Source organism: Lactuca sativa, chromosome 7 (genome assembly GCF_002870075.4).
Source record: "Lactuca sativa cultivar Salinas chromosome 7, Lsat_Salinas_v11, whole genome shotgun sequence".
NCBI classification, from domain to species: Eukaryota; Viridiplantae; Streptophyta; class Magnoliopsida; order Asterales; family Asteraceae; genus Lactuca; species Lactuca sativa.
In genome coordinates, this window is record NC_056629.2 from 36,490,708 (window position 1) to 36,562,796 (window position 72,089).

The 72,089-nt window shown below is 35.3% G+C and overlaps 4 protein-coding genes across 4 annotated transcripts; 2 read left to right on the forward strand and 2 right to left on the reverse strand.

Moving 5' to 3' along the window:
* Positions 1-18,415: 18,415 nt before the first annotated feature.
* LOC111880793 (oil body-associated protein 2A) lies at positions 18,416-19,831 on the forward strand. The gene is made up of 4 exons (XM_023877206.3): positions 18,416-18,748; positions 18,843-18,925; positions 19,101-19,215; positions 19,375-19,831. The coding sequence occupies exons 1-4, from the start codon at positions 18,463-18,465 to the stop codon at positions 19,638-19,640; spliced, it is 750 nt and encodes a 249-aa protein (XP_023732974.1). The 5' UTR covers positions 18,416-18,462; the 3' UTR covers positions 19,641-19,831.
* A 5,471-nt stretch (positions 19,832-25,302) lies between these two features.
* Positions 25,303-26,423, reverse strand: LOC111880623 (oil body-associated protein 2A). The gene is made up of 3 exons (XM_023877044.3): positions 25,994-26,423; positions 25,788-25,902; positions 25,303-25,703 (listed from the first exon to the last, which is right to left on the reverse strand). Exons 1-3 carry the CDS (start codon positions 26,354-26,356, stop codon positions 25,447-25,449), a joined length of 735 nt encoding a protein of 244 aa, XP_023732812.1. The 5' UTR covers positions 26,357-26,423; the 3' UTR covers positions 25,303-25,446.
* A 1,695-nt stretch (positions 26,424-28,118) lies between these two features.
* LOC111880708 (cyclic phosphodiesterase) lies at positions 28,119-29,359 on the forward strand. Its single transcript, XM_023877129.3, has 3 exons — positions 28,119-28,623; positions 28,901-28,955; positions 29,049-29,359. Exons 1-3 carry the CDS (start codon positions 28,219-28,221, stop codon positions 29,246-29,248), a joined length of 660 nt encoding a protein of 219 aa, XP_023732897.1. The 5' UTR covers positions 28,119-28,218; the 3' UTR covers positions 29,249-29,359.
* A 191-nt stretch (positions 29,360-29,550) lies between these two features.
* On the reverse strand, positions 29,551-30,152 carry LOC111880709 (monothiol glutaredoxin-S1). The gene has a single exon (XM_023877130.2). The coding sequence runs from the start codon at positions 30,122-30,124 to the stop codon at positions 29,816-29,818; it is 309 nt and encodes a 102-aa protein (XP_023732898.1). The 5' UTR covers positions 30,125-30,152; the 3' UTR covers positions 29,551-29,815.
* Between the last annotated feature and the right edge of the window lie 41,937 nt (positions 30,153-72,089).

Consider the following 72,089-nt stretch of genomic DNA (forward strand, 5'->3'; position numbering starts at 1 on the left):
CCAAGTTTGGAATTTGGTTGATAATGTGCCCGAACGTAAGACCGTTGGGTGCAAATGGATCTTCAAGAAGAAGACCGACGTGGATGGAAACGTACACACATATAAAGCGCGATTGGTCGCAAAGGGCTTTACTCAAACTCCCGGAGTTGACTATGATGAGACCTTCTCACCAGTTGCAAAGATAAAATCTATTAGAGTGATGCTAGTGATTGCCGCATTTCATGATTTTGAGATTTGGCAAATGGATGTCAAGACCGCTTTCCTTAATGGAAAGTTGGCTGAGGATGTTTACATGGCTCTGCCAGAGGGGTTTGTGGATCCGAAGCATCCGAATAGAGTGTGTAAGCTTGAGAAGTCCATTTATGGACTTAAGCAAGCGTCTCGCAGATGGAATCTTTGCTTCGATGAGAAAGTCAAAGAGTTTGGATTTGTACGAAGCGAAGATGAATCATGTGTATATGTCAAAGCCAGTGGGAGTATAGTTAGCTTCCTCGTTCTATATGTCGATGACATATTACTCATAGGAAACGACATCCTGACTCTGGAGGAAGTTAAGTCCTGGCTCGGGAAGTGCTTCGCTATGAAGGACCTAGGAGACTCTTCTTACATTTTGGGAATAAGGATAGTAAGAGAAAGAAGTAAGAGACTAATTGGACTTAGTCAGAACACTTACTTGGAGAAGGTACTAAAACGTTTTAGTATGGAAAACTCGAAGAAGGGAGAATTACCGATACAAAGTAATGCCAAGTTGAGTAAGACTCAAAGTCCGAGTACCGAAGATGAAATAGCAGAAATGAGCCGAGTACCATACGTTTCCACAGTTGGCTCAATCATGTACTCTATGACTTGTAATCGCCCTGATGTAGCCTTTGCTTTGAGCATGGTTAGTAGATATCAAGGGAACCCTGGAAGAGCCCATTGGATTGCGGTGAAGAATATCCTTAAGTACCTTCGGAGGACGAAGGAATGGTTCTTAGTCCTCGAAGGGAGTGATGACTTGAAGGTGCGAGGGTATAGTGATGCCAGTTTTCAGACCGACAGGGACAACTACCGTTCGCAGTCGGGCTGGGTCTTTACCCTGAATAGAGGAGCAGTGACATGGAAAAGTTCCAAGCAGGAAACCGTAGCTGATTCAACGTGCGAATCGGAGTACATTGCAGCGAGCGAAGCGTCGAAGGAGGCAATATGGCTGAAGAACTTCATCGGTGATCTTGGAGTTGTAACTGCCATAAAGGAGCCCATGGAGATTTTATGTGATAATGAAGGAGCTGTTGCCTTGACCAAGGAACCGAGAGATCATGGTAGATCAATACATATCGATAGAAAATATCACTTTATTAGACATCGTGTAGAAGAAGGACAACTCGTAGTGAAGAGGATATAATCAGAAGATAACCCAGCAGATCCGCTTACGAAGGGACTGAGCAGGGTTAAGCACTTGCAGCATGCTAGGAGTATTGGGCTGAAGGATGATATTAGCATAGATTAGATAATATTAGAAACGTGTAATAGATAAATGTAATTAACATTTGATGATTAAATAAAGGAGTTTTATTTATAAGTAATGTTACTGTCTTATGTTAATTGTTTAACTATTGTTTCATTTTGCATGTTTTGACTTCCAGAATAATTGAGTTTATTAAGAATAATCGAATTATTCAAAGTGTCCACAATCATTCATATGTTGGAAGTAGATATGAATGAAGATTGTGAATCGGTGCGTAGATTGTCTAAATGGTATTAGACATAACAAAAGATTTTTGCGACGTTCATGAGTGCTTATGAACTGGTTTTGAGCATTGGAACAAACCCGTGCTTGCTGGAATCACCTTATGGAATATGATGTATAAGGGTGATCGCAAGACGATAATATCATATAGTCTTAAAACCTAGATATATGGTTTGTTATTTGTTAATTGATTGTATATTGATAATGCGAAAACGCATCAGTAACTCGGTGTCATAAAACGCATTGTTGTGTATACTTGGTTAATGAATAAGTAAATGCATATAAGTCGAAGTTTATCTGTAACTTTTATCCTAAGAAGGTAAAAGTGATATCTCGGCCGCTCGATGATTTCATTTGACTTATGTGTCGGGCCCGGTCAGAACTGAATTGATGTGTTCGATTAAGTTCTATGTCAAATAAATCAGAGATCGAGAAACCTAAATGCTTGACTGATCATTCCATAGAATTGTCAGCATGATATCTAACAGAGGACTGTACGATCCCTTATCTAAAGGACAAGATTGATTAGATCAGAGTTTGACAGCGTCTTTGAGAGCTACGATTACAAATCGAATTGTACTTGTACATATAGTTACTAGACTTATCCAAGTGGGAGACTGTTGGAATAGTGTCTAAGGCTGCAACTATATTAGGCAAGTATTTGACCCGATTGTGCATGGTCCTTTTAGGTTGCCTTCACCATAGCAACTTGATAGGATGATTTATTAAGAGAGAATAAATATTATTGATATATTATGAGAATAATATAAAGAATAATAATATTGTTATTTGATTAATATAAGTAATAAATTAATTGGTATTAATTTGGTGACTTACAGAGATTAATTAAATAAGAGGGTATAAACTGTCAATTGTTTGATAGTTAAACTTTAGACTGTAAATCCTTATTGGATAAAGTATGGACGAATTCTAGAAGCTAGGGATAGCTTAAAATCGTCCAAGGTTATCTAAGGAATGGATGTGGATTGCTTTAAGAGAAGATTATCCAACTAGGGTTTAAGTTGTAACCCTTAAGGAGTCTACAAGTATAAATAGACCCCATGGCAAAGGGAAATTGGCATCTCATCTCAAGTAGAGAATCCCTGGCCGAATTTCCTCCCCTCTCTCTCAAATCATCCTCCTTGCTATTTGGTGTTTGTAAGCCATTAGAGGAGTGACAATTGTGACTCTAGAGCTCCAAGACAACAAGATCAAACAAGAGATTCAAAGGTATGATTCTAGATCTGATTTTGTATTATTCTTATACCTAACTAGTCATTAGAAGTCTTGGATTCAAAGCATGTTTAATTAGAAAGCTTAGATCCAAGCATTAGGGTTTTGCATGCGCACATAGGAAAGTTCTTATGGCTAAAACCCATCAGTACGCTGGGCGTACGAGGGAAAGAATGAAACCCTAATTTTTAGTCCCTTTGGTTCATTTCTAAGTTAGCCTCCATACCCTAAAAACCCTGGATCGACCCTTATAGCCTCTTGGTGGTGTTCTTGAGCTCTTAGAAGGTTTTTGGTGCACATTTTGCCCTTGGGAAGGAAAGAAGAGAAGCTTGAAGTTGTTTAGCTTGGTGAAGGGGCTTTGGATCCAGAATCATCATCTTGAGGGGAAGCTTTTTGAGGTATCAAGTTTTCATCTTGGCTTGTGTATGATTAGATCTCTTCATGGCTAGTTTATTATGATTTTGGTCTTCTTTTTGATTCTATGGATGAGTTGGGTTGTTTAACGGTTGGTTCTTTCAGATTTGAGTTGTTTTGGAATCCTTAACCATAAAGGTGCAAGCTTTATGTGAAGAATGGTGTCATTCGTGGATTAAGTCAACCATTAAGTCCCTTTTTAAGCTTAAGAGCTTCATTAAGTCATATATGGACGTAAAGTTGGCAACTTTACATGATAATCCAATTCAAGGAGGTCAAATATGTGTTTGGTAAGCTTTGTCTTAATGGATTAAGTGAAAATCAAGTTTGGGCTAGATTGGGTGAGTACATTGGGCGTACAAGCATGTACGCGCATCGTACAAGCCTCCAAGTGAGTACGTTGCGCGTACGTGCTTGTACGCCTCGCGTACTCGGTCTATTGGACTGTGAGTGTTGGGCTACCTTTTTGGGCTTGGTTGTTCGGGGCTTTGTTGGACTAGTTGGGAATATGTGTTTTGGATTAGGAAAAGTTAATGGGCTTTAGGGTAAGGCCCATGTAAGGGTTTGGGCCCAATTTAGAAAATTAGGCCATAAGTGGGATTCGAATGATTATTGGTGTATGGGCCTTTATGATGAGGAGTTTGGACCTTAGTTGTAACATCCCAAAACTTAAGACCAAAAATTTCTTGTTTAATTATGTAATTATAAAACCAATAGTCTAAAAACATCCATAGTGTCATCACATATCATAATCAAAATCAATATCCAAAACATGTCATAAGAAAACAACATCAGAGTACAACTCCCAAAGATCTCATGTGCGGAAATCATAGCATGATGCACTGTGATCATGTCGTCTCTTTTCCTTTCGAAGAAGAGGTACCTGAAATCAAAATTGAAAACCGTAAGCACAAAGCTTAGTGATTTCCCCCATAATACCACATACCATACAATAAACATATACCCTAGCATATCTGGGTGCTGGCCTACCCCTTTGGTCTCTTTCAACCAGTAACCGCCTAGCATATTAGGGTGCTGGCCTACCCCGTCGGTCTCTTTCAACCGGTAACTGCCTAGCATATATGGGTGCTGGCCTACCCTTCAGTCTCTTTCAACTGGTTATGGGGTCTATTCCACCCCATACCGCTACCACATAATATCCTAGCATATAAGCGCATAAATCACATACTGCCTAGCATATATGGGTGCTGTCCTACCCCTTCGGTCTCTTTCGACCAGTTACGGGGTCTACATCACCCCTACCACTACCACGTAATAACATAGCACACAAGCACATAATCTCAACAGATAGGGGCATACCAGACAATTATCACAAAGACAATCATCTCTACTATAAACAACTACTAGTGGGTCGACATTGGTGCCTTCGATCCACTTCTACTGGGAAGGTAACTCATATCAACTGTGTGTGCCGAAATTGTACTCCTCGGATGGCTCGGGACTCCTCTCCTTAAAGCAAAGCAAGTCCCTTAGTTAGTTATTGGGCCCAAGTATAAATCCCTTATAGCCCAACTTCTAATTCATGTCCCAAGGCAAGGTTCCTTAGTCCTTACCTTAATGGGCCTTTTCCCCCAAAAGTCCAATCCATAATAAATTTAAGGCCCAAGTCCATTACTTTAAACTTTAAAGCCCAATAAGGCCCAAAAGGCCCAACACCATAAATCCCAGTCCTAGGCCCAAAGGCCTTACTCCACAGTGGGCCATGAGGCCCAAAAAAATTTAGGTCCAATCTTCTAAGGCCCAAAAACCCATGTTAACCATTATGTATTCGTACGCGCGACGTACCCGGCATGCACGCCCGACATATGCTGGCCTTGACTAGACACGGGAAACTGACCAGGAACGCGCAACGTACTAGGGGGTACGCCCAACGTTCCTGCCAGTCACCCTTAAGTCCTTCTTTTGACTTAATCCATTAAGTCCCAATGTCCAAAACATAGATCCAGGTCCTTTAATACGTCCTAAACCATAAAGTTACAAACTTTATGTCTTTGCATCCATGGATGGGGGTTAAGACATGGTTTAAGTCCTTAAACACACTTTGTGACCATCTAACACTTGCATGGTTGTGGCTTAACCATCAAGATCCGATTTTTATGGTTCTAAACACCTCCAAGAGCGAAAAAGGACAACTTATTTGGACAAAATCTTCTAAAACTCAAAGTACCTCAAGTATGGGACCAAAATGTGACATAAAACACCCCAAAACTAAATCTAAACATGCAATGATCAATTTTAAAGCTGTATACCTCTATTGGGTTAGAAATGATGTCAAACTTCTGGATCTATAAGCCTTCTCCAAGCTCTTGCTCCTCCTTCAAGCTCTTTCTTCTTCAAAACCACCAAAATAACACCACAATGTTCAAAGTAAGCTCAAGATACATGCAATGGAGTTAGGGTTCGATTTGGGCATAGGGAGAACAAGGGAGGCTGAGAGGATAAGGGTTTGGAGGGTTATACGTAGTTTAAATAAAGGGCAAACCCTAAAAAATTTAGGGTTTGCATCTAGTCACCCTATGCCCAGCGTACACATGGGGGCTCCCCGTTCCGCGCCTCGTGCATGTACTGCGTACACCCTGTACGCCCAACGTACGCTCCGCCCAAAAAATCCCAACATTTTAAATACTTATAACTTGAATACATAGCAACATAATACATGTTAAATCTCGGACGTTACATTAGTTTTGGACCAAACTAGGTGAGGGGTAAAATGGTCTTTTTACCCAACATACGGATTATTGGATTCGGTTTGGAACCGAATTATTAATTTGATGTTAATTGTTTGATAGCGCGGGGATTCTAGCGGATCAACACTTAAAGATTTATTCGTGGGTTCAACTGTCGAGGTGAGTCTTCTCACTATATCCATGGGTTGAAAGCACTAATGTCGGCTCATTACTTGCTATGTGGAATGCTAGTTGTCTCTGCAATACTTGCATTAAAGACCATGGGGGTCCATAGCATTCCAGGTCAAAACCATGGGGGTAGCTCATGGCACTTGGATATCAGACCATGGGGGAGCCCGTGACATTCCAGGTCAAGACCATGGGGGGAGCCTATGATACTTGGATATCAGACCATGGGGGGAGCCCATTACATTCCAGGTAAAGACCATGGGGGTAGCCCATGGCAACTATATGTATATAGCGCATGATATTATGTGGTATTTTTTAGGGGTGGCAACTCTCGATCCAACCCGTAACCCGACACTGACCCAACCCGAAAATAGACGGGTTTGGGTTGAGATTTTTGACCCGCCAACCTATATATATATATATATATATATATATATATATATATATATATATATATATATATATATATATATATGTTACATTGAAAAAAATGATACATTAAATGATACATTTAATTATTAATGAAATTTGATTTCCATCCGTATTCGTAATATTCTGTATGATTGTATTCTTTCCGTATTCGTATGTGACTAATTTGCATTTGTGGTTCGTTAATCAGAAAAAGAAAAAATACATGTCATTATTTTCACGATTCACGAACGAAGAACACATCCGCTTTCTATGAATGTTTTCATTTTTATTTTGATTTGAATGTTATTGACTTTATGAATTTATGTTGAAAACCTTTTTTATGTTAATTACTTTAATCATTTTATGAATTTATGTTGAAAAAACCTCATTTTTTAAAATGTGTTGCTTATTTATTAAACGGGTTATATAAGTTGGGTTTGACCCATTAACTTGTGAACACGCGAGCCCATATACTTAAACGGGTTATATGAGTTGGGTTGGGTTGAGGTTTCCAACCCACCAACCAGTCAACCTATATATTATATGGGTTGGGTTGAGTTGATGTTTTCTGACCCGCCAACCCAAACCCAACAAAATTGTCAGGCCTAGTATTTTTAGGGAAACTCACTAAGTTTTATGCTTACGGGTTTCAGTTTGTGTTTCAAGTACTCCGGTTTTCAAATGGAAGAGTTCAGGATGATTGCAGAGCACACACCAAATGTTTCCACAATCTGTGAATTGCTCTGATTTGATGATGTTTTGCTAAATTATGGTTACCTTGTTTTATGAGAAAGAAATGTATTAACGATTTATTAATCTAAAAAAAATTATGTCGTGATTTTCGGGATGTTACAATACGAACAAACTAATCACACTTCAATAACCACAATTTATGTTAGATATTAAAAAAGATAAATTAGAAGTTAATTTTTTATTTTAAGAAATGACCAGTGTTTTCGAAATAGATTATTCCTAACCATTTTATGTCACCATCTGATGAGATATGGTCAACTGGCGTGGCCTAGACTGCTCTAGCGCGCCAGCCTGGCCTGGCGCGCTCCTGCCAGCCTTGCCTGGCGCTCCCTTGCCAACCTTGTTGGGGACTCCCTTGCCAGCTCTGCTGGGAACTCTCCTGCCGGCTCGGCCAGGCGCTCCCTTGCCATCCTCTCCTGGTGCGCGCCCGCCAGCCCCGCCCGGCGCCTCCGGGCGGCCTTGCCCAACTCCTTGCTAGTTGGGCCGGAATGGGGTTGGCCCAAGGCCTGACCTAATTGTCCCCTATATAATGAATAGTACCTCCTCCATGGAGAGAGAGAGAGCTTCCCCTATACTCTTCCCCCATGGCTCAGCCGCCACTATACTCCGGTCAGGTGGCTCATCCGCCACTCGCCGCTGCCATACACCACCACTAGCACCAAGATGGTTCTCTACAGCTATGGAGGACCATCTCAGATCTTCTAGCTGATCTAACTTGACCGTCGGAGCCCACTCCCGGGGCACAGTCCTTGGGACGGCTCTAACGCGTCTCTCAGATTGTGACTAGCAGATCTCCGCCACAACAGAAGACCAGAGGAGTCGCCGGAGGTCCATGTCCCATCATTTGGTGCCATCCCGGATTTGAGCAAGTAGCAAAAGCCTCAGTTGATTTCAAGCTCGTTTTTTCCTCAGATCTGATGTGTTTTCATCTCAGGTTTCTTCAGATCTGTTAATCTCTAGTATCATTTGCTCAGATCTGTTCATGTTTGGCATAAACTTGTTCAGATCCGTTTGGCTTTTGCCAAGATCTGTTCAGATCAATGTGTTTCTTGACAAGATCTCTTCAGATCTGTTAAGCCATCATTTGGATCTCAAGATCTATTCCATCTCGAGTTCAAATCTCTAGATTTGATTTCGTTTTTGACCTCAGATCTCTAGATCTGCCCGTTTTTGCTCATTCAAACATTCCCCAAGTTTGCAAAAAGCTTATCAGATGGGTTTTTTGTTTATATCTCGATGGTTTGATCAGCAAAGAGGAAAGAAAGTAATTTCTACGAGCTTTTTATTCCATTTTCAACACACACATCACCATAAAATCGTTCTTTAGTTGAATGTTTTGCATCATCTGAAATAGTTGTTTGTAAACAAAGCTGTGATACTTGTACATTTCTCAAAAGTTTCATTTATACCTTCACCAAAATCCATCAGATCTGTAGATCTATTTCAGTTTTTGTTCATCCAAACGAGTGTTAAGTTTGCAAAAATTTTCAGATCTATTTTCTTGTTCATATTTTAATGGATTATTGAACAAGTTGAAAAGAAATAAAAGTTTTATGAGAAAGAAAAACCACATCAGACCCGTTTTTGTTCATATGTTGTGTTCTTCAGTAAGTTTGAGAAGAAGAGAAATTGTTGTTGTTTATTTGGTGTTTTTTCTTTAGAAGTTTGAAAAAAGGAAAAGAAGATTTTATGAGTCTTAGTTTATGATAGTTTATTTTGGTAATTTATTCAGCAAGATAAAATAAAATAAGCTTTTATCAGCTCTTACCTCATTTTCTGTATATACAACTCTCACGGTTGTGCATTTCCAAAAAAAATTCAAAAGTTTATATTAATGTCCATGTCTTGATCATTCAACAAACATTATGATAGAAAGAAGTTTTCTATGAGCTTTTATCCCATCCTCATTCACATATTTTTAGCAAACCCCCTTTTTTACCTAAATTTTTTTCACATATACCTTCACCAATTGAAATAGTTGTTGGTAAATGCTTCTGTTATGCTTGTACATTAGCTTTCACCCCAGCTTAGCTTGTTGTACAAGTTGTCTATCAAATTACCTCAAAACTTACCCTACCACATTAGTTACAATTTACCATGCCGGTAAAAATTTGTATGGTAAAAAAGAAAAAGTACATGGGACGTATCAAAAAAAAAGAAGGGGGAAAGGGTGCATAGTGCACCAAACAGATGATATCGCTGTCAATAGTCAAAAACAAAAGCATTCTCGGGTGGGACCCGCTTGGTCCAATTCTCGATATACAATAAAGTCAAATATAGGTGGCCCCACCGTGTTCATCTCTTCCAAACAATCTTCAGTTGACGATCTCCTACAACACTGCTGTCTTTTCCGGTCAACACCACCAGTCCGACAACCCACCAACTCAACTTCACCAGTCAACGACTACAGCTACCGGTCCCCGTCAATCACAACCACCGCTGCTCCACAACGCACGTTAGACTCCGACGACCGAAACTCGATTGCCATCTTTGCTCACCCCCACCGCATCCCCCCTGCTGGTCGAAGAACTCCGGTCGCTTAAAGTTGCTCCCTGTCGGAGCACCTGCTATCGCCAGCGCCTTCGATGGCGACCCAGCAAGCTGGCACCGCTGCCTGGAGGAGCAACGAAAACCAAGGCACCACTGGTATCGATCCTTGAACCAAATTTCTCGGTCCGCCGCCGTCAATTAAAACAGGAGCGGCAATGACTGTTACTCTTGCACCGTTCGGCGGCCATCTGCATAGCATACATTCGCCGGATCGACGTTGACAGGAGCCACAGACTCCGATACTTGACCTCAATTCCTTGATCCATCGCCAGCGACCAGATTCAGGGTACCTTCGTTCACCGCTCGCTGTTCCGACCTCCTTTCCCACCGTTGCCTTCCGACGACGAACCACATGGACAGCTGCATCTGGTAGCATGCATCCTTTGCTCAGTTTCTGTGACGGCGGGTACCAATCGACTGGTCCTTTTTTCCGAATCATAACAAAATATGGGGCGTTCCCTAAATCAGTTTTGGGCTGATTATTCAGATGGGCTCCTGAACATGTTATTGGGGCCATAGTTCGAAAATGGGTCACAATATTTAATTTCGACTCTTTTTACATTGGTCTTTATTTTGGATTGGATCAAAAACTTAATGGGCTAATAACCTATAAATGGCCTAACATTTATTGGGCTGTTTTTCTCGTATTGTCTCATATCATTGGGCTGCCAGAATTCATTTATGTTCTTGGGCTATTTCACCAACAGAAAAAATACCCAATTTTACAAAAAAAAAAAAAAAAAAAAAAAAAAAAAAAAAAAAAAAAAACTACTCAGTACTCATGCGCTACATTCCCGCTCAACACAAAATGTTTTCAGAAAATGAGTTGCGATCTGCATCACTCGGACTTTTCAAAAAAAAAGGAGGGGAGAAGAGTAGTACGCTACTACTACTAGTGAAGCATTTCGAAATAGACATCATCAACAGCGTTACGCGGCTATCAGCAGCCATGTTGACCAATCCTGGGAAGTCTTGCTAATCTGATCTCACCATTCATGTTAACCGGTCTCCGCTAGTCTTACTGCCCAACTCTTAGTAGTCGCACAGCTCGACCTTCAACGGCGACACGACCCAGCTCAGCAGCTGGAAAGCCCAACCACCAGCAACTACTTTGTCTGACTCCCAGCAGTCGTGTTGCTTAGCTCTCGCCAACTGTGTTACCCAATTGTGTTAGTACTTGGGTTTCCTAGCTCTTTCCAGCAGCTATGTATCTCGCCTTTCAGCGGCTATACATCCGTCTTCGCCTCCTCTAAAGAAAAAAAGGGGGGAGTGTTGGTATGAAACCATGCATGAGTGATTTCGAAGGGGCAGAGTTAAAGTACATGAAGAGCTGATGTTATGCATGATAGTGCACTCCCGAGGTGATCTTAATATTCCGGGTCGAAAGAGCAACCCCGTTGTTCAACCCTTGGTAGTCTTGTTGCCCAAAAGTCGTGTTGCTCACCTATCGCTAGCAGCTCGTTGCCTGGGCCTCAGCGGCCCTGCTGACCAGTTCCTGACAGCAGTCTCGCTATGCACCTCTTAACAGTAGCTACACTATCAAGCTCTAAGTAGCACTGCCACATAGGTCTCCGCAAACAGCCAAGACAGCGAGGCATCATTTATTAGTACGACTAGCGAGGAAGCAAAGCATCAGGTACCATTCCGCTTTAACCCAAACTGGTCACACGAGCTAGACACATAGATTGTAGGGTGCTACACCCAGTCGTGAGAGGCTCAGTACCCTCGCCTCAAGTCGCTCGGCTTCTCAGCCCCACTCCACTATAGCGGCAAGCACCGCATGCGAGGTTCAGTACCCTCGCCTCGAGTCGCTTGGCTTCTTAGCCCGACTCCACTATAGCGGCAAGCACCGCATGCGAGGTTCAGTACCCTCGCCTTGAGTCGCTTGGCTTCTCATCCCGACTCCATTATAGCGGCACGCTCCGCATGCGAGGTTCAGTACCCCCGCCTCGAGTCGCCTGGCTTCTCAGCCCGACTCCATTATAGCGGCAAGCTCTACATGCGAGGTTCAGTACCCTCGCCTCAAGTCGCCTGGCTTCTCATCCTGACTCCATTATAGCGGCAAGGTCCACATGCAAGGTTCAGTACCCTCGCCCCGAGTCGTTTGGCTTCCCAACCCAGCTCCATTATAGCGGCAAGCTCGGCATGCGAGGTTCAGTACCCTCGCCTCGAGTCGCCTGGCTTCTCAGCCCGACTCCATTATAGCGTCAAGCTCCACATGCGAGGTTAAGTACCCTCGCCTCGAGTCGCCTGGCTTCTCAGCCCGACTCCATTATAGCAAAATGCCCCGATCATTCCATGCGATGCTCTTCTGTGTGATTTATCTACGATCGTCGGCAGCCAAGCCCGATCCATTCCGCGCGATGCTTTCCCACGTGATCGCGGGCAGCCAAGCCCGATCCACTCCGCACGATGCTCTCCCGCGTAACATCTCCCTGATCGTCGGCTGCTAAGCCCAAGCTATCCTCCTAAGTCGCGTATTGTCGCGCACCGTAAATTGCGCATCACAAGCTTATTCCACGACTAACACCATGATCTTGGTGCTTCCCCTCTCACAGCCATCATGATTCTCCTGTGCTCGGACGATCGATGAAGTGTTACCCACATTACAACCTGCTATAGTGAGGATACTCTCCAGCAAGAAGGTCATCCCGACAGCGGCCCTACTACCTACGACCCCACGACACCTCTGTCTCCTGGCTTTCGGAAATGGTCTCGCTGTGTAACCCTACCTGTAGCCTCGTCGCGTACCCCACAACATCTTTGTTTCCTGGCTCTCGGAAATAGTCCCGCTGTGTAACCCCACTTGTAGCCTCGTTGCGTACCCCATAGCATCTCTGTTTCCTGGCTTTCGGAAATGGTCTCGTTGTGTAACCCTACCTGTAGCCTCGTCGCGTACCCCGCAACATCTCTGCTGTCTGGCTCTCGGCAACAGTTTCACTGTATGTTTCCTACCTATAGCCTCATTACATGTTCCTCAAAAATTCTATTGTCTGGTTATCGACAATAGTCTTACTACGTGACCCTCGCTAGCAACCTAGTCGCCCATCTCTCGGAATCTATTCCTCGCCTCCTCTAAGAAAGGGGGGGAATAAGGTTGGTACGCCGCAATGCAGACTATGTAGATGGTTACTGGTGACATCCCATCTCACATGGCTACCTCAACAGTCACGTTGCATAACAGTCTTAGGGACTGAATGGCAAGCTGATGCTTCTTAGCTACCCAGGTCCGACATTCCACCGACATTAGTGTCGCGTAACACCCTTTAGCAGCCTCGGTCCGCATGATCGCAGCAACAGTTACGTTGCATCTCACCGACCGGCTCGCACTCCTTTTAATGAAGGAGTATCAAGTCAACTCAAGCAGCGTTTGGCTCATCGCATAATCCCACGGCTTTCGTGGGCGAGGTTCGGTAATTTCTCTTTATTATTTAAATGCTTTGGTGCTTTATCTAGTCCGATCCGATTGTCAGTAACCCAATCGCATCAGACTAGGGCACTTAACCACGCACAGTTTATTTGCCTATGTCCAGTCCGATGTCATTGGCCGCATACCAATAACATCAGACTGGGGGGACTTGATAAGGTATGGTCCATTAGCATAGCCCAGACTGCTCTAGCACGCCAGCCTAGTCTGGCACGCTCCTGCCAACCTTGCCGGGGACTCCCTTGCCAGCCCCGTTGGGGAATCTCCTGTTGGTTTATCCGACTTAGTCTAGTCCGATGTCATTGGCCGCGTACCAATAACACCAAACTGGGGGGACTTGATGAGATATGGTCCACTGGCGTGGCCTAGACTGCTCTAGCGCGCAAGCTTGGCCTGGCGCGCTCCTGCCAGCCTTGCTTGGCGCTCCCTTTCCAGCCTTGCTGGGGACTCCCTTGCCAGCCCTGCTGGGGACTCTCCTGCCGGCTCGGCCAGGCGCTCCCTTGCCATCCTCTCCTGGTGCACGCCTGCCAGCCCTGCCTGGGGCGCGTCCGACAGCCCCGCCCGGCGCCTCCGGGTGGCCTTGCCCAACTCCTTGCTAGTTGGGCCTGAATGGGGTTGGCCCAAGGCCTGACCTAATTTTCCCCTATATAATGAATAGTACCTCCTCCATGGAGAGAGAGAGAGAGAGAGAGAGAGAGAGAGAGCTTCCCCTAGACTCTTCCCCCATAGCTCAGCCGCCACTATACTCCGGCCGGGTGGCTCAACCGCCACTCGCCACCGCCATACACCACCACTAGCACCAAGATGGTTCTCTCCATCTATGGAGGACCATCTCATATCTTCTAGCTGATCTAACTTGACCGTCGGAGCCCGCTCCCGGGGCACAATCCCTGGGACGGCTCTAACGCGTCTCTCTGATTGTGACTAGCAGATCTCCGCCGCAGCAGAAGACCAGAGGAGCCGTCGGAGGTCCATGTCCCATCACCATCAAATATAGTTTTTCTAACAAAAATAATTTATATTTCATACTAATATGCTGGACTCAGACAAATATATATATATATATATATATATATATATATATATATATATATCAAGGTTGTAAAAATCGCTCGACGTTAGCTAGTCGGTGGACTGAGGTTAAGGAATTAATTGGCTAGGCGGAGATTAATCGGGGACCACTAATTGCTAATTTGTTAGATTTTAAAAAATTAAATAGGACTAATATCATATAAAAGTTCATAAATACCACTAATATCATAACAAAATATGTTGATATGATAAATACAGCACTAATCATATCTCAAATAGTTTCTATTGAGATATTACTTCTTCAAAGTGTTAAAGTTTCATCGGGTTCTACCATATCAGTCATTTTGTATGCATGGATTAATCGCTAGGCGCTCTCTAATCGGTCGAGTAGCGCCTAGGGATTAATCGGAGATTAATTGAGACCTAATCGGGACTTTTACAACATTGATATATATATATATATATATATATATATATATATATATATATATATATATATATATATATATATATATATATATATATATATATATATATATATTGGAATTTTTGTATCAAGTCTACAATTTCAGAAATTTGAAAACTAATTTATGTTTTACTAAAATCTTAAAAAAAAAATTAAAACATAACACATGGAAAATATATATGATAGAATGACATAAAATAACATATTGAATTGAAAATAGTAATTCAACACTTCGAAACATACATTTCACTACTATTGTCAAATACGTATCACAGAAAATCAACCAACATGTTACCAACCAAACAAAGAAAGTTTGTTATCAATATGTTTGATTGTTGAAGGATATAAGAGTAGGGTGGTGGTGGAAATTCCGATTTCTAATTGATCATGTATGCTCACTTTCCGAACTGATATTTCTAACCTATGTCTAGGTTACAGGAAATTCAGTTTAGGATAATCTAAAATGAAACTTGTGTATCTAGGCACAAAAACACAAGTCAAATCGCAGAGAGTTCGGAGTTTCATTTAGAAAATGAAGAGTAGAGAAAAGGGTTTTTTGTATACGTCTCAAAGGAAGAGTCATATATATACATGACAAATTAGGGTTTAATCTTTTAAATTAGTTAGGAGAATCTCGAATTTAATGGTATAATCAATGGTTTCCGAAATTGATGAGATTTGTCAAGTTTACCATATTCACCCACTAGAATTCGGATTTTCCATAACTAATTCAAATTTCTAAAGGCCTTTTGGGGCGCTGCCCTAAACGCTACCAGGGGCTCTGCCCCTTAGACCCCGTTAGGGGAACTGCCCCTAGGACCTTGCAAGGGGACGTGACCCCCGCCTTTCTATCGTATCGGCTTATAATTCTATCTTTTATATGCATATACTCCATATTCACCAAACATATAATATAAAGTACAAACGATAAGCCCCTTAGCTCTCATGTCAATGTCAATTACACAAAATATCAGGTAAAACTAAAATCACCAACAATAACCAACATGTGTGGTTGGTAGTACTATACCAATTTAATAAACTTGGTACGGTAATGGTATTAAATTTTAAATACCACGATATTAGCATACCAACCTATATATATATATATATATATATATATATATATATATATATATATATATATATATATATATATATATATATATATATATATATATATATCAAGTGTTTTTATTGTTTATAATTTTAAAAACATGATATTAGCCATTATGACGTAATTAATAGTTATTACCAAATTAAATTAAGAAACTAAAAAGTTACTTAATAAATTTTTTTAATAACTAAAATAGTTGTTTACTAATTTATATTTGACAAAATTGCAAAAATGGTCCCTGTGGTATGCATTTTTTTGGGGTTTTAATCCAAACCCCGACTTTTGTGGCTTCGTGGTCCTTTTGACCATGTTTGCTTGTGATTTTGGTCCCTTGGAAAACTGAAAAGACTAAAATGCCCTTTCTAATATCATTTTTATGTTTTTTCATTTTAATTTAAAGGAAAAAAGAAAATAGTTAATTAATTTGGCGCTCTCTCTCTCTCTCTCTCACACACACACACACACTATCTCTCTCTCTCTAGTTCTTCAATAGTATACCAGACCTAAAAATTTAACCGTTCCTTCAGAAACCAGTTCTTCATTTTCATTCTTCGATACAATTGTGGTAATCAAACCCAATTATAGCCGCTTTAACTTTAAATCAGACCTCATTTTATACATCTTTCCCTTCTTCTTTCTTCCCCAAACTCAAATACCTAAAATCACTAAACCAACATGAATCTGGTAATCATTTTCAAGATTAAGGAACTTTCAAATACCTAAAATCACTAAACCAACAAGAAGGGACGGGGAAGAAAATGGTACTCACTCTTTCCCTAATTTGATGATTTCTTCTCTCGCAACCACCCTTCTCTCGACTTCGCTATTCTCTCATATCTCGACAGCAAACAACCCATCACATTCGATCTACTTTTGTTACAGGAGATTCTATCACCAGAAAGAGATCACGAAGATGATGACATGCCTTATTCCTCCTCGTCACTCTGATCTGCAAATGGGGTCACAAACAAGCAAACATCATAAACTGGGTTATCTTGTACATATTACAATGGCTAAAGCACAAACATCATAAACTTGTGCCCATTAACTATGTGTGTGTGTAACTTTGAATATTCAAAGTGTTGTTGTAAAGCTTTCATATACAAAACAGGTTCTATGATTGAGATAATGGTTGGTAAGCATCGCTTAGAATATTAAGTTCAAGATATGGGCTAATTTTGGTGTTTAGTATTGTGTGAGGTTTGAAAAACATCATCTGAGTTTCTAATAAACAAGAAAGGGAAGAGTGAAAGTTGGAGTATGAACCTTGATCGATGTGTGTGAGAGAGAGAGAGAGAGAGAAAGAAAGAGCTCTTATTTTTTAAATATTAAAATAATTAAACAAGTATTAAATTTAAAAATAAAATGAAAGAAAAATAGAAAATAAATACACTAAGGGTATTATAGTTATTTTAATTTTCGGAGGGACCAAATACGCAACGGAACTAGCTCAAAAGGACCATCAATCCAAAAAAGTCGGGGTTTGGACCAAAACCCCCAAAAAATGCATACCACAGGGACCATTTTTGCAATTTTGTCTTTATATTACTAAACAAGAAAATTATCTCATGTCGTTTAGTCGTTGATGGTTTTTAACTATTACAACAAAAAAATTAGGAAAAATTGATAATATATCATTACCAAATTGTACATTTATTAGTAGGCAAACAATTTGGTACCAACTATATTTGGTATTGTATTGGTAACAAAAAAAAAAATTTATACCAACTATAATTTATACGATACACAGTTTGAATAAAAATAAACTGATATCGTATCATCTTCAACCCTACATTTCATACATATATATAGATAAAAAAAATGTAGTTATGTTTTGTACAAAGAAAAAAAAACATTATATATCTCTATATTATGATTATTACAAGCATATACTATATAATCTGTTTACATTTCACCAAAAAAAAAAAAAAAAAAAAAAAAAGTGTAGTAATTTTTTATACAAATAAAAAAAAACATTATTTATGTCTATATTATGATATTATTACAAGCATAGACTATATAATCTGTGAAGCTTGAATTCTACATATTTATATAAGAAATCAAATATGAAATATTTTTTAATTTTTTTCTTATTAATATTCTTACTCGTTAAATTAAAAGAATGTCAAAAACCAAAAAAAATAATTAATCAATAAATTCTACGTATCCTTATTTTATAGAAATAAAATATAAAAAATACACAAAGATATTTAGTTTTTCATTACCCTTCACTTTCACTTTGGGTAATCGTGTATATGATACAACCGATTGTTTTTAGAAAGAAAGAATAGTTCATATTGCCGACACGTGCCAGACAATCAGTTTGGCAAAGTCAGCACAAGCACACATGTCATTCCCTTAACATTTCACTGCCTTAATATACATCACATCAAACCGAACCACCTGAAAATCGACTCTAGATCGCTAAATCGGAAAACAATTGTTGCTCCGATCGATATGATGGCTTCAAGCGATAAAGCTCCCGACGTGATGCCAGTGGGCGACGGATCGGTCCCTCCGGGAAAACCCATGACAGTGGGAGATAAAGTTGTCGACAAAAGTGCTGGGATGCTTCAAACTTTGAAACCCATTAAACAAATTAGCCAGCATGTGTGTACCTTCTCCGTCTACAGCCATGACATGAGTCGACAGATCGAGGCTCATCATTACATCACTCGTCTGAATCAAGATTTCCTTCAGTGTGCCGTTTATGATTCCGATGACTCTTCTGCTCGTCTTATTGGTATAAAATTCATGGTTGATTTTTTATAATGTTCAATTCTTGGAATGTTGGTATATTTCCTTTTGAATAATTTTAATGTGTGATATTTGTTTAGGGGTGGAATACATTGTTTCTGATCGAATCTTTGATACTTTACCTACTGATGAACAAAAGCTGTGGCATTCCCATGATCATGAGGTTTTCTTAATTGTTAATTTCTTTGTTCAATATACAAAAAAAACATAAGGAAGATGCTAAATACAATCATTTTGATAGTTTTTGTATACTTTATGTCATTGTGTTAAACATTCTTGAAATAGAAGAAGATGAATGTGTATGTGTCCAGTAATCGAATATTCACTCTCATGTCCAGGTTACATCAGGATTATGGGTAAATCCACGTGTTCCAGAGATGCTTCATAGAACCGAGCTTGAAAATATTGCACATACTTATGGAAAGTTTTGGTGTACTTGGCAAGTAGATAGAGGTAAGACTGATATATCTTTCTTTTTGTTGTTATATATATATCCTCAAACATATGTAGCGTTGTAACATAACAAAGAAATGATCATATATAGGTATAGATGGTGATTCTTTTGTAAAGTGTAAACAATATTATCGTTGACTGATGTTGTTTGGTTTACAGGTGATAGGCTTCCACTTGGTGCACCAGCACTAATGATGTCGCCACAAGTAGTAAATATGGGGGTTGTACAACCGGAGTTAGTCCTTGTGAGGGACAACAAATACAAGATAAAAACCGATGAGCTTAGGAAATCAAGGGCTGATATTCCAGTATCCAAACCTGGGAATGCAAGAGCCTCTGATTTCTGGATGCAGAATGGAAAGGGTTACGCAATTGACATAGAACCTACAGAGATGAAAAGGTTGGAAGGACCAAAGTTCCCATGAATGTTCGTTTTATTTTTGTATTGGTTTAATTAGAGCAAGTTGATGATGTTATGCCATGCTTTTACTTTATATTTCTGCTCATGGGTGAGACGATTAGAGGTTAGAGCAGTGTTTCCATTTCACTTGGATAAATTTTATTAGTCATGTACGTTTTGCATTTCCTTTTATATGGAAATTAAGGATATGCTTTACATGAATCTTGTCGTCTAGTTGGCACTCTAGAGAAACGATGTTGGAATTTATTGGATCAAATGTATGCTAAATATTGAAGGTAAATTGAGTACTTAAAAATAAATGTTATGTGGCTCTAGAAAACTAAAAATAATAAAGGAATTAGGAATGCTATAAGTTTCTACTCTTCACTAAATGAAAGAAACGATAATAACTTGATTTTTTACAAAGCTTGGAAAGTATTTCTATTTATACCCTAACATTCAACTTGAATTCCTACAAAGCTTGGAATCTATTCCTATTTATACCCTAACATTGGTATTATAAAATCATAAGATTTACAACCAAAAATCTTATCTTGAAAATGACATCTTCGTGAAATATTAAAATCTTAAGATTTACAACCAAAAATCTTATCTCGAAAATGACATCTTCGTGAAATATTAAAATCCTAAGATTTACAACCAAAAATCTTATCTTGAAAACGACATCTTGGCAAAATAGAGAAAGTCGTCCTATCTTCTCGCCCACTGCCAGGAAGATTAGATCCTAACGACCGCCAAAAACACTATACCTAAACATACAACTATTATTAAATAGAAATAAATCTCACACAAATCTTCAGTAAACCACCATTATTAAATACACATAAACCCAAACATCCTCACATAAACATGAAAAGTATGGGGACTATCTATTAAAATAGTAGTGAGAGAAGATTATGGACATATTTATTAAAAGAAAGTTATAATTTCATAAAGCTATCTTTTTCTGAAGCAAGAAAATTATCCTTCATACCCTACCAAATCAGTGGTTCAGAAGCTCCACTCCAGAACATATAAAACGCTCACTAATATAGACACACTAAACAAACTTGTAGTGCTAATGAAAAAAAAAAGTTTTAGCCAAATATCCATTTGGACCGACCGATGATTCAATTGTGAGTACTCTGTCAAGTACGAAATGGCTCCTACGCGTTTGGTCCATGTGGTTTGTTTTTCTTGCCCGCTTGACCTGTCTCGTCAATTTAGACATTACCGCTTGGCCTCCACAATTATGTGGTTTGCCACATCAATAGTTGAATGGGCATAAATGTTTAGGTGGCTTGCCAAATGAGCACGTATCATTACGATACCTCTCAGCTTGATCCTTTACATTCTTCCTTGTACACTTGTAATGCGAACAACCCTCTCCCATTCTCCCTCATTCAACCACCATATCAACTATGATTTGAAGAAGAGTTCTTTAAATCAAAGGTAAACTCACTTATTCACATGCATGCCTCCTCACCTCCGATTTTTAGAAGAGTTGAAAAGGAGGTTCAGAAGGCTCAACTAAGGCTCAACTAGGGTTTTCAAAGGACGAGCTCTTCATATCCAAGTAAACACTCACATTTATGTTTGATTTTTTCTTTGTAAACAAGAATATATATGGCAAAAAAATACACTAAACACTTTATATATATATATATATATATATATATATATATATATATATATATATATATATATATATATATATATATATATATGCTTAGGTTATTATATTCAAAGCAATTATTGTGTTATTGTATGTATAAATATGGGCCAAACATTTTACTTATTTTAAGAAACTGATTAATACATATTATTGAATTAAATATAATTGAAAAATACCATCTAGTTTAACTAAAAGGGTATTTTAGTCAATTAACATAGATTTAACAAAGGAAATTTGCATATTTTAACGGATCATATATTCTATTAATTTTAAAAATCCGATTTTACGAATTATAAGGTTTTTAATTCGGACAGAATATGTTTGAGTATATTCAAAAATGAAAAAATTCTTGAACCATAAAATAATAAAAAATATTTTTGAACATATTTTTTGATCATGACTTTAAAAATTTCTTGTAGAATAACAAAATTCTCGAACCATCAATTGAAGAATTAAAACAAAAACTACATTGATTTTTATAGAATATATGTAACAATTGCTAACAATTACATTTATTGTTAAAGAATAAAACTAAAAAAACTTTAAAATCTGGAAAAAAAAACATCAAAATCTAATAAAGACACTACTACATTCTAAAAGAATAATGTTGCTAAGAGGCGTCGTTCAAATTTCGTGGTCCGTTCTTCAAGCATCAGCTTCTATAGAAACAAATCCAATAATAAATTAGTGAGAAAATATCCATATTTTATTCCAACATAATTGAAATTCATGATTCTATTTTGATAGAATTGGAATTCATTTACCAATAATTATATTAAATGGGGGAATTATAACAGAATATGTTCATGATTATCATAAAAAACATTCTTTTCTTATAGAATACTATAAACGAAGAAATACCATTCAGTTGAAGCATTTTAGCGAGCGCTTGGTGTGCATCAAAACAACTTTCAATTTCGGATGAGAAGGTGTTACAGCCGCCGCAATAAGAACCCTAACCATAGGAGGGTGCTACAGCCGCCGCTTATACCCCATCCTTCACCTGCCACATCCTATCCGCCATTGGAGACGGAAATCGTCGGAGCCACCCCCTCCTACGTCTGAAAGATAGCGAGCCAGTCAGATACAAGAAGTCTAGGGTTGTCACGCCACCATCCCTTTTCGTGGTGACTAACTGTCGTGAACCGCTCTGTCATCGCCATGTTTATATTGCTGCTGTGAACTACCAGTGCCCAATCACCGTCGTCGCTTCAACGAGCATCGAAGACGAAGGCGGCCGATTGTAACTGTGGCAGCGAGCGATCGGAAGAAGAAAGATATTGGTTGTCGCATTGTGTTTCACATGAGTACGAGTGTTTCTGCTCGTGTTTGGATGTGTATTCCAGAATATGTCGTTGTGTGTGTGCTTGGTCGGCCGGGAGTGGAGTGTGTACGAGAGGGAGATGAGAGGGAAAAGGTTGGGGGCGACGATGAATAGAAGAGAAGAGGGAAGAGGCGGACGTGAGGATATATACTAGAAATTGGGTTTTAAAACTGATATTCCTAAATTAAAGGGATATTAATTGATTTATATATTTACCATAATTAATTAAATGTATGATTACATATTTACCCTTTTGAAATGATTTGTATATATTTATTCATACAATAACACAATAATTATTTTAAATACCTGAACCTAGCTCTCTTTCTCTCTCTCTCTGTATATATATATATATATATATATATATATATATATATATATATATATATATATAACTTATAGCGGCATTTTTATGGAAGTGGTGTCAGATGCTTACTTTAAAGTCATGACACACCTTGACGGAGCCATGATGAGCTTTTTAGAATATTGGAAAAACCTAATTCTACACTAAAAACATGCTACCAAGCTTATAAATCTAGATTTTCAACGCACTTTACATTTTTACATGAATACACCAAAAAACAATTAAAATTCAAACATAATATATTTGTTGAAAAATACTTTTGGGATTGTAATTCATTTTTGGAAGTATAATTGGGATGGTCCTTTTAATTTCAAATTATGAAAATTTTAAACTTGGTGGAAAAGAGGAAAGGAGAGAAAGGGGTTTTAAGCGACAAACACAGGAGAGACTATACGATGGAAAAAAGAAGGTATTGACGGTGGTTATAACAGATGTGATGGTTGGTGATAGAATATGCTGGAGTGGTTCTCGGTGATAGGATAGAGCGATTAGCCATATGATGGAGGTGGCGGAAATGGTGGCTTGTGATGGAGGTGGTTGAGTAGTGGTTGGAGGTGGACGAGAGTGGTCGGTGATGGATGTGACGGTTTCCGTGGATTCATAGAGGGTTAAGGGGAGCAATGTCACATTTCTAAGGTTTTATTGTGGGTGTATGAGTAATCTAGAAATTTGGTCTTTGTATCTTATGGTTGTTTTTAATATTATTTAAGAACAAAATTTTAATATATGTAGAATCTAACGGTCGAATATTTAGATTTTAGATGACTATGGAAGAACAAACAATATAAGAAAATAAAGACTTTTTGTGTAGATTTTTTGAATATTAGAATCAAAATATATTTTTCATAATACCATATGTACCACTTCTATAATTTACTATAATCGATATCAATTAAAGGAGGTTCAAAAATTCTGTCTATTTCTTTCTAATATTATTGAACTTTCTTATGATATTTTTATGATGAACTTTAAAAATGGGCCTCTTCACATACAACATTTTAATATATTGTAGTTAGTAAACACATGATTTTACCAATGACATTAACTAACCCATATTTGAAAATTAGAAAACAGCAATAGTTCTTTAAACGTATAGATATTTTAATTTCAACTTCTCAAGTGAGATCATAGACGACGTGGGCTCAAAACCATTTTCATGTTTGTGTTAATGGATTATCATGTAATTGTATTATTATATATGTTTCATAGCGTTGGCCCAAATATAGTCCGGCCTTAACTATTTTGGCCTTGTATGCATGTAAATCGAGTATGTACACTCTTATATTAAGGTTGTTGCTAGTTCAGAAATCTAGTTAAAATTTAACTTGAAAATCTAGTCAACATCTTATAGTAAGTTGGGGAAAGTGTCTTCATAGTTAAAAAAAGAGTAAATTACACGAATGGTCCCTATGGTTTGGGGTAATTTGCACGTTTAGTCCCTAAATTATTTTTTTAATTCGGAAGGTCCTTACTGTTCGTTTTTGTTACGCGTTTGGTCCCTACTGTTTGTTTTTGTTACACGTTTGGTCCCTATCTTACCTAAAAAGACTATTATTTAAATAGGGAAAAATGGTGGGGTAGGTAAGGTAAGGTGAAGGAGGTGGGATTGGGGGTGTGTTAATTTAAATAAATCAAAAAATCAAGGGCAAAATAGTATTTTTAGGTAAGTCAGGGACCAAGCGAGTAACAAAAACAAACAGTAGGGACCTTCCAAGTTAAAAAAATAAGTTAGGGACCAAATGCGCAAATTACCCTAAACCATAGGGACTATTCGTGTAATTTACTCTTAAAAAAAATCTGTTCCAAATTTTTTTTACTTTAATTTCCAAACCTTTTTACTTGCAAAATATAATAATATTATATATCATTCCTTGCATCTAGACTTTTGATTTTACAGATCTATGCTCAAAATAAATATTTATATGTTATCATATTAAAAAGTTTATTTTATTAATATAAAAGGAAGTATGTGTGTATGTGTTATATTCTTAAAAGTTTATTTAACTAATCTAAAAAGAATTATATTTTTTTTAACTAGCTTATCAATTTCAGTTAGTTTTTTTTAACGTAACAGTTGGTTTTTAAACTAAATGGTTACTACTTGTTTCGAGACTTTTAATCCTCAAAACTAAACCCTCAACTTATGCTAAATGACACATCCCCGATGAAAATAGATTTATTCAATGCATTTTTACAAACAAATCCCATAAAACCGAATTTGTCGAACATCTCAATATTACCAAACGAAAGAAATAAAAAATTACCGAACATAGAAACTCTTGAAACGATCAAATATGCGTTCTATACCATCGACTACCTACAACTTTTTAACACACAAAGTATTAATTTATTCAAATTTATTGCGTCTGAAACTCCTTTCACTGTATAAGGACAACCCCACATACAGCAACTCATTCCAGAAATTCATATATACACATCATATATGCCAAATTACTACAACTTAAAACTTATGGAAACGTTGTCAACTTCTTCATCTCTGCACTTTCGACATCGATACCAAAACACTTCTTATGCTCTCTCCAGTAATCTGCCATGGGATTCAACTTCCCGAGCCCCATGATATCAGTTCTCGAACCCCGAATAGCAGCAGTCGATATATTGTACTTATCGTCTCTCTTTTCCACCAACTCCGGCTTAACCTTCGCAATCTCCTCCTCCTGTGGTGACATCATTAACGACGGTGGCCCAATCGGCAGCTTATCACCTTCAAATCAACCATCCATACTTCAATACAACAAAAATTAATCACCTGAAATTTTTAAGAAAGTTTATTGATTATTAACTTCACCTCTATCGGTTTGCCATGTGCACCAAAACTTCCCATAGGTTTTGGCCATGTTTTCGAGCTCCGGTTTGGCAACCATTTCTGGGATTCGTGGGTGCACTAGAAGCCCTGATTGTATCTTCATATTTCATATAATAAGGAAAAGAAACAATCTTTATTTTGTTAGAATAGATCGACATGATCATGATCATTACATAATGATCACATACCTCATAAGCATGAGAGTGCCATAGTTTCTGTTCATCAGGTGACAGAGTATCAAAAATACGATCAGAGACTATGTATTCCACCCCTATGAGTCTGCCGGAGGAGTCGTCGGAGTCATAAACGGCGCACTGGAGGAAATCCTGGTTGATTCGTGTGATGTAATGATGAGTCTCGATCTGTCGAGACATGTCTTGACTGTATAAAGCAAAAGTGCATGCATGTTGACTCATCTGCTTTATGGGTTTCAACGACTGCAGCATCTTAGCTCCTTTGTCCAACATGTGTGTCCCTATTGACATTGGCTTTCCCGGCGGGATGCCATTTTTCTCGACGCCGGCACCGTTTGTTGGTTGAGTGTAAGCCATATGGGGGATCGAGAAAGAGGGTAACTTTGTTACGTTTTGTTGAAGGTGTATGAAAGTATGAGGTTGAGACGATGATGATGGTGGGTTTAATAAGGAGTATGAGGTGGAGGGGGGCGTGAGGTGAGGTGGCGAGTGAGATTGGAAGGTGGTGGGTGAGTGCCAGGTGGTGGTGGTATTGGGACACTTGTAGATTGTAATGGTGTGCATGTGGTGTTTTCCTAGACGTTTGAATTTGCATTATCATGTGGCTGGTCCAAGTCAACGTTGCTATTTATAGTAATTGAGACCTTTTATTTGACATGATATGTGTAGAAAGATTTTTTTCTTCTATGGTAAATTAATTCAAACTAGTAGGTGAGTAGGCTTTGTCTAAAATATTTTTTTTAACTAAAATGATCAGAAGTGATCCAAAACTGGTTTTTTATTTAAAAAAATATTCAAAACTAAATAAAAATTAAAAAGTGGGCCAAAACTAACAATCTTAATAAAGTTCAGGGACCATTTATGTCAAAAAAACAGACGGTCGTATACTTTACATATGTATATTAATAGTAGCAAGATATGGGGAAATTATAAAAGTATTAGTAGTTATTTCTGGATTTTTAATCTATCTACCAAACACACTATAGTTAATAAATAAATTAAAAAAAAAAAAAAAAAAAAGAAGAAGAAGTGAAATTGAATTATCAGGATAATTAAATTTTCATTTTATTTACATTTGGTTAATTTTTTTTGTACACATATATTTAAAAAACTTGTTGGAAATATTCACATATAACCCTTATGATTGGCTGTAACATGCTACAATCAGTCATAATAATCATATGTGAACCCTTTGAACAAATTTGTTACCTAAGTGTATACAAAAAAAAAATTATTCAGATGTGAACAAAACAAAAAAATAATTATCTATATCCTTATATAAATGGTCCTTGTTGTAGGATATAAACACATTAAATGTATAAATGATCCATGTAACACTAAATTTAAAGTAAACTTACAAAAACAAAAGCCACAAAAACAAATATAAACACACATGTACACATACAAGCACACATATACTGAGAAAATTACATTGAAAGACGATTGGTTTTGATTATAGCATTGTATTTTTAAAGTACATTGTTATAATTGGGATCCTTGTTTAACATGAACTTTCAAAAAGAAATTTGATGCTTGTTTTGCTTACTATTCAAACCAGCACAAGAAAATTAGATGATGAATTAATTCCCAGTTGTAACATTGTACTTAGAGAGTTCATTGCTATAAATTAATAGGAAAATGTTCATTCATTTTTATCGAAAAAGTCAGAAAAAACATAAATAAACACACTCATACATAGAAAATCAAACACATATTTATAAATTACATTGACTGATGATGGATACCCAATTATAATATTATACTTTGAAAGAAAATGGCAATAATTATGAATAATCACACTAACTTTACATAAATGTTCTTTATAAGAGTAAATTTAAAATAAAATGATTGTTGTAATGTAAGTCGTATACACACAAAGAACAACAAAATGGAAGTTGATTGCTATTATATTCGCCTTATTTATTTTCCTGTTTACATAAAAGAACAATATAAACACTCATTGTCTTTTACATATTTCCCTTCCACAAAGTTTGCAATTTGAAATGATTTTATCATCAGGGACTAAAAATGAATGTGGGCTAATACTTTTAGACCAAAGTCTACATCCCCAAAACTTATAGTAGTCTTAATTCTTAAACACTTTTAACAACTCATTAATCAAATTATTTCCGATTTCAAACCCTAAAACTGAATCAATTATAAGAAATGCATAAAAATGGCATCTTCTTCCCGATTCCCAATCACAGACTTTCGCATGAATGTTCGTCTCTCCGAGATTTCGCCTTATTCTGATTAGGTTTCTCTCTCTGCTCGGAATCCTAGGTTTGACTCTCTTCTTCATTTCGATTTCCATGGATGTACAAGTCGGTGAAGCAGCACAGCAGCCCAAGAATGATGTTTATTCGGTATGGGCGCTTCCGCCGGAAGATGTGACGGAGAGGTTGAAGAAACTGATGATCGGTCTGCGATCGGAGTTTGGAGGCCCTGAGTTTGAGCCGCATGTGACTGTTGTCGGAGCTATCAGCTTGACGGAGGAGGAGGCGCGTGACAAACTCAAGAAGGCCTGTGAGGGTTTGAAAGCTTATAATGCCACCGTTGAGAAGGTTGCGACGGGAACTTTCTTCTATCAGTGTGTGTTCTTGTTGCTTCATCCCACGACCGAGGTAATTTCGAATGGGATTCATATACGACTTTTCGGTTCAAATGAATTGTTTCAGATTTGAAATATTCATGGATGTGATCATGTAATCCAATCAGTGAAGCGATCATAACAGTTGTTCTGTTGAAAAAATTACAGATCTAATCTGAAATCTGAAAGTCTTAACCTTCACTTCTCAGAAGTCAAACAATACAGTGAATCCACCATAACAATTGTTTCAGTATCATACATTCATATCCATTTCCCAGAACATATTTATGTTATGAGATTCATTATTTCAGGTCATGGAGACTGGTGCACACTGCTGGAATCATTTTGGCTACAAGAGTTCAACTCGTATAGTCCTCTTCCATCTTTAAGTTAATTAGTTTTTTGATTCCGACACTTTCCTCTTTTGCTGATCAACAATGATTCTTGTTACATTTTCAGCTTATATGCCACACTTGAGCATCCTTTATGCTGATTTAACCGAAGAAGAAAAGAAAAGAGCTCAAGAGAAAGCCAATGCTCTTGATGAAAGTGTTAAAAGCTTGAAGTTCCCAATATCTCGTCTTGCTTTGTACAAAACAGACACAGAAGACAAAACCCTAAAATCATGGGAGAAGGTGACTGAAATCACTCTCCAATGAACCTCTTAACTTTTTTCTCTTTAGTAATCATTTCAAATCACAATTCCACAAAGTTTGTAACTTGTATATTTGTACCATTACTTTCAATAATTTCCACTTTCTTGTTCCTTATATTGTCGTTTTTTTCTAAAAATTGTACTTTCAAAAAAATCTATCCAATTATAGCAATGTCATCTAATTACAAAAAACAATTTTCACTTATACAAATGAGTAGAATTTTCAAAATATAGTGCTATAAGTATATTTTTCAATGTACAATGCCTTAATAAGAAAGAGTTGAAATCACAATGAAAATAAGAATCTAAAAAAAAAAAGCGAAAGTACGATTTTTATTTATTGCATTTAGCGCTTATTGTTACAAAAGATATCACTTTAACCATAATTTAAAGTTAACAAAATGTAACTTATTCAAAGTCAAAACTATCGCTAATAGAAAAGTATAATATATATGCCATGTATACGTTACAATACTTGACATCATTATTAGCCGATTTAAACCCTATTTAAAACAGCAAAAAGAACATAAAAACATGATAGATGAGGTACACCTTGTATTAATATTGCAACCTACATCCAAATAGCATTAGCATCAATGAGTAGTGGTTTAAGCTTGCTTTCCAAATTGAGACTATAAATCTCATTAGCACCTCCAACAAGCTTCTTCCCTATGAAAACAGCTGGCACACTAGGGCTGCAACCTAACTCCATTAACTCTTCTTCAATTCCATCTCCATTAGAAAGCTCATCAAGCTCATAAATAATAAGATTTGCTCCAAATTTTCTTATGAGTGATATGATCGAATGGCTTATACAACATGTTGTTTTGCTAAAAATCACAGCTGGATTCTCAGATAACAGAGCCCTCACTGTGGTCATTTTTATAAAGATGTTGTTTTTGGGATTTGGGTTGGTTAAAATTTGGGACATCTTGAGGTTTATTTATAGGGTATTTTTTTGTAATGATGGAATATGTTCTTTGGAATGAAATTAATGTTTCAACCTTGTCTCATGTAACATCCCATCAAAAGTTTGAATATTTGAATAGTGTTGTGCATATTGTGAGTAGGCTATGGGTTTGACTTTACAAAATTAGAAGATATTGATAGAGTATATGGAAATGAGCATATGGTACAAGTGTATATTGCATAGAGATATGTGGTTGCTTTATAGTTTTGTGATGAGGATATGATTCTTAAGATGATATGGTTAAAGAATGACTTATAGGTAGATGATGTTGGTGTTCTTGGCTTATGGATATCAACAATATGCCATGATTTTTCACACATATCCATAATCACTCTTCCTTAAAATATTTCGGCCCGTTTTTTATTTATGATGTGGCATAAAAAGATTATTTTGGATTGTGACTGAGATTGAGACTTGTGTCCACAAAGTTTGCAGCTTTTTTTTTTGTCAACAAGGCGAAATTTGTAACTTGTTGTCTGGTTCAAAAACATGGAACCACATTTTGTTTATGCAAAACACATGAATGTCATTCTTATCCTTATAGAACATAGTCTTGCTTAAAGTGTTTGTCTAGTCTAGTTGTGGAGACATTGTGATTTACCTTCTTTATGTTGACAATTTGACTGATTAAATGGGGTGGGTGGGCTATACATTTTTTAGTTGCACCATGGTGGAGAGCTACAATGACACAGAAGATAAGTAAGAACAAAAAATGTTCAAAGAATCTCAAAAGAAAGAAATTAATTTTTTTTTATTAATTTCCAAGATACTTCATAAAACTTTTGGCGTATAAAGGGCCTCCAAATTGGCAATAGATCATCAGTTATGCATGTTTTAAGTTTGGTTTCTCCTTGTTTGTTTGTGATGGTCTGTTTTGTGATGTTTTCACTTATCCATAAATACTTTTGCAATATCTTCAATAGACCCGAAAATTTGATACGTTGTTGACATGATATGAATTTTCTGTGTATAAGAATTCTAAATTCGTGTTTCGTGTTTTATATATGTCAAACATGAATTTATATATTTAGACACGTATAAGACATGCATTTAATTTGTGTGACACGCGACGTATAAACATTTATATACATGTGACATGCGACATGTATACACACATTTAAACGCGTGTAAACACAAACTAAATGCATGTGTTTCCTAACTTAAAAAAATCGGTATTAGACAATGTGTTAATAAATTCGTGTAAAATATGTTTTTGTGTAACATAATTAAAGACGTATTTAATCATACAGTGTCACGTACGACACAAATTAATTACGTGTCGTGTACATTTTTAATATCTACAACACTTTTTACGATTCTTATTGTTTGATTTGTGTCTAACATGATTCAGAAACATGGATTGTGAGATCTAATCTTCTATATACCCACATCAATAGTGGGGTGCCGTGTAAAGATTTGTTGTATTTATGTATGTATGTAATTAAGTTTAGAGTGGAGGGTGTTTGCAAGTGTGTCCCACGAGTACAAAACCATTGGTTATACACTTTTTTATTAAATAATTAAAGTCTTCTATTTTAAGGATTTCTTGGTCGTCGTTGGGTGGGGAACCTTTCTGTGACATTTTTAGACCATCTTTGATCCACTTTGATTTTTTATATCAAAATAGAATAACAAAAAGTATGTAAATTGTAATTTGTCTTTATTATTATTATTGTTATTTTGTATTATTGCTATTATAAAAAGTATACTCTTAATATATTTTTTAACTTCCATAGATGGTTAAAAGCCTTCCTTCTGTTAATTAGCTTTTTAAAAAATTAAGATGATATTTCTATTTATGTTTTCCTTTATCAAATTAAATAGATGTTTTAACTTTTATTTCTACTATCATACTATCATGATTCTTTTCTTTAATTAAAATGAATGATATAAAAATTAAATTATCTTTTGAGTGTATGAATCAAACATACAAATGAAAATATCACATTTCAATTAAAATATATATTCTATTTTTAATTATAATAAATTTATAAGTTATATTATCACAAAGTTATAATAAAATAAAATATTTGTATATAGTTTATTTGAATTAATTATAATTTTATTAAAGCACAACTTATTAAGTAAAAATTATCATTTACAATACACTTTTAAATAAATAAATAAATAAATATATATATATATATATATATATATATATATATATATATATATATATATATATATATATATATATATATATATATATATATATATATATATATATATAAAAGGATAAGTTTTCCATAAATAATCAACTAACACATTTCATAAATTAAAGTAACTACTTTATCTTTAATACATATATCGAGTAAAAATATTATTAGAATCAACTATCTTAACATATGTTTATATCGCCCTCTATGGGTGACACATATCTCACAACTTAATAAACATAAAATGCGAAAATTATTTAATATCATTTAATGTATAACTAGGTATGAGACCCGTATGTTATACGGGTTCGATAAAACAAAATATTAAATATTAAAGTTTAAATAAAAATTTATTTAAATTTAAAATTTTAGATTTGAAATTTAAAATTAAAACTTTGAATTTAAAATGAATCATATTAAATATTATATAAGTAGTAATATTATAATTTATTGGTTATTTTCATTTAAGGTAATTATTAATTGAGGTGTAAATATGATGTGTTAATTAAGAAAAGATAAAAAAAATAAGAAAATGACAAATGGAAAAAAACATTTAATCAAAAATACCAAAAAATGACATGTGTCCAAGTTAATGAGAGAGTGATATGTGGCAAAATTATTTTCATTTATTAGGTAAGAAGATATGATATGCAAATATTAATTACTACATTTAAATTATAATTATTTAAATTATGACCAGTAAATAAATATAAAATATATAAACGACAAAATACGAAGAGACTAGAATCAGCAACTAAAAAATTTATTCAATTTTGATGCAATTTAATAATTTACTTTATATTTGAAATAGTATTATTTATTTATATAAAATAAAGTATAAAATGAGACTATAAAGGAATAGAATACTAATAGGAAATAAAGTGAAATATTAGTTTTGGAGGTGTAGATGCTCTTTAACGCCCTTATCCATATGCCTTATTTCCATTAATAGAATATAAAGTAGATTTGTAATCTATATACTTATCTTGTGTTTTATATGCCTTTTTATGTGGATTCCAAAAGAATATAAGCATGTAATTCATTAAAAAAATGTGTGGTTATTATTTGAATCTTAACAATAACTAGATGGGTCTTAGATTTTCGTTGATGTTAATAGAAGTGGTGGTCTTAGCATGTTGTTATATTTATTTTGCTTCCATCTAAGCATGATGTTGTTTAGTATAGGGTTGAGCAAAAACAGCACCGCAATTAAAATTAACCGCAAAAACTGCATAAACCGCAACCGCAATAAAAACCGATGGTGGGGTTTTTTGTTTTTCAAAAACCGCAAATTTGCGGTGCGGTGCGGTTATTAGTTTCCAAAAACCGCAAAAAAAACCGCACCGCATATATTATATATAATTTTTTTTTTATCAATTATTAGTTTGTTAAATATTAAAAATAAGACAAGTTTCATGAATTTAAGACGTACACATTACTAGAAGACAAAAATATTGGTTTTTTCTTATGTTTCACTTTGAAAAAAAAGGATGAAATTAGACAATTTTAAGATATTTATTGTTAATTACTATTGATTTGACGTTTTTAAGATATTAGTTGTTTGTGGTTTAAGTTAAATAGTTAATTGTTTTATACCTTATGGTTTTTTTTTATTACAAGTAATATGTTTGAACTCTTAAAACTATTTGAGCTCTAAATTGTAGTTAAAGACCACACAAAATAAATGCACCAAATCCATGCAGTTAATAACCGCAACACAGAAAAAACAAAACCGCACCGCAAAAATAACCACCTAACCGCACCACAAAAATAACCGCACCATGCGGTTTTGAAATTGAATTAACCGCATTTGCGGTTAGTGGTGAGGTTTTGGCTAATAACCGCACCGCGCTCACCCCTAATTTAGTATGTCCATCTTGAAAAAGTTGGAAAGTGCCGACAAGCTTAACACATCAGATGTATTTTTCAAAAAAAAAAAGTTAAACAAATTCTATTTTTATAAAATACAAACATTTCATATTAAACAAAAAAGTAACAATAAATTAAAAGTTAAAATACGATTTAATAAAATAAAAAACAATGACTTGATATCTAGAAACATTATTTAATACATAAAAAACAACGCATCATAACTAAAGCAACAAGTCTTCATCCGAAAATTGATCTTTCAATTCATCTTCGGGATCGTATATTAACATCAAGGTTGTTAAACATCCAAAGATGACCAATTAAATTGTGGCAAAGATCGGAATAAATTATTGTATTGTTTATTATCCTCATTCTCTGTATCAATTCTTAACCACCATATTCTAATGGTTGTGTCTTGGGGATGACTTGTAGACACATATCACTTTTCATACATGATTTAGTATCATATTATGTAATATGACACATGTATACATCACCTCAATCATACTTTTTACTTCACAAAATATTGATGTTTTAACAAGTATTTTCCAATGCTTTTTAAGTGCTTCAAGCGCTCATTCGATATCTTTCATAGCTGTTTCTTGGACTCTCATAAATCTTGATCTTTGAGGTCACTCGAACACAACAAAGCTTTAACGAAAACCAAAAGATCAAGATAGATCCTATCAACAAGATAGTACTCGAATCTGTATTTCGTTCCTCCAAGTACAAGTGATGAATCTAGGGTAGTATTGTCATAGATTTTTCTTAATATTGGTGAATTATTGAGAAATTTAATGTCATTAATCTAATCGTTGAAGTAGGCATGCCATAACCACAAATTATGTGAGGGTACAACTTCAAGTAGGATTGTCGGATAATGATTATTCACTTTTGTTAATTGCCTATGATATGCCTTTAGACACATATTCCATCTCCAATACATGTTGTCTAAAGTTTCTAACATCTGAAGCAGTGGCGGACCATAGTGGTGCCCCAAGGGTCCCGGGTCACTGCTCCGACGCCGGCACGTAATGTAAAATTTTTTTTGATGTTTTTTCTATTGGGTGCACCGGCTTAAAACACGAGTGACACTACTAATATAGATTTATTTGGAAATTTTTTTAGTGCCACCCCTACGAAAATGTTCTGCGTCCGCCATTGATCCGAAGGAAGTCATGGAATTCGCATGATGAGCATACAACTGTTGTATCTCACTGGAAGTAAAGATTACGCAAATATCTTAGATCGTACAAAGACATGATAGATCTATAAAATTCATGAAGACTTTCTCGTGCAATATGTGAGGACATCATAAAACTCCTGTCTAGTGCATCTAGGTGGATGTCATATGCTAACATATAAAATAAAATTGTTATCTTCCATTCCACCAAGATTGGAATTCTCTTCCATTATGGAATCTTCAATTCCATCCACAGTGTTATCTAGGTGTGTGCACAGTGTGGTTTAGAGTCAAAAGTGCAAACCACACTGCATGTTGTAACAACCGGTTATTTCGGGTCAATAAAAGTCAAAGCAGTCAATAAAAGTCAAACAAGTAAAATTATAAGTCAAAAAATTAAATTGTATGTTTAATAATTAAAATTCATTTCGCTTGGATGATTTCGAACTTGGGAATCAAATCCCAAGTGTGGACCGAAATCACCTTTTGATGATTTGATTCGAGAACCGAGAACTCCTATGTGACCGAAAACACCTCCACCGAAATCAGCTTGCGAGAGCGAGACACCACTTTTCGGACCAAAAACACTTCTCGGTGGGGACTTTAAACCGAAATCAACATGGTTTTCGGTTGCTTTTTGGACCGAAATCATGGTTCATACGCAGTAGGGATTCGCAAATCTTCCAGACGTAGAGCACGCAGGGCTTTGAACCCAAATACATTACCTACAATGGAAGTAAACATGTTAGTAATAGAACCTTCTTCAAAAAGGTCTAATGGGTAAGCTACATAAGCAATATATTGATTTTCTTCTCCAGGAACAGGCTCGATTCCATAGCATCGCCCTTTGTAACGATCAAGGCTGTTGAATGGATAGACTGAAATCTCCCTTTTTATCGGTGACACACATTTCAATTAGATAAAATACACGTCCCTATGCACATGTCAAATCATTTTATCCCTAATGTATATATGTATATCAACTGAAATCATCACCTCATTCTTACAATTTCACTACCAAAACTCTTCTTTTCTCTCAAGACTCATAAACAAACCTTTAAATCTTCAAGCAGTTACCCAAATTATCTTCATATCTCCATAATTTCCTCAAGAACATTCATATCACCTTTAAATCTTCAAATATTTCCAAGAAATTATTGTAAGTAATTCCTACATAAACTAATGTTCTATAAAACTTATACTATTATTTCGACTAATTTTACACGTAAATTATGTGTGTAAAACGCTATTAGGATTTCGAGTAATTCGTGTGTTCTAACAGGAAGAACGTCACTACCACATCGTACCCAACCAGTAACACACACTTGAGGTGAGTTCATACCCTTACGTTTTATGGGAATAAAAATAAAATACAAGAAATCTTGTGTTAATATCTAAATTATTTCAAATTATTTCAACTGTCATTTTTACCAAAATATGTATAATATATATATATATATATATATATATATATATATATATATATATATATATATAAAATTAAGATTCTACATGCTTAGAATTGGTGATTTCGCCTTAACTCCTGTTCCTTGTTTGGTTGTGGGCTTAGGGTAAAATCATTTATTCGACTGTCTTTTCGATCTTAATTATATATATATATATATATATATATATATATATATATATATATATATATATATATATATATATATATATATATAAGTATAAAAATTATTTCAACACGTTAAACGAAAAAAATATTTTCGTAACTTATTTTATTTGTATAAAATGTTAAATTTCATTAAATATATTTATCTCAGATTTACGATTATAAACATACATAATTGTTACAAATTCAAAGGTTTTCATCTCAATATAATATACACTTTAAACTATAATAAGTATAATTTATGGAACATACATTTCATTTTACTAGTAAGGGATATAATACAAAAATAATTATATAAAAATATAATTACTTACACTACGATTACACTAAGAATGGAAACATACTTACAGTTTATTTATTACAAAATGGATTTTCATTATTCTATACGTAACCGTCAATATAGCTTTATGAGACACACCTCAAGTACTTATCTAAGTGTCAACTAAATCCCTTAATTATAACCAGAGTCTCTGTAGCACCTGGTTCCTGGTATGTATTCTTGGTTATTAACTCTCCTTATATATGCATTTTAACCTTGGACTCGGTGAGTTGAAGGACTAACTCGCCGAGTAGAAGCGGGACTAGACGCGGGATCTACTCTGTCTACTCGGCGAGTAGGCTCGTGGGACTCGGCGAGTAGACCCTGTCTGGACTAAAACCCTAACCCGGGTGTTTGCACCCTATTTAAACGATCTAACCCAACCTCCATTTCCCCTAGCACTCCCAGAGATCTGTAGAACGAAACCCTAGCCCCCTTTGTGTCCTTGTGGGTGATTTTTTTAGCTTGTGAAGGTGGTTTGGAGCTTGGGAGAAGAAGGAGAAGGTTGAAGAGTGCAAGAAGGGAAGAAGATCCGGAATCTACTCTGTGAAGGGCTTCTATTCAGGTAGAAAAGTTCCTACCTTGATCTTTAGTTCATTAAATCCCCTTCTTGTCCCTAAAAAGTGGTTTTAAGCCCTAAGAACCTAAATCTCTATGTGTTTATGGTTAATGTTCTGCAAGGACTTCGGATTTGGACCTTTTGGACATCCTAGTAGCATAAAGTCTCTGTGGTTGAGGTGATTGAGGTCCCTATTGAGTGTAGGACCTCTTAAAGAGCTTGGAATTGCATGTTTGAGCTCATAGGGCCATGCATGCAAGTAAAGTTTGCAACTTTACGTGGTAAACATGCCCTAGGACCATAGATCTGTGGTTTTGAAGCGTTGCATGTCTCAGATCTGGCCTACTCGGGAAATGGGTCGAGGGACTTGGCGAGTCCCAAAGGGGAACTCGGTGAGTTCTATAAAGATGGTCCTAGACTCGGCGAGTTGGATGAACAACTCGGCGAGTCCTATGAAGATTGCCTGGAGCTCGCCGAGTTGTTCTTCAAACTCGGCGAGTCATATGAACTTTCACAGAGCAAGAGGGGTTTAAGCGTTGAAGGTTCAACCCTTCGTACCTGCACGCGGAATTAACCGTGTAACGTAGTCCTGAAACCCCAAACCCTCGTATGGGGTGTTATGGTGTGGATTGGAAGTGAGTAGGGGATCCGCTCGAGGAACTCGGCGAGTTGCTTGCAGGACTCGGCGAGTCGGGACTCGAGTCGGCCCCATAGTCCCGAGTGGTGAGTCAAGGGTGACTCAGTGAGTGGGGAGAGGGACTTGGTGAGTAGGATCGGATTAGTAAGGGAAGGACTTGGCGAGTTGCTCGCGGACTCAGCGAGTCCAGTCAACTGGAAGTTGACTTTGACTTGGATTTCGACGTGGTCAAGGGTAAAAGGGTCATTTTACCCTAAGTGCATCTAGTAGTGTTTGACTGATCGTTTTGTGGGAATTATAGCCGGAGGATGTCCGGAGCAGCAGCAGCAGCAGTAGACAGTCAGTTCCCTATCAGATCAGCAGCTACTTTGAGGTGAGTTACCTTCCAGTAGCGGTGGGTCTACGGCCACAATGCCGGCCCACCAGTAGGAGTTGTATGTAGATGATTATCTCTGTGATATTCATCTAGGGATTACTACTACCTGTGTTATGTTTATGTGCTAGTATGATATGATGCTATGTGCTAGTGACAGTAGGGGGAGATAGTCCCCGAGATATCCGGTCGGTAGGACCGGAGGGGAGGCCAGCACCCAGATATGCTAGGCAGTATCCGGTCGAGAGGACCGAAGGGGAGGCCAGCACCCAGATATGCTAGGCAGTATCCGGTCGAGAGGACCAAAGGGGAGGCCAGCACCCAGGTATGCTAGGTAACGTCCGGTCGAGAGGACCGAAGGGGTAGGTCGGGCACCCATATATGCCTGACAATATATATATATATATATATATATATATATATATATATATATATATATATATATATATATATATATATATATATATATATATATATGTTATGTGATATGGTATGTGGTGCAGTGGGGGAACTCACTAAGCGTTGTGCTTACAGTTTACAGTTTTGGTTTCAGGTACCTCCTCATCAAAGGGGAAGGAGCTGGCACGGTAGCGGCACATCATGCACACACACTGGTTTCCGCTTTTATGAGATTTCTCTGGGATTTATACTCTGATATTTCGATTGGTTGTATGAATTGGCTTTTAGACATGGTTCACGTTGTGATGTGGTTTGATCAAACAATGTTTTTAATCATTAATGTTTTCTAAAGTAATGTTTCAAAAACGAAATTTTTGGACGTGAAAATTGGGTCGTTACAGTCTCCTAGAGGGAGAGCGTGACACTTGTGTATAGATTTATACGGGACTGACAATCTCGCACCTAAACTGTTAGCTACAGTTACGCCGGCAGGCCTGGGGTGATAAATGTCATACCAATTCCGACGCCTGAAGAACGTCGTATCAGGTCATCTTAGGTCATCAAGCATGGTTATAATAACTCACAACTTGGTATTGAACAATACAATTAGTGTACAAATACACGCATAACTTCAAATAGTTTTATTTAATAATAAAACTACAATACAATATTTTACAGTACAGCTGATAGTCTCAGACACATACATTAAAAAAGGTTTCATACAAGTACAATTTCATAACACTATTTTCCAGTACAACGAAACTTACATTTTAGGGAACATTCATTTTCATATGATTTTATTCAATAATAAAACTACATTATACTATTTCAGAGTATAACACTTACATATTTTGGTCTTAAGGTATTAAGACTACAATTCATTTACAACAAAAAATATAGGATTTTCTGGAATGACACACTTACATTTTCAAGGAACAAATGACAGATTGCTAGTACAAAAATGTTTATAAACTCACCAACTTAATTGTTGACACTCTTTTCAAAATCACTTGTATTCTCATGAAATCAATAGAAAGGTCTTCACAAAGGTTTTGGAGAAGACGGAGTATCATAGAGCCACGTCTTTTAGTTTTTGCTATACATTTTTGGTGTAAAGTATATGATTATTTGAACATAGATGTAAAAACTATACATTATCAATATGATGTTTGTCGTACTTTGATATTATTATTCAATTGTTGTGATACTGTATATGACGTTATTCGCTCTCGAATGTTTACACTGTTCTGGTTTGGGGGTGTGACACATGTGCGGTTTGAGATTTTTGAAAACCGCAAACCGCACCGCGAAGATTCTAAGCCGCGTTATGCGGTTTGGTGCGGTGCAGGCGGTTTTAATACGGTTTGCGGTTTAAGAATATACGGTCAAGATTATAGATAAAAATATTATTATTATTATTATTATTATTATTATTAATGGTTCTATGTTGCTTATGATTAAAAGAAGAGCATAAATAGAAAAACTCATTTTTTTTGGTCCCTGTTATACTTCATCGAGAAAGAGACATGAGGTAACATATAGGGCTGTCAAATCGGACAGTCATGTCGAGTTTTTGTCTGACACGACACGACACAACAAAGTTTTGTATAACACGAACACGACACGACACGATGTCGTGTTTTTTTTCATTAACATGAAAACGAACCAATTAAAACACGACAACACGACACGACACGACAAAGTTAATATTCCATAACTATTAATGTATTTCGTTCATACTTAAAGATATATAACACGACAAAAACGACAAACACGAAAAACACGGCAACTACTTGCTTAATCGTGTCAATTTCGTGTCGATTTATGAACACGAACACGACACGACATGACATCGTGTTTTTTTAATCTTGACACGAAAACGACACGAACACAAATTCGAATTTTGATTTCGTCCCGATTTCGTTTCGTTTCATGTATTTTTGTCGTATCGTGTCATAGATTGACATCCCTAGTAACATATGTCCTAATTAGATAATTGGAATTATATACCATTCCTAAATATGAATTTATGATAAATCACAGCCTCAGATCAATTAAAATCAATGTTTTGAAATCGTTCTTATATTCGTACGAACTTCATTAACAAATGGATCTTTATATATATATATATATATATATATATATATATATATATATATATATATATATATATATATATATATATATATATTGTGGTGTGGTGCGGTTTAAAACGCGGTTTTATAATCATAAACCGCAAAATGCACCGCATATTGCGATTTACAAAAACTATAAACCACACCGCGAATGTTGAAACCATATTATACGGTACGGTGTGGTACGGTATGGGCAGTTTTTACGGTTTGATGCACATATTTTCCATTTTCACCATACAATTTATATATTTTTCAAGAAATACATCTTAACATATAAAATATGCATGCACACATCAGTTGCAAGTCTTAAAATTCAAAACATAAGCATAAAGGTAAATGGCACAAAAAACACTCTTTTTACACAGAAATTCGATTTTGACACTGTGTTTTTTTTTGTGTCAATTTTAACACTGTGTTTTCCAATTTGTTACAATTCTGACCACTTGACCGGTTAACCAGGTTACATGCTGACATGACATGATGACGTGTCAGTTTTGATGACGTGGCATGCTGACATGATATGCTGACATGATATGCTGACGTGTCAAAATTGTTTTTTTTTTCCACAAAAACACTAAGTTTTTATTTTTTTTCGATTTTGACACTAAGTTTAATTTTTTATTTCAATTTTGACACTATGTTTTTTTTGTTCCAATCGAACATCATTTATCAAATTTTGTTCAATTTTGTCTATTTTCCATTTGAAACCGTATAAATATATTTTTTTATTACATTTTAAACCGTATAAACATATTTTTTTTCGTTTAAAAACCACATTTTTATTTAAATACAAGGTGTTTTTTTTCTTACATTCAAAGCATTAGTTATATCATGATAATCAAACTAACCATAAGCTTCTAATAAGATGTAAAAATTTGATGGGTTGCAAACTTGATATCCGAGTTTTGATCGACTACACGCCTCCAAACACATTTTAAAGTTGCATATTTAATATAAAATACAATTTTTATATAACTAATACATATTTATACATAAAAATATGGTTTGAGTGTAAAAAAAATGTATTTATACAAAACTATGGTTTTTAAATGAAAAAAAACATATTTATACGATTTAAATGTATTAAAAAAATATTTATACGGTTTCAAATAGAAAATTGTCAACATTGAACAAAATTGGAAAAAATGATGTTCGATTTGGAACAAAAAAGCATAGTGTCAAAGTTGAAAGAAAAATTTTAACTTAGTGTCAAAATCGAAAAAAATGAAAACTTAGTGTTTTTTGTGATAAAAAAATTTAATTTTGACACGTCAGCATATTATGTCAGTATGTCACGTCATCAAAACTGACACGTAATCATGCCATGTCAGCATGCAACCTGGTTAACCGGTCAAATTGTCAGAATTATAACAAATTGGAAAACACAGTATCAAAAGTGACATAAAAAAAAAACACGGTGTCAAAATCGAATTTCTGTGTAAAAAAAATGTTTTTTGTGCCATTTACCCTAACCATAAATATGAGAATACAATTTCATCTTTGGAAACATAAAATTTAAACCACAATAATCAAATTACTTCCATGTCAACACATAATATTACTATAAAACTTTCCAAATAAGTTAAATAAACATCCCACCAACTTTCTTACATTACAAATGAGACATAACGATGAGGTGTCGAATCCATCAAACAATAAGTCATATTTATACATATGATTTAAAAATGACAGTAATAGTAGTGAACGACATAAAACATTAAGTCATATTTATACATCCCACCGACTTTGGATTTCATTTAGAAACATTTTGGTTTTATTTGTAAGTCGAATTAACATGGTAATTTCCATTTATAGACTTTGAATTTTATATTTTAATCATGTCCGACTAAGGTCTTTCTATTTTGAATATGTAGTAAGATTGTGTATATGCATTTAATAATATAAAATGATTTTTTGTTCATGATTCTATCTAACAATTGTAGTTTTATGTTAACCTAATGTTTGATTTGTTTTTGGTTCATGTTGGCCACTAAAATTAGGTTTAAATCATTATTGTTATTCAATTTATAGAATCCATAATTGTTTTATGAATTGATATCAAAGTAACACACATCGAATCGATTCTATGATGAGATTAACTTTGGTGTAAACTACAATAGAATGTTCTTACACTTCCGAGCTTATAAGAAATATTGAACATTGTTGGGAACATTCACATTGATCATAATGCAATATTTCATTTTAATTCTAAGAGTTTGTTTAAACTAGGTTAGTAAGATTATGGTAATTCAATGAGCTTATTTTGATCAAATACTTTGATGAATGGAAAATGTTAGATTTTCTTAGTATTTTCAGGTATCAACTTAAATAGATTGTGACTTAACTTAATTTTGTGATTGAATTGCATGACACCTAGTATACTACAAAATTCTAACTCTGTTATTATTAAGTTAGAGCTTTTGATTGAATTGTTTATACCTTTTTACGTAACTACTTGAGTAAAACTTTTTATTAATTGAATAATAATAATAATAATAATAATAATAATAATAATAATAATAAGAAGGTTAATGTTTAAAACAAAAAATCTATATGGACGCTATGTTAGCGTCACTTGGATGAAGATGAGTCAGACTTTGTGTACATGACTTGCTACGTAGAAGGATAGCTAGTTCAACTTTCTATACCAGTCCAAGTGGCGAAATAGTTATAATTTCGTAAATTATAGGTTTAATGTAATGTGTTTTGAACTTGAGAGACTAAATAAATAAATTCACAATACTTTGATGTCAGTTCTTGTAATTATGTCATTATTTTTTATTTATCTGTTAACATTTGTCACGTACAAATTTGTGATTGGCAAACAAACCATTTTTTTAGTTTTATATTTACTTGTACCATATTATAAGATAGAGTAAATTACATGAATGGTCCCTATGGTTTTGGGTAATTTGTACGTTTGGTCCCTAACTTATTTTTTTAATTCGGAAGGTCCATACTGTTTGTTTTTGTTACACGCTTGGTCCATACAGTTTGTTTTTTGTTATGCGCTTGGGATTGGGGATGTGTTTATTTAAAGAAATTAGAAAATCAAGGGTAAAATAGTCTTTTTAGGTAAGAAATGGACCAAGCGGGTAACAAAAACAAACAGTAGGAACCTTCCGAATTAAAAAATTAAGTTAAGGACCAAACGTGCAAATTACCCTAAACCATAGGGACCATTCGTGTAATTTACTCTATAAGATATGTAGTCTTTAGATCAAGAAGCCTTTGTAGATCGGTCCATATACATATACAAATACCTATACATATATAAATGACTCTTCATAGTAATGAATGGGTAGGTTCTTTCTATTATTCTTTGTCCCAAAACATTTGGTTGTTAGAATCTTTCTTAGGGGTCATATATCATTTATTTGTAAGGATTTTAAGTTCTTAATAGTGTATGACTTAGTAGAGTTTTTTTATCAATAAATGGGCAGGACCGTTATCAAATGCCTGGGATAAGCTAGATAAAAAAAACTTCATCACTATTATATATATATATATATATATATATATATATATATATATATACCACAAAAAAAAAAAAAAAAATTAAATCATGTATAAGTGTCTACTTTGCTCCCCTTAAAACCCTCCATCATAAATGGGTAAAAATGATAATGAATATAAAGAAATCAAGCTTAGGCTTCTTCTTATATATATATATATATATATATATATATATATATATATATATATATATATATATATATATATATATATATATATATATATATATATATATATATATATATATAGGTTCAGGTGTTTAAAATAAGTATTGTGTTATTGTATGTATAAATGTGAGCCAATCAAAATTAAATAATTAAATAAATAAATAAGGGTAATTTAGTAATTTGATTAGTAACTTCCAATAATAATCCCTATAATCATGGTATTGACTTTTAACCTAATTTCTCCAGGTTTATATCTAGAGTCACTCAATCTCCACCGATTACAAGCCTAGCCGATGATACAAAGTCGTCGCCACCATCGTCCGCCCCAAACACCTTCCTTCTATCTTCCTTCTTCTCGATTTTGTTTCTCTGACCTAGGACAATCGTGGTTACTCTGTACTTTTCAACTCAATCCTCCTTCCAAAATCCAATCAATTTAGCAATTTCGGCCTTAACAGACCAACCTAGCCCTAAATCCTTTTGTGGCGTGTATTTGCTTAAGCGGAGAAAGAAAGAGCAGAAGTTGTGGTGTCGATCCAAGGAGGAAGACGAGGAATGAAAGGTCAAGCAAGAAGAAGGATTTGGTTGTGGGATCGGCTACAGCAGGTAAAACTGCTCGATTCTTTTTTTCTTTCTCCTTTTCATTCTGAAATTGAGGGGTTGCTTTGGAGTTGGGAAACTAACGATTAATTAGTTTTGATTATCGATTCAATGATTTTCCTAATTTCTTTATTCTCCTTCTAAAATCTCCACTTCTGTCAACTGTCGCTCTCTCTCACCGATTTTGATTTGATTCTCGAGCTTCAATCATTACCAATTCATTGGTTTTAATGTGATTCTCAAGCTTCAATCATTATCAATTCATTGGTTTTGGGGCTTATATAACTTTTTTTTGATTATCTAATGTATGTGTCTTCTGATTACAATTTCTCTTGTTTTATTAATTTTTTATTATCCAGAGGCAAAGATTTCTCAGCATAGCATTGAGGTTGTTTCTAACTGAGTTGATTTTTTTTTTCTGTTTTTAATGAGCGATGATTTCTACAAATTATTTTCTAAATTGATAATTATAAGTCGTATTAATTTCTAATTATCCAGAGGCAAAGAAGTGATCTTTCTGATAGAAACACTAGACATTTAGAGGGATTTGCCACCTGGGTAGCAGTAGACCAAATGTGGCCATGGATATTCCTTTGATTTTGTTTTTCTTTCCTTTGTTTTGACAAAAATTCAGTGGAGTGTTGATGAGTTTTGGGTTTGATTGTTCTTGATAGAAATGGATTAATGGATAGGATTTTTGGGGTTAATGTTTTACAGGAAATTGTTTGTTTTGCTTGACAGAATTCGATGTGGTTGTATTTCTCATTTGCAGATATACATGAAATCAAGAACAAGAATGTTCTTGTTTTCTTGGCTGGGAAGGGTACATATGAGGCTTACAACATTCTACTGGAATGAAATCTTGAATTTCGATTATGTCATAATAGAATCTTGAAGATGAACATTTGTATGGGATGAAGATGAACAATAACCACCAATCTTCCAAAAAGAATGGATTATTCTAGCAGAACGGACCACGAAATTTGAACGACGCCTCTTAGCAACATTATTCTTTTAGAATAAATTAGTGTATTTGTTAGATTTTGATGTTTTTTTCTTGATTTGAAAGTTTTTTAGTTTTATTCTTTAACAATAAATGTAATTCTTAGCAATTGTTACATGTATTCTATAAGAATTAATATAATGTTTGTTTTAATTCTTCAATTGCTGGTTCGAGAATTTGTTATTCTACAATAAATATGTTCAAGAATATTTTTATTATTTTATGGTTCTAGAATATTTTTATTTTTGAACATACTCAAACATATTCTATCAGAATTTCCGAATTAAAAACATTATAATTCGTAAAGTCGGATTTTTAAAATTAATAGAATCTATGATCCCTTAAATTACGCAAATTTCCTTTATTAAATATATATTAATTGACTAAAATACCCTTCTAGTTAAATTAGATGATATTTTTCGATTATTTTTAATTCAATAATATGTATTAATCACTTTTTTAAAATAAGTAAAAGGACTGACCCACATTTATGAATAAAATAACACAATAATTATTTTGAATAGAATAACCTAAGCCTATATATATATATATATATATATATATATATATATATATATATATATATATATATATATAGTTCATGCGAAAATGCAAATAATCTGCGAAAACATGAAAAACCTATGAGATTGTGTCACCTCAACATTATATTTTGGACAATCATTCATCCAAACTTTCAAATACATTATGATAATCGATAATAGATGAGAAATTGTTTTTTCATATTAGCAAAGTATGATTTTTGACATTTTTATTATGAAAACGTTAATTTAAAAATGATTAAATACGTGAAAAAAAAGTAATTGTTAAAAACTTTTTTAAATCTATATTATCATAACACGATCCAGTGTAAACTTATTATCTTTAATTTATTGCTAATAAATTTATTTTTTATAGTACATGTATTTGATTTTTATAAGATATATATGTTTTCACGTTTTCGCAAGATATTTATGTTTTTGTATGAACCTACTTATATATATATATATATATATATATATATATATATATATATATATATATATATGGGGACGGTTCACTTGAGATTAAAAAAAAGTAGAGATCTTGAGATTAAACCTCAGCCACATATTTCGCATTTTCCGCTCTAATGCTCCAGCGTACCAGCAGCAACGACGTATGCCTAATCATAAATGATTATATGGCAGAGAGGTATAATCATACATGATTATACATGTTTATATGTATATGCATAATCATAAATGATTATACATATATGTCTGTTTACAGATTGAGTAATCATAAATGATTATTACAGTTAGTCGCACAAGAGGTGGTGGTGACAGAGGTGGCGGTGGTATAAGTAATGGGGGTGACAATGGTGGGGTCGACCGGTGTCAGAGGTGGTGGTAGTGGTGGTGGCGGTGGCGGTTACGGTGGTGGGGATGGTGGCAGAGGAAAAAGGAACGGGTGGCACTGTGTAATCATTTATGATTACACCAGACCTGCCGCGCTGGTACGCCGAAGGGTTAGAGCGGCAGATGTAAAATATGTGGCTGAGGTTGAATCTCGAGATCTCTATTTTATTTTTAATCTCAACGGAACCTATCTCATATATATATATATATATATATATATATATATATATATATATATATATATATATATATATATATATATATATATATATATATATATATATATATATATATATATATATATATATATAAAAGGTGAGGTTCAATAGAGAACCATAATTAACCAAGGAACCAATCTTTTTTTCAACTTTTAGAACTTATTTTTTATCAAAAAAAAAAAAAACTAAAAATACAGAAATTCATAACTTTTTATCCTTTTTCCAATGATATAAAATTTGATTTTTTTTACGTCAAATTCACAATGTGAATCTTCGAAAATTCACAACGTGAATCCGAAAAATATTTTTCACATTTACAATGTTAATATATGAATTTAGATACTTTTAGATTTATTTTGGATAAAGAATAAGCTCTAGAAATTGAAAAAAAGATTTGATTCCTTGAAGAACTGATAGCTTATTTTATTTCCTTATTTTTTTTTTTTTAGATTTTTAGATCTTTTTATCATTAATGCATTGTATTTTATTTATTTTTCTTTAGTATGGATCGTACCGGGTGCTTCTTATGTTGCATGAGATATTTTGTAGGTTTTTCGGTGCTTGTTGCGGTTGCGGGTTGATTGGAGACGGGCTTAGTGGGCTCCCGATGCATTATTGGGCTTGGCGAAATCAAAGAGGAAGAATTGGGCTTTGAAAGTTATTGTCTTGGATTATTTGGGCTTGTGAAGATGGATCATAAAATTCTAATTTTGGGCTTGAAGTATCCATTTGATGGCTAAATGATGATTGGTGCATTTCAAATTACATGGACAAGAGAGGGGGGACCAAAGGAATCTTTGGTAGTGGAAGGGTGGGGTGGCTTGGTGGACCAATAGCATTACAACAACATTTACGCTGGTGGAATTTTCGCCGCGCGGGTACCCGCGCAACTGCCCAGTTTGGGCATTTTGGTCATTTGGCTCACCATAACTCTTATGGATCAGATCTAGAGGCTCATTCACGTTTTTCCACCATTGGAGACATGCAAGAGGCGATTTTGGGAGCTAGAAATCATTTCCTTTCATCTTTCCAAATCTTAGGTAGTTTCTTTATGCAATTAGATTATTGTTCTTGTTACTTTGTTGCCATGAGTGGCTAATACTCTTATTTGGTTGACTTTGGCTGAAAACCAATGAATGTTTGTGGGTTTTGAAGGATTTATGTTGATTGTCAATTTATTCCATGTTTATGATTCTAGTTTGCAATTCTTAGGCTTATTTGATGCTTTGATCATGAGCTTAGTATTTGATTGAGCAATGGTTGATTTATTTCATTGATTTTGCATTGGATCATTGAATTTATCTAGAACAAAGGCTTTATGATGGTAGAAATCATCTCTAGCTTATGAATCATATCTCCTTTATGGATGTGTAAGCATTTGACATCCTCTAGGAATTGGGGATTCCTTCATTCTTAAGGCTAATTGATTTCTTGGGATTAATTGCTTCAATTGACCCTTGATCTTAATTAAGAAGGTGTATTGTGGGCTTCCCCAACCTCCATACTACCTATGAGGAATCTTGGCATATCATGTTTCATGATTGCTATAACCAATTTGGGATGAAGGATAAGCTTTGTATTAGATCCTAATGATAAACACACAAATGTTCATTGTGTTGAATCGCCTTAGTTAACTAATTATTTCCAACCTTTGAGCATCTCATCAACTTGCTTAATTGCAAGGTTTTTAGTTATTCAAATATTTTAGTTTTCAAGTAATCAAACCCCCCCCCCCCCCCCCCCTTTAGTTTAATTGCAGTTAATTAGTTTAATTTCACTAGTTCTATTGAATTGCATTGGTGATTGAATACAACCATTTCCCCGAGGATCAATACCCCTTTTTACCATTATATTACGTTTATTTAGCAATCAAAGGGTGTAATTTGCTTGGTGGGCTTGACATCCCATCAAGTTTTGGCGCCGTTGCCGGGGAAATTGGTTATTGTTATTTGATTGTTTATGCCTAGGTCTACAAGAACCGGTGAACTACTCTACAATCCGGAAATTGAAAGAGAAGCAAAAAGGTTGAAAAAGTTAGCCAAACAAGCAAAGCAACAACAACTAGTTCAAGCTTCTTCCTCTTCTCCACTAATCAACATAGAAGATCAAATTAATACTTCAAGTGATACCGACACCGAACCGAGTTCTCCAATTGTTGGTCATTCCTTTGAAGACATTCAGTTTGAAAACCACATAGCCATGAATCACACTCCACCTCATAATCCCAACCCAAACCCAATCAATCAAGATGCCAATACCCCACCCTATCAACCAAGACAACAACCACAAGAACCTCTCATTGATATGCCACCTTGGAATCAAGCCCCTCCTCAAAACCAACCCAATTATCAACCACCACCACAACTACAAAACCAACACTTCCACCAAAACAACTAACCTCAAAACAATGCTTTTCAAGTTCAACAAGTACATTACCCAAATCAACCCAATTACCAACACCCTCCAATGTACCAAAACCCAATGTACCCACAACAACAACCTCCTTACAACCAATACCCTAACTACCAACCTTATCTACCACCAATCTACAATCCCCAACAATACTCATATCCACCTTACCAACAACATCCCAATTACTTGCAACAAAATCCCAACAACCCCTTTCCACCCAATCCTCCTCAAGAGTTGACACTTAGACAAATGATGGAAACGGATGTTACTCATACACCTCTTGCTATTGTTTATCCCGCAAACCGCCGATGGATTGAATTCAAGTCAAGTTTCATCCATCAACTTACCAAGTTCCATGGTTTGGATGGAGAAGACCCTCAAAAGCATTTAAAGTCCTTTCATATGATATGTGTTAGCATGTTGCCCGACAATGTGACATTGGATGATTTCAAGTTAACCGCATTCCCGCTCACCTTGGAAGACAATGTTGGATTAGTGTCTAAGTCCATAACTATTTTGGTATGTACTTGACCCGATGGTGCATGGTCCTTTTGGGTTGCCTTCACCAAAGCAACTTGATTGGAGAAATAAATAGAGAGAGAGGTTATTATGATTTATTAATATGTTATAAGAATAATATATTAAAGGAGAAATCATATTTGTTTAATTAATATTGGTCAATAATTAATTAAGAAAATTTTGTGATCAAGTGTAATTAATTAAACTAGAGGGGCTGAATTGTAATTATGTGATAGTTACAAAATAAGGTAAGGATTATCTTATTAATAGGTTGGAAGAATTTAAGGTGATAAGGCCTTAGAATTCGACTAGGATAAGGGTTTTCAAGGCTTATCTTATGGTTACTTGATGGGCAAGCAACTAGATAAGGATAATGACTAAAACCCTAATCTCTACACCTATATAAAGACCCCAAGGCTCATGAATTCGTCTATGCCTTCCCAAGAGGTCCTAGAAACGAATTCAACACCTCCCCTCTCTCTTTATACCTTCTCCATTTGCTCTTGGTGTTTGTAAGCCATTAGAGGAGTGACACTTGTGACTCTAAGCCTTCCAAGGTCAATTCAAGGAGGAATTGGGATTGTTATTACTACATAACAATCAAGGTAACATCTTAAACCTAATTATATGTTAATATCGATTTCCATATGCTAGAATTAGGGTTTATAGCCTTGGATAACTTGCATGTACAATAGAGAAACCTAGATTCGAGCATTAGGGTTTGTATGAGCACATAGGATGTCTTATGACCAAAACCCATCAGTGGTATCAGAGCCTAGACTGGTTTCAAGTATATTGATGCATTGTATATCTGAAAAATTCGTTTTTTGATGTTCTGGAGGCTGGACTCGCCGAGTCCATAGCTGAACTTGCCGAGTCCATGCAGACTCGACGAGTCCAAGCTTGACTCGACGAGTCAACTCGTCAGATGGAGGGTATTTCGCGATTTCTTGCTGTTTTTGCTTATGGATAGTTACCTTATCACATTAGATCAATATAAATCTGACTTTATGATATATTTGACTATATTCTTGATCTAATTGAAGATATTTATCAATTAATAAGATAATTGTTTCCTTATGTGATAATTGATTAAATTGGTAAATTGTTTTGCAATAAATCATTAAATAAATCAAACGTGGATAATTATGTGATTAATTGTTAATTTAGATTATTTGTTATTTGATCCTAATGTTATGAAATGTTTCATATTTTCCCCTTAGGTTTTATAGTTTAAATTTGAACCCAAAAGTTTTGTTGTTTTGAAATTTAAATAGTTAAAACCCTAATGTTTTGAAAAAGGTTTCAAAACTTGCCCTCAAGTTTTGGAATTTAAATTTTGATTAATTGTTTAATTTTGATGTATACTTAAATTCTAAACCCTAATGTTTTGAAATGTTTCAAAACTTGCCCTCATGTTTTGGAATTTAAAAGTTGATTAAAAGTTTAATTAGGAATGTTAAATTCTAAAAACCCTAGTATTGTTTGAAAAGTTCAAATTACACACTTATGGTTTTATTAATTAATTAAGGTGTATAATTAAAAGAGGTTTAATAAATCCATAAAAGTTTTGGTTTACAATTTAATTGAATTAAAAAGTATAATTGTTAAATTTAACCACCTAATATTTTAAAAAGTGTAAAATACACCCTATACTATATATAACATTAAAAGTCTAACATTATATATATGTATGAATAAAAGTCAGTCTTACCGTTAGTAGGCCTCATTCACGAAGCTGGTCTATAAGAGGTGTTTAAGGAAATTGCCTATAAAATGGCGATTGAATGGGTATCCACTCTTACCCACCGCACTCTTGACTAGTGGAGGGTCGTTAGCCGAACGGGTAGGATAGGACGAAACCTTCCATTATAAGTATAATGAATTATTAAAGTAACTAAATGTTTTCATAAAATTCCTAATCTTAGTTACTTAGGCAAAAGTGAATTGATGCAATTCCATGAAATTACACTTTGTGCCCTTGCGAAAACGTTAGTAGAGCGTGTGTGGTTTACCGGCACACTAAATGGTTCTAAGAAAAGGTAGCAAAGGGTGACTCAATGTTTGTCATAGTTCGGTGGAGCGTGTGTGGTTTACCGGCACATCGAATAGGTGACTGTAACATGTGAGGGCACCATGTAAGTTTGCATGGTTATTCACACCCGCTTTGTGATCCTCGGCATCCCAGTCACAAACAAGAGGGGCATATCGAGATTCAAACATGCCATTGAAATGTTCAATGAATCTCATAAGATCTAGGAGTTTTCATAGATTTAAAACTTAAATTTCTTTTCGTTTTTCATGGTGGAAGTTAGTGAATCGTCATTCACTTACCTTCAAATATTCTGCAATTAGGGTTACGGCATCCCTCTCCCGAGTTGTATAATATTGTGTTGGGTCCTAGCCTTAGTATCTCATTTGGGTGATTTGCTAAGGACTCATTCAATCAACTAACTTGAATTTGTTTTCTCCCGTATTGTAGATGTCAAAGTTCGACAACTATAGTTTTCCCAAATCCCGTGGAACAAGCATTCCACATGAAGATGATATTCCACGATTCGATCGAGGAACAAGAGATCATACTTCACTTCCTCCTCCTCCTCCTCAAATTATTCTCCCTAACCCACAAGTTCAAAGGCTTGAAAAGTTCAAGATCACTCAAGCCCTTTTGGCAAGTAAACATAAAGAAGGAAAGTCGGTGTGTGCACACGTCCTAGGGATGAAGTCACACATTGATAGGTTAAGAATGTTGGGATCCGTTGTCTGTGAGGAAATGGCTGTTGATTGGGTTCTTCAGTCACTTCCTAACTCATATAGTGAGTTCATAAGAGAGTACTATATGATGAACCGCGATGTGACCCTTATAGATCTCACCTATATGCTTATTGTTGCTGAATCAACAATGGTTTGGCGCAATAGGAAAGCAAAGTTGATTGGTGAATATGCCTTCAAGACCTCTATGGATATAGACAATGGCAACGAAAGACATGCTATGATCGAAAAGTTTGATCATAAGAGAAAGGCAATGTCTGAAGTAGTTCCATGTCATGTTCCAAAAGAGTCAATTTGCTTTTATTGCCAAGAGAAAGGGCATTGGAGACGAAACTGCCCCATTTACCTAAGAGATCTAAGAGATGGGAGAGTCGAAACGTATGGCTCTAATATAGGTAAAATCCATTAACTAACTCTTTTAAGCTTCTATTCTAGATTCTTAATACATAATGTGATAAGATTACAATTGATGATTTGTAGGATCGAAGAAAAGAAAGGAAGCTTAAGGGAAGAAGTGAGCAGAATCTAACCGTGAAGGAATGGATTTCGATCGCATTTCTCGAAGATTAGATTCTTGAGCTACTACTTAGAGTTAGAATTAGATTGCTAAGAAAGATGTATTAGCATAGTTTTTCAATGAATTGCATTCTAAGGACAAATTTTTCCGCAATAAAATAAATTTTGATTTTATAATATTTATTTATCCTTGCAATGGCGTGTATGAAAAATTGATGTTAAAATGTTTCTATTATTAGAAACAATGGATTTGGTTCTTATTATGTTATTTATGGAAAGTCGAGAGTTTACCAAATAGGGAGAGTTTCTCATCGCCCAAGTTTCAATTGGACAGAAACTTGGAATCATGCAACTTGGTTGCACGATGAATGAGAAATTTCATATTTGGAAATTAGGCAAATTCATTGACAAAGTGTCAAGTGAAGGACTTGGAGATCGAGCACACAAAGTTGCGTGTTGATCAAGTTCACCATAAGAGCAACAAAGATATTCGTCATGATTTACTAAAGGTTTAGTAAATATGATTATACTTACAAGATTAAGTGTAATTCTGAATTGATTAAAGGGTTTAGATCAATAGCAGAACGAATAAGAAGAATCAAGTAGGCAGAAAGAGAAAAGTTTCTCCATTCTAAGAAGATGGGAGAGTACCTTTTATGCTTTATGATAGGTCTTAATGATTAAGAACCATATCTCAATTGATCCTCTAAATGAGTCTTAGTACAATTGTATGTCTAAGAAGAGGAATCAAGAATTGAAGAAATGGTTAAATCAATAAATCATACTTCGTTCCAATAACAAGTCTTAAAGTTAAGATTGTGACATCGAGTGAAAAAGTAAGGTTTATAACATTCATCAAATGTGGAAAGTTGTGATGTCTTGGATAAGACAAAGACCAACTAGGACCAATTTATGAAGTATATTGCTTGGATATTTGTTTGTCAAGAAATGGTTATTGACAAGAGAATCTTATATGTCAAGGAGTAAGTGGGAGTCTTAATGGTCTTGAAAGGTTTCAAGAACAAATCAAATAAACCTTATCGATCATCACTAGCACACGAGTTGAGGTTTACAACCTATCGTGTTGACATTATTTTGTTTCTGTGCCAATCCAATCGAGTTAATTATGCATGTGAGTTCTATTAGTTCTCATTTTGAACGCATAAAAGGCAAAGCACCTTGATCAATGGAAAGTACATTGATATGAAAAGGTGAGCTGCTTAACTACTTGGAAGACATGGTGGGCAACTGTGCTACCATAAAGGCAAGAAATCAAGATTAAGAAAGTTCGGTCCATATGAGTTTTGAAAAATTCACATGGATAGGAACAGATACACCGTTTAAATCTAAGTGTCATAAGATTTCCTCCTTCATGAAAATGATTGTGAGGAAATGCTTTCACTAAGAAAGATTTTAGGAAGATAGTGATTGTAAAATTGCATTCTCGAATTCGATTATGGTTACGGTATCCCTTTCCATAATTTGAATTGTGAGGTTTGGCAATTGTTTACACACACATATGAACTATCTAAGGCAAAGGTGTATAAGTTTAAGAGGCCTTGATAAAAGATTATCAAAGCATTAAGTATTAGAAACATGGACTTAAGAAATTCAATAAGTATTGTTTTTCTGAAAGATAAGTTGTTTCTAAATACATGTCGAAGCTAGTGGGAGCATAAGTGTTATGTCTTATAATAATCATCATGATAGTGGGAGCATAAAAGTTATGATTGTATGATTATTAAGGCACGTATTGCAAGTTGGCAATATTAATTATAGAAAACAAGAGTCATACTTTGCAAAGTCGCAATAGTTGAAAAGTTGTTTTGCTATAATTAAGGGAGAGAATATTATGCTTCATTTCAAATCTAAAGGTTTAGGTTGAGAAATGTTAATAAATTTAGTCAAGGGTACATAGTGTGTTCTTAAAATTTCGATTATGATTACAGCATTCCTCTTCACAATTCGAATTTTGAGAACATAGCAAATAAAACATTATGCGTCGTGTCCCATACGCTTCGGGTATAGGATCGATTGCAAATGCTTTAATGTTTGACCATTCTAAAATTTTCCAAATGTATAGCACATTTAGAGGGAAAAAGGACTAGAATCGGTTTTGACTAAAATCATTAAACAACTATCAAAGGACAATCCAAAGTTCGACGAGGATTGGTTGCTTGTGAGTAGTTGGAAGCATGGTATTGGATGGAAAATATCGACATTATTATGAATAGAAAAGATTCTATTAAGAATGAGTTGTCATATGGAAAATATGGAAATGTGTCCAAATGGGGAATTGAATATTGAAAATCTATGTCTAGATTAGAAACTTTTATGCAAAAGGATGTTCAAAGGAATGTACTTTGAGTGAGAGACATCATATCTAAGGAATTGTCTTGTAACAATCTCCGATAGAGGACTTTGTAATATCATTGGCAATAGTCTTCGTGACTTTGGTGCAGTGACATTACGAAAGGATCATTGCATAAAATGTTAGAATCTAACATATTCTATAAGTGGCAAGAATTTGATATTCTTACACTTATGAAAAAGGATTTGGAGTTGTGAAATGAGAATGATTGGAAATGTGTTCAATTTGATCTATTTCACAAAGTAAGAACCATAGGTAAACATTGTGTGCATGCTAGGAGCATGGGACAAGTGTAATAATTCAAGTAAGAAGTTGATTACCCGAAACGACAAATAATGAGTAATCAATATGGTGATAAATAAAAGGTGTTTTACTTATGCTCAAAGGGTTGAGGCCATATGGGATTAGTATTATTCTTGTGTTTCACATTTGCATGTTTTGACTTCCAGAATAATTGAATTTATTAAGAATAATCGAATTATTCGAACGGGCCACAGTCGTTCATAAGTTGGAAGTAGATATGAATGAAGACTGTCGTGAATTGGTGTGTGGATTGTCTAAAAGAGTATTAGACATAAGCAAATGTTTGCTGCAACGTTCATGAGTGCTTATGAATATGATTTGAGCATTGGATTAAACCCACGCTCACTTGGATCACTCCATGAATTGTATCACGAGTGATTGGTGAGACGATAACATCGTATATTCTTGAAACCGAGATGTGTGAGTTGTATCTTGCGAATCGGTTTCACATTGATAATATGTAAACGCACTAGTAACTTGGTGTTATAAAACATATTATTGTGTGTGATTCGGTGAGTGAGTGCAAACAAGCATTGTATCAAAGTTTATCCGTTCCTTTTATCCAAAGTAGGATAAAAGCGATATCTTTGGGCCCCTCGATGATTTAGTGATGACAAACGTAAATGCTCGGCCGGGCTAGGGCTAATTTGATTTGTTCAATTAGTCAGTCGTCATAAATCGGAAATCGAGAAATAGTACAAAGAGAATGATTAGAAATCATGTCTTACGATATCTAGAATGGAGGAATATATGATCCCTTATCTAAGGACACGCGTATCTGATAGGATCAGAGTTGACAGCGGCTTTGGAAAGCTACAATTGCAGATCAGGATCTGAAGTCATACGCATAATACTTATTAGACTTATCCAAGTGGGAGACTGTTGGATTAGTGTCTAAGTCCATAACTATTTTGGTATGTACTTGACCCGATGGTGCATGGTCCTTTTGGGTTGCCTTCACCAAAGCAACTTGATTGGAGAAATAAATAGAGAGAGAGGTTATTATGATTTATTAATATGTTATAAGAATAATATATTAAAGGAGAAATCATATTTGTTTAATTAATATTGGTCAATAATTAATTAAGAATTAATTTTGTGATCAAGTGTAATTAATTAAACTAGAGTGGCTGAATTGTAATTATGTGATAGTTACAAAATAAGGTAAGGATTATCTTATTAATAGGTTGGACGAATTTAAGGTGATAAGGCCTTAGAATTCGACTAGGATAAGGGTTTTCAAGGCTTATCTTATGGTTACTTGATGGGCAAGCAACTAGATAAGGATAAGGACTAAAACCCTAATCTCTACACCTATATAAAGACCCCAAGGCTCATGAATTCGTCTATGCCTTCCCAAGAGGTCCTAGAAACGAATTCAACACCTCCCCTCTCTCTTTATACCTTCTCCATTTGCTCTTGGTGTTTGTAAGCCATTAGAGGAGTGACACTTGTGACTCTAAGCCTTCCAAGGTCAATTCAAGGAGGAATTAGGATTGTTATTACTACATAACAATCAAGGTAACATCTTAAACCTAATTATATGTTAATATCGATTTCCATATGCTAGAATTAGGGTTTATAGCCTTGGATAACTTGCATGTACAATAGAGAAACCTAGATCCGAGCATTAGGGTTTGTATGAGCACATAGGATGTCTTATGACCAAAACCCATCAGACAAAGCTAGAGAGTGGTTATTCAACTTACCACCGGGATCAATTCACACATGGGACGAGTTACTCAAGGCCTTCAATAGCAAATTCTATCCCACCTCCCGCATTTCAAGTCAAAGAATTGACATTTTGGGGATTCGTCAAGGAGAAAATGAAACATTTCATGATTTTTGGGAGCGTTTCAACAATTTGTGTACAAGTTGTCCTCAACACAATATACCCGAACAACTACTTCTTCAACAATTTTATGAGGGTATGAATGAAAAAGATCGGAGGATGATTGATGCTTCAAGTGGTGGTGACATCTTCAACAAAACCCCTCACGAAATCCGATTACTTTTTGGTACCATTTCTCAAAATCAAAGGAATTTTGGGACTCGAAATGACATGAAGAGAAATTCTACACAAGTGGTTGGTGAAGTTAGCAACACTCAACACTTGGAATCAAAGCTCTTGGATTTGACTAATGTGTTAAGTCAAATGGTGGTGGGAAGTGGTCAACAATTGATGGTATGTGGTATTTGTGCAATTACGGTCCATTATACGGATAAGTGTCCCACACTTGGAAGTGAACCGAAAGATGTGAATGCAATGGGCGGATATCAAGGTCAACCAAGACCCACGGAATTTCAAAACAATTTCAACCCAAATTGGAGGAATAGCCAAAAAAAACCCTTATCCAACAAAGCAAAATCCACCAAATCTTTTGATGAGACCCCAACATCCACAATACCAATCCCAAAAACCTCCATATCCACAAAATTCTTATAACCCTCCTAATTACCAACAACCTCCACAACAACGTCAAGCAAGTGGTACCCATCAAATGAGCCTTCAAGAACTTGTCACTTCTCTTGCTCAAAGCCAAACCCAATTTCAACAAGAAACCAAGAATACTTTCTCCAACATTCAAGCACAAATTGGAGACTTGGCAACCGCTCTCAACAAGATAGAACAAAGGGGTAAACTTCCATCACAAACCGAGAAGAACCCCAATGTGAGTGCCATCACCTTGCGAAGTGGGAAAATACTTGGAGAAAGTCAACCTAAAAAGAGTTTCAAGAGAAGTCGAAGATGAAGTGATCATTGTGGAATCTCCAAAAGTTGTAGTTCCTCCAAAGGAACCGGTTGTGCCAAACTTTGATCAACCTAACTCTTCCAACAAACCCATCAAACCATTGGTCATACCACCTCCCTTCCCTTCCCGGTTAGCCTTTTCCAAGAAGATAGAGGAAGAAAATGAATTATTTGAAACTTTTCTCAAGGTCCAAATCAACATTCCACTATTGAATGCTATTAAGCAAATTCCAAGTTATGCAAAATTTCTTAAGGATTTATGCACCAAGAAGAGAAAATTCAAGGCAAATGAAAAGATTCAAGTCAATGCAAATGTGTCTGCGGTTATCCAAAAAAAGTTACCTCCCAAATGCAAGGATCCAGGAATATTTTCTATCCCTTGTACCATTGGTGATTTGCATGTCGAAAGTGCCATGCTAGATCTTGGAGCCTCGATCAATGTGATGCCATATTCGGTTTTTTCAGTCTCTCAATGTTGGACCTTTGGAAGAAACGGGATTCATCATTCAATTAGCAGACAAGTCAAGTGTGTCTCCAAGAGGAGTGTTGGAGGATGTGTTAGTACAAGTTAATCAACTTGTTTTTCCGGCGGATTTTTATGTCATTGATCTTGAAGAGAAGAATCCTTCCAAATCATCTATGATCCTCCTTGGAAGACCTTTCATGAATACCGCTCACACAATCATTGACGTCCATAAAGGAAAGATAACTATGGAGTTTGATGGAGAAACCATTCACTTCAACATCTTTGAAGGAATGAGGTACCCTAGCAACATTTCTCCATTGTATCGGGTTGATGTGATTGAGCCAATAAATAGGATAAGCCCTAATGTATGCACAGACAAGATAATCATGGAATATGATTGTAATCCTAAGAGGGAACCTCAAAGAAGATTGGATCCTCCAATGATGGAAGTGGTCAAGAAGAAGATAATTAAAAAGTTCAAAAGGTGCAAAGAGAAGAAAAAGGCATTTCATGACAAGCACATAACCCAAAAACACTTTATTCCAGGTCAAAAAGTTCTTCTTTATCATTCACGCTTAAAGCTATTCCCAGGAAAATTGCGACCTCGATGGCATGGACCTTTTATTGTTATAAAAGTGTTTGATCCTAGTGTGGTTGAAATCATGAGTTTGGAAACAAACCAAATCTTCAAAGTGAATGGGCACCATTTGAAACTATTTTATGAAGGCTTTGACATGGGAGAATTCGACAACGTAACAATGGAAACACCGATTTACAAAGGTTGACGGAAGCGGGGCTATGTCTTGGCAAAGACGTTAAATAAATGCATTGTAAATAAATAATCTCCACTTGAAGTTTTGGGTGTTTCTAAACTTGAAGTTTGCCTAAAAATAAGCATATAGAAGTCTTCTAGTGATTTTGGTGAAGTTTGAAAATTTCCAAAAATTTGACTTTTGTGCGAGTGCCCGCGCAAACTTTGCGCGACCGACCCCAGCCGCGCAGGTCCCGAGTTCCAAATTACACCAACATGGGGTGCTCTCTGATTGTTGCGCGCGGGTGCCCGCGCAGCCGTTGCGCGACCGACCTCCAGCCACGCAGATTCTGAGTTCCAAATTACCCCAACATGGGATGTATTCTGACATGTGCGCGCGGCTGCTCCCCACCCGCGCAAAGTTTGCGAGGGTACCCGCGCAAATATGTCATTTCATAAGAAAATTTCGAGCCATTTCATATGCGTCATTTGCGCGACCAAGCTTTCATCCATGTGTATTTAGGCGGCCAAGAACTCCATCCAAGCATCATTATGCGACCCATGTGTTGCTTCCATACCGTCCTCGCGGGCCTCCTCCACCTTGATCCCGATATGATCCTTCCTTACTCTCATCCTAAGCATTGAGGACAATGCTTAATTTTAAGCTTGGGGTGAGGTAATCTAATCTTTTATTTTTATTGCATTTAGGTTGTATATAGTTGCATTTAGAGTTAGTCATTTAGGGCATTCATAAAAATTGCATAAAAAATTCAAAAAAAAAATATTGCATATTTTGTTTCTTTCTTTTCTAATTTTCATACTTTTTAGATGCATTCTAGGTTAGGTTTATGCATTTTTGTTCTCTCTTGTCTTCTCATCCCTACAGGTACCATAGCGCCAAGTCATAAGTATTGAATCATAGATTGGTCCCGGGTCTTGATATGGAATTCCTTGTATTTGATGAATGGGACACGTTTTAAGCCTCACAAACCACTTTGAGACCGCTTGTGTGGGGGTCAGATGCAGGTAGCTTGATTGGGTCTAGGTGCGGAGGGATGTGGTTGGTCATGCCAATGTGTGCGAGCAAAAGACTAGCCCGGTAAGGTATTTTGAAGACATTGAAGATATTGAAGACTCGCATCTTGGTTTTGGAGGGAGTACCCCTTAGTATTCCCGAGTCTCGTCCGAGCCTTGCTTAGTTAGATTCTCACCGCCTTTTTAGAATAGGTTATCATTTTTCTAGGGGTCTAGAGTAGATAGTTAGATAGATTTTGTTTATCACACCTTGCATTGAGGTGCTTGATGAACTTTGAAGTGGGTCCCCCAATTCACATCTTTTGGGACCAAGTCTTTTCGGTAACACCCATTTTTGAGTCATTCCCCACCCTTTTTAGTTGATCTTGGCACATTGTCAATGATCATTAGGTATTCATATTAGCCTCTATGTATCACTCAATTTTCACTATTGGAGTCCTATGTTACTTGGTGAAATTCCTTAGACCTTCCAAGAAGCAACACAAAGAATGAAGAAATTTGAAAAAGTGAAGACAATAAGAGCCTATTAAAGATGATTCAAGAAAAGCAACAAAAGCAAAGAAGAAAAATAAAGAAAAAGAGCAACACAAAAAGAAGAACAAGATTCCAAGTTCAAGACTTATGTAATATATCTAGTTTGCAAAAAAAAAGTGTCAAGCAGCGAATGTGATTGAAGACCCAATAACAGAAGTTCAAGATTGAAGATTTAGGTTGTTAGGTTTAGATTTAGGTTAAGTAGAGTTTTTATTATTTTATTTTATTTTTGATTTTTGGTGAGAAAAGGCCCCGACGATGAGATGGTAGACTGTAAAGGACAGTATAAGGGAGAAGCCTCTGAAATCGGATGTTTGCCCGGAGGCCGTGCCGCAAAACCTATTTCGTTATTATACACTTTGACCTGACAAATGTAGGAATCATAGTGTGTGAAGAGGCGCCTTTCCTTTGTGCACTATGGTCTACATTGGTGATTTAAAGTGCCCCCACTGGGCGCATCTCTGTTTCCTTTGTCTTGCACACCGCGACCGCATCCAGCCGTGATCTATTCGCCCATCAAGTGGTTGAGAATGTGGTTTATGGTTCTAAAGCGGGGAACATTTTGAAGATGCGTAGGGTCCATTGAAGGACTAATTCTGACCATGTTGACTGATGTTGACCAAGTTCTATGGTATCTTTCTTTTTCCTTTTTAGATAGTTCATCCCGAGCTCATTTTTAGTCTTGTTCTAACTTGAGGACAAGTTAGGTTTAAGCTTGGGGTGAAGAACCTATAATTATAGTTCTCTATTGAACTTTTTTTCTCTCTCTCTCTCTCTCTCTATATATATATATATATATATATATATATATATATATATATATATATATATATATATATATATATATATATATATATCCCTACCTAATAAAAGAGTAGCACATTTGCCACATGTCAATCAATTAGAGCTTCACATTAATTATTTGCCACTTGTCAATCTAAGGTTTTTCCTCATTAATTAAATTTCCACTAATTCACTCCTCCATTTTACACATATCAAACACGTCAACAAAAAAATTATTTATAATATCTATTGCCTAATTTATTAATTTATTAATTTTTTTTTATCATAGCTCAATAATTACCTTATAATTTAATTAAAATTATTTTTACATTTCTAATCCGTGGTGCCCACGGGTTATATAAACTAATATATATATATATATATATATATATATATATATATATATATATATATATATATATATATATATATATATATCGTTGAGAGTAGGGGTGTTCGTTTGGATGGATTAGTTTGATCCGATCCAATCAAGTAAATTCAAATTGATTTCGGTTTTCAAAACATGGATCCAAATGGTCCAAACTAAATTCAAATCCGATCCGATCCAATCCAATTACAATTCGGTTGGATCGGTTTTTATAATTCGGTTTTCAAAACCGAAACATTTTAAAACGACATATAATTATAATATTACCCAACTTTACACAAGAAGCAAAAACAAATAATTTTGTTGTGATTTGAAATTTATAAACAACTACTAAAAAGATATTTTCTAGTTAAATATTTTATAGGTACAAAACTTTTGAGAGAAAATGCGTATTAATGTTTTTTTTATCGGGTGAAACGTTTTGAACCTATTTGAAAAAATAAATTACAAAATTAATAAATAACTATAGATATATATTATAAATAGATAAATAATAAATGTTTATTCGGTTTTTTTGGACTATTCGGTTCTTATTTTATAAATCAAAACCAATCCGAAATCCAAAATAATAATTCGGTTTCGTTGAAAACCAAACCAAAAATCCGAATATCCAAACCAAATAGTTCAATCCAAATTGTTCAATTGGATAATTCGGTTTTATCCGAATAATGAACATGCGTAGTTGATAGCTACTAATTACTACTCCCGTTTTATAAAATTGAGAAGTTTTCAAACAACGTATATTGTCCAACCCTCGTCCCCAATTTACTTGTTTTGACCTTCACTTTTGAGTTTTCTACAATTTTAAATTAATTCTCGTTTTTAATTTATCAAATTATAATTATAAAATTACATGATTGCCATAATTTCCTTAAATTTAATCCAATTAATTGCAATAATTTTGAAATTTTGACAAAAGTGACAAATATAGAAACCCTTTATTAAAGAGGCCAATGTAATGCTTGAAAGACGATGAAATTAATTAACATTTTCCTTTTATGAAAGTTTGAACACTTGGTGTTATAATTTTTTTAGCAAATAAGCTCAAAAAAGAACTTATTATAAATTATATATTATAAAATATTAATGATATAAGATACAAGTTTCTCAACATTTTTATTAGGGAATGGTATGTCGACCACATAGTGTTAGTAATTAAAAAAATAGTCACTGAACTACATATAAAATCAAACAATACGTTCTTTTAGATGGATCGAGCATCATATAACAGACCAAGTGTTTCTAAGATGCTAAGAAGATGGATTCTTGTTCTCATGTTTTATCGTCGACATTTATGGACTTTTTGCTAAATTCCTTTGGTGTACGGCCTGCCGTATCAAGTAACTATATCACAGCAAATTTCCTGTACGGACATTATATGTTTTGTAGAAAAAGCAACTCATTTTTTTTATCATCATAGATTTGATACTAAGATTCTAAAGGGAAAGGGACATTTGCTACTATGTACTTTTAGATAAAGACAAAACGTGATATAACAATTATTTTAAAATACCATTAAACTATATATTAAAGTTAACTCCCTCTTTATTAGCAAGCCGGTTGTCTCATCTTATGTATGCAGACGACGTGGTTTTTGTTACTGATTGGTCTACCGATGCTATCCCTAATATGTCAGAAAGTTTTAAAAGAATTCCAAAACATGTCGGGATTAAAGATAAACATACATAAGTCAACTATTTATGGAGTGGGGCCGTGGGGGTGGAGATTGGACTTATCGACCAAATTGCGAAACAAGCAGGTTGTGGTAAGGGAGTTTTACCGTTTACTTATTTGGGTCTTCCGGTGGGATCTAATATGAGTAAGATCGAAAATTTGGATGATCTAGTTAGCAAGTTTCAAGTTAGACTTTCCAAATGGAAAGCCAATTGTCTTTCGGTGGGTGGTTGTCTAACTTTAGTAGTTCTTGGTCGTCTTCCCATTTATCTAATGTCCATGTTTCATGCCCCTAAAGGAGTTATTAAAAAATTAGAATCCTTACGAAGCAATTTTTTTGGGGAGGTCAAAAGGGGATCATAAAATGGCTTGGATTAAGTGGGAAAAAGTGATTGCTAGCAAGGAAAATTGTGATTTGGTTATTGGTAGTCTCTATGCTTTTAATGTTGCTCTTCTCCAAAAGTGGTGGTGGAGGCTCGTGTTGGATGAATCTCATGGGTGGGTTTGGTTGATCAGGTCCATCCATGGGAGTCATGGTGGCTTTGATAGAGTTGGTAAAAAGAGTCATTTTGTGGGAACTTTGTCTAAATTGGTGGAATCTTCTCTAAAGCTTCATGAAAATAGTATTTTCCTGCTTAATACTTTAGAGAGAAGACTTAGAGATGGAGACACAATTAAATTTTGGGAGGAGGTGTGGATTGGTTCTCAACCACTCCGATATAGATTTAATAGGCTATTTCGCCTAGATGATAATCAAGATTGTCGATTTTGTGATAAATGGGTTGGTGATCACTGGAATTGGGCTTGGAGACGTGATGTTAGGGGAGGTTGTTGTTGGTGATTTGTTTCACTAATTATATTTAAGTGTAATGGGTTGACTTGTTGACCAAAATCAATCTTGATAAATATTAAACAAGTAAGGAAGGTGCGGAGTACACACTTGTTTAAGTTTATTCAAGATTAAAAGTAGACTGTCATTTAGGGGCGAAACCCCTGAACGAACGGGGACCCGGGGGCAGCTAGGGGTGTAAGTGAGCCGAACTACTCGTGAGCTACTCGAGATTGACTCGAAAAAACCTCGACTCGAGATCGAATTAAACGAGCCTGAGCTGAGCTCCAGCCTAAATATGAGGCTCGTTTATTAAACGAGCTCGAGCCGAGCTTCAATTAATGGGTTCGCGAGCCTAAACGAGCTTAAACGAGCATATATATATATATATATATATATATATATATATATATATATATATATATATATATATATATATGTGTGTGTGTGTGTGTGTGTGTGTGTGTGTGTGTATATATATATATACACATACATACATATACACACCTACACACACACACACACACACATATATATATATATATATATATATATATATATACATAGAGGCTCGTTTAGGCTCGATTAGGCTCACGAGCCCACTAAATTGTTCATAAGCCGAGCTCGAGCTTCATATTAAGGATCGAATCGAGCTCGAGCTTCCTCAAAATTAAACGAGCCGAGCTCGAGCTTGGTCAGGCTCGGGCTCAGGCTCGACTCGTTTACACCCCTAGGGGCAGCCCCCTTGGGAGTAGGGTCTAAGGGGTAGAGCCCCTGACTAGGGGAAATTTTTTATTTGGGTTATATTGTTGTATTAAAAATGCATCAAAAAATCCAAATTTTGAATATTTGACCCGTTTTTTTTACTTTGCATTAATCATTATAGAAAACCCGGATTTATGACAGTTTTGACTGTTGAAAAAACTGTTTTATGACAGTTTTGACAGTTTTCAGACAAAGAAGTTTTTTAACCAATTTTTGGTCAGTTTTCTGGTACTCACGAAATTCATACATTTTCATTATTTGTTCTTTTCTCTTCTGAGTCTTATCCAATCAAAGATTAGGGAGTACCATCCAAATACTTTGTTTTGAAAGTGGAATCACAATTATCAGAATATCCAAGTGTCTTTATTACCCCAAATTTCTAACAGTTGTGAGGAGGATCAATTGTAGAGGTTGATTATTTTACTGGATGGTGTTATGGCTTCAGATAGAAAAGATAGGATTTTGTGGGCTTTGGACTTATATGGGGATTTTTCGGTCAAGATTATTTGAAATTTTATTGATGGTGTCAATTTTCAAGATGGTGCAGAGGCTACTAGATGGTGTAAAACTCTTCCAATTAGAGTTAATATTTTTATGTGGAGTGCTATTCAAGATAGATTACATACTAGATACATACTTTCTAAATGTGGGATGGATTTGTCTTCTATTCCATATATGGTGTGTAATGTAGGTGGTGAAACTTTGGATCATATTTTGTTTTTTTGTGAGTTGGCATGTAGCTTGTGGGCTTTGGTAGCTAGATGGTGTAACATTATGTTTCCAGATTGTGCTTTTATTAAGGAGTGGCTTTCATGGGTAGATGACCATAGAGGCGTGAGAAGACATAGATTGAAACTCATTGTTATAACCACGATTTGGATGCTTTGGAGATTCCAGAATTTTGTTACGTTTGAAGGAGGCAAGATTAAGAAAAGTTTGTTGTTTGATAATGTTGCTTTATTTTCTTTTTCATGGTTGAAAAATCGAGATTCCAACTCCAATGTAGTTTGGAACTCTTGGCTTATGTGTCCCATTTAACTTTTGTAATTCTCTCTTACTCTAGCATTTCACTAAATTATGTTGTTAATATAATTTGATCCCACTGTTAAAAAAACCTTCTTTGTTTCACTTCTACATATACAAAGAACAAGAGAGAGAGAGAGAGAGAGAGAGAGAGAGAGAAACAAGTTCTCAAACCTCAACTATAGAGCAAGGAACTATATAATTCAACACATAGTGATGAACATCAAAGAACCTACCTTATCAAATAAAAGGGATGACGATTCAACCACGCTAATTTGTAAAGTTTTAGTCATCAGGATTAATGATAAAGAAATTTTGAACCTACCAAAATAATTTTTAAAGAAACAAGCCACTAGGATTAATGATAAAAAGGAACGTTTTAAACCACCAAAATCAATGATATATAAAGGTAAATGAAATTTTTTGAAGAGAGAGTTTAAACCTAAATTTTAATTATCAAATCAGCTACGTATAAAATGGAGCCCTTACATATATAAAGAGGACTCGAGACTACTAGACAAGTAAATATCATAAACATAAAGATTTGGCCCACAATGACAAAGATTTGACAAACTTTAATATAAAAGGATTACATTATGAGCCAAAAAAGGTATGGTGTTCACAATCCCCCCATGAATAAGAAGAGACCCGACCTTTGTGTCAGACAAAGAAACCCTTTTTCCATCAAACTGTCAAAAAATCGTGAAATCGGAACAAGTCTTAAAACACACAAAAGATGGATATGAATCCAAATATAAGGGTGCAATTCTGACACTTCAACTAGAAAGAGAATATTGGATGGTTTCGACTAGAGGGGAAGCCTTAGAGGCTGTAGTTAAAGGTGAAGGGGTTGGAGAACGAAGCATTGGTTGATTTGGTTAGAAGAAAAGCTTTAAAGGCCTCGGTCTAAGGTGAGGATGGAGGAAGTACAAAGCTTGAATGACTTCAACTATGCCAGGAGTTTGATAGTTTTGGTTGGAGGACAAAGCCAAGATGGCTTTGGCGAAAGGAAAAACCTTACATGTTTTGATCAAGAGTGAGACCGGAGGAAGGGCGAAGCCTAGATGACTTCGGATAGGGTGATCGGTCTTGATGGATTTGATTGGAGGGAGAAGTATTAGAGGTTTTAGTCTTCTGGAAAAGGAGTATGAAAAGTACGACCACTCCATTACTGAAACATGACTCTCCAAACATTCAATCAAAATAGGGCATTGTTTTTTAGAATGAGTCACACATACACATACTACTGTACTTCTAAATCTACATTTTTCGTCAAGTTTGGGACTTAAACCCTCAACATTTGGTTGAGGGACACCTATCTTTCAACACCTGATATCGCTAGGCCAAATGCACTTTGGTTAAAACATGACATTGTTGGTATGATAAGCATTGAAATTGTGGTGTCCATGACATCATCTATAGTTTGGTGGGAGTAGCCTTAAGATGAAGTTTTTGTTGTTATGTCCACATCATTCTCCCCATCTAATTTTGAACTTCAGTTGAGTTCGTTGAGGTATTCATCTTCCATGTATGCTGACAGATCCCCAATGTTGAAATTGTTGAAAACGAAGAATTCTATAAGGATATCTATTTTGAAAGAATTATCATCATATCATTCCAAGACCATAAAAGGACCCTCGACTCTTGGAATTATTTTGTTCTCATTCTCAAGGGAATTTTTTAAGTTAACCCAAATCAAGTCTCTAGGGAAAACATGGGTTGCTTGCGATTTCTATTGGCCTTCACTTTGTTTGCCTCATTTTACTTTTCAATTCGAGTTTTGACTGCATCATGTAGTTCCTCGATACTTCAGACCCCAACTTCAACTTTAGGACTAGTATCCTCTTTGCTTCTAATGGCAACCAACTCAATTGATGTGACTTTATTGAGTTCATAAAAAATTTCAAAATGACTCTTTCCAGTGGAAAGATTTGGTGCTTGGTTGAAAACGAATTCGTTATATGGAAGCTTAATATCCAAATCTTTTATAGTATTTTTTCACCAAGTTCCTCAAAAGCATTCCTACAGTTCAGTTAGTTACTTTAATTTTTGAAATGTCCCTTATACTGGCTAATAGAAATATGTTTATCTTTTTAAACCCATTTACTCATTTGAAAATATTAATGTATAACTTGTTCCAAAACATAAACATAGATTTAAATCCAAATTTTAAGTATGAGAGTTTTCAATATAATATCATTACACAAGGCTAAGATAAACAATACATGACATGGCCTTCTAATTATCTAAGTAAATGCCAACCCAGGTCTTCAACTTCATCTACGATTACATATCAAACTAATAACTTTAAGTGTGGGGGAGACAAGTTGATGGTTTTGAGCATAACATACATTCCTATGTGTGCATGCAACCCTAAATAAGATCTATATTTTCTCTAATTGAACATACAATATGAACAACCAAGTGTAAACCCTAGATCTCTAAGGAATAATCGAAAATCATATAAGAAGGGTTATGATACACACCTTTAAGATTGTTATTTTAAACAATCTTGAATCCTTGCTTGAAATGCCTTTGGTAGCAAGCGCCACAAGTGTCGTGTCTCTAATGGTTCACAAACAAACCCTAGCAACCAAGGAAAACTATATATATATATATATATATATATATATATATATATATATATATATATATAGTTTTCCTTGGTTGCTAGGGTTGAGAGAGAGAGTGTGTGTGTGTGTGTGACATCTCCAATTTCACCGCCAGAAAAGACCGATTTGTTTATGCTTTGTTTTTAAAATCAGAGTAATCTTTTACAGAAAGCAGTTGCGGAATTTGTTCCCAAAACAAAATATGATAAAACTTTATCAAAACATTTCTCAAAGAGAATGTATTTTAATTAAATACTAAAACCTTGGGATGTCATGTTTCGATACAGACCAAAAGCATAAATAGTATAAAATAGACCTTACAACAGTTATTTATAACTACTGATCTATAATCCAAAATCTCTCGTCAAGTCCACCAACTTATACTCTTGTGCCATTACCTGTAATGCAAAGAAAACTGAGTGGGTCAGGCTTGGGAGCCTGATGAGCATATAGGGTTTTCAACCCACAATAATATAATTATTATATTTAATTATCAAACAATCAACCCAATTACCCATCCTCCATTATCTCCATTTATCTTAAGGATCTACCCTAAGAATCATCTATCCTTCATTCTTAAGGATTGACCTGAGGTATAGGCACGAAGTCACATCGTCGCCAGGGTTTACTCAATAGGCGCTAACTCCATAGTCACGAAGGTTTATACAATAGGCGCTAACTCCATAGTCACCAAGGTTTATACAATAGGCGCTAACTCCATAGTCACCAAGGTATATACAATAGGCGCTAACTGCATAGTCACCAAGGTTTATACAATAGGCGCTAAGTCCATAGTCACCAACTATCCCATCTACCCATGTTATACCCAACATTTTCGTAGATATAAATACTTACACAGTTTAAATCATTTAACACCTGTATAAAACATCAATTCCACGCCCATCTCCAATAGACAAACAATATATAACACATAGCACGTATTTCATGGCAAACACTTCATATATATGTTAGAAGAAAGTAACTACACACTCACACAAAACATATACTTAATACATTCAAACAATACTTGTATTAAAATCGTGTTTGTGAAAAGGACTATACACTCACCTGATCAGAAGATGATCGGACAACACTACGGCTCTAAGAGTAGTAGCTCTTCGGTGAAACTAGAATATGTTCAAATACCTGGCTTCTCGCACGCAGAGCTTCGGCTTGGAAACTCCTTTCTCCTCGGGATCTTCGGGGATTTGG

Bases quoted from the DNA above. Each gene is read 5' to 3' on its own strand.
- LOC111880793 (XM_023877206.3), top strand. From the start codon at position 18,463: ATGATGGCTTCAAGCGATAAAGCTCCCGACGTGATGCCAGTGGGCGAC. The intron at 18,749-18,842 runs GTATAAAATTCA...ATATTTGTTTAG, and splicing joins CTCTTCTGCTCGTCTTATTG to GGGTGGAATACATTGTTTCT. The intron at 18,926-19,100 runs GTTTTCTTAATT...TCTCATGTCCAG, and splicing joins GGCATTCCCATGATCATGAG to GTTACATCAGGATTATGGGT.
- LOC111880623 (XM_023877044.3), bottom strand. From the start codon at position 26,356: ATGGCTTACACTCAACCAACAAACGGTGCCGGCGTCGAGAAAAATGGC. The intron at 25,903-25,993 runs GTATGTGATCAT...TGAAATATGAAG, and splicing joins GGCACTCTCATGCTTATGAG to ATACAATCAGGGCTTCTAGT. The intron at 25,704-25,787 runs GTGAAGTTAATA...GTTGATTTGAAG, and splicing joins CACATGGCAAACCGATAGAG to GTGATAAGCTGCCGATTGGG.
- LOC111880708 (XM_023877129.3), top strand. From the start codon at position 28,219: ATGTTCGTCTCTCCGAGATTTCGCCTTATTCTGATTAGGTTTCTCTCT. The intron at 28,624-28,900 runs GTAATTTCGAAT...TCATTATTTCAG, and splicing joins TGCTTCATCCCACGACCGAG to GTCATGGAGACTGGTGCACA. The intron at 28,956-29,048 runs GTATAGTCCTCT...TTACATTTTCAG, and splicing joins TGGCTACAAGAGTTCAACTC to CTTATATGCCACACTTGAGC.
- LOC111880709 (XM_023877130.2), bottom strand. From the start codon at position 30,124: ATGACCACAGTGAGGGCTCTGTTATCTGAGAATCCAGCTGTGATTTTT.